The 50,842-nt window shown below is 37.8% G+C and overlaps 3 protein-coding genes across 6 annotated transcripts; 1 reads left to right on the plus strand and 2 right to left on the minus strand.

Annotated features, from left to right (window-relative positions):
- Window positions 1-349: 349 nt before the first annotated feature.
- RBM39_1 (RNA-binding protein 39) lies at window positions 350-4,222 on the minus strand (the record flags this gene model as incomplete). 3 transcript variants are annotated; one of them, XM_051210272.1, is made up of 6 exons in its annotated part: window positions 4,024-4,222; window positions 3,841-3,928; window positions 3,690-3,754; window positions 3,493-3,651; window positions 2,908-3,454; window positions 350-2,873 (listed from the first exon to the last, which is right to left on the minus strand). In XM_051210272.1, the coding sequence occupies exons 5-6, from the start codon at window positions 3,322-3,324 to the stop codon at window positions 2,307-2,309; spliced, it is 984 nt and encodes a 327-aa protein (XP_051070245.1). In that variant the 5' UTR covers window positions 3,325-3,454; window positions 3,493-3,651; window positions 3,690-3,754; window positions 3,841-3,928; window positions 4,024-4,222. The 3 variants fall into 3 exon arrangements, with proteins under 3 accessions (XP_051070245.1, XP_051070246.1, XP_035588344.1); XM_035732209.1 differs by lacking the exon at window positions 3,841-3,928 and having other exon boundaries at window positions 2,307-2,873; XM_051210273.1 differs by having other exon boundaries at window positions 2,243-4,222.
- A 22,013-nt stretch (window positions 4,223-26,235) lies between these two features.
- SSSCA1 (Protein ZNRD2) lies at window positions 26,236-31,669 on the plus strand. The gene is made up of 4 exons (XM_051210274.1): window positions 26,236-26,276; window positions 27,931-28,098; window positions 28,137-28,309; window positions 29,653-31,669. The coding sequence occupies exons 2-4, from the start codon at window positions 27,937-27,939 to the stop codon at window positions 29,888-29,890; spliced, it is 573 nt and encodes a 190-aa protein (XP_051070247.1). The 5' UTR covers window positions 26,236-26,276; window positions 27,931-27,936; the 3' UTR covers window positions 29,891-31,669.
- A 983-nt stretch (window positions 31,670-32,652) lies between these two features.
- CDK8_1 (Cyclin-dependent kinase 8) lies at window positions 32,653-49,479 on the minus strand. 2 transcript variants are annotated; one of them, XM_051210275.1, is made up of 9 exons: window positions 48,320-49,479; window positions 47,443-47,677; window positions 47,139-47,390; window positions 43,925-44,258; window positions 43,314-43,459; window positions 41,533-41,630; window positions 38,334-38,697; window positions 35,885-36,115; window positions 32,653-35,325 (listed from the first exon to the last, which is right to left on the minus strand). In XM_051210275.1, the coding sequence occupies exons 2-9, from the start codon at window positions 47,647-47,649 to the stop codon at window positions 35,245-35,247; spliced, it is 1,713 nt and encodes a 570-aa protein (XP_051070248.1). In that variant the 5' UTR covers window positions 47,650-47,677; window positions 48,320-49,479; the 3' UTR covers window positions 32,653-35,244. The 2 variants fall into 2 exon arrangements, with proteins under 2 accessions (XP_051070248.1, XP_051070249.1); XM_051210276.1 differs by having other exon boundaries at window positions 41,533-41,625; window positions 43,925-46,538; window positions 47,443-49,479.
- Window positions 49,480-50,842: the final 1,363 nt, after the last annotated feature.

The raw sequence follows: 50,842 nt of genomic DNA on the forward strand, positions 1-50,842 counted from the left end.
TCATTGTTAACAAGTACTGTTTACAAAAATGAACTTTTAAATTGTAGTTGTATACTTCACATCAAAGATCAAAGGTTATTTTGTATTAAAAGAAAAAAACAATAGTGTAAGCATATAAATTATCCTGATTAAATCAACTTATATTCTTAAAAAGTATAATTATTTTATACATTCATAATAAATATATTATCTAACCAATGTAGATTTATTATCTGAAATTTCGACATACTATTGACTACATAAACAAGGCAATAAAAAAGCTTATACATGTCGTCAGCAACATTAGCCTGTTTAGACAATAAGCAGACTCAAACGAATAACGAATAAGTAAGAAAATGAAATTGATAAAATAATAATCACAAAGAACACATTAATATATAATAATAAGACCACAGGATTATTTATTTATTTAAACGCATAAACATTGGTACAAGTAGACACCAAACAGATATACGCCACATAAATCATTCGATTTGTGCGAGGGCTGAGATACTGTCCGGGTGCCCAAACAGAAACAGGTGGTTTCCTTAGGGAGCCATACCGAACCTTTGACATAAAGGTCTAATCCACAAGGCAATGAAGCAACGTTAGAAGATACATTCCCATGGTAGCCGGTGACCAAAAATTGGTTTATACGCCATTTGTTCCCTCAGGATCCTGAAGCCCACGTGCACCATTAGTTTGGAATCAGGATTTTCTAACTCCCTCAGTTAATTTCACATCATAAACGCTGAAGTAAGTATTCAGTGGCTTGGGGAAATATCATTACATACTTATCATATGATCATCCTCTTCTATTTCCATGAATTATCTTTCACAGTTGCAAGATTACATAAACAATACCCTCGGAAATTAAGTTTCTAATCAGTAAATCACATCACGAGATTGTCAGGCTTGTAAAGATCAGTTGCAAATATGCTAGACATGATTTATTTAAAGCCTATTCACTGTTAAACCTTGATTTACCGCTAGAAACCTGAATTATCGTAAGAGAATACTCTTTGACTTTACCAAATTCATAAATGTGCGGCATACAATGTATTAGCGACCTATCACTTCACCTGAGGCTATTACATAACCAACTATTCTAACATAACTTAGTGGCCAAAATCGACCGAGTATATGACTATTTGGATCCAAGCTCATTGAAACGCCTGTTGCACAACAGGTCACCTCTTTTCTAACTGAATAAAAACATTAGTAATGACTTAAGCCGTCCACGCCTTCTGTTAGAAGGTTCATCCCATCCAATCACCGATTTTAAGAAAAGCCTGACACTAGTCGAATTAAACATCAATAAAACACATCGTCCTTTGCGCACAGGTCTTCATCATAACTATCGACAGTATATTAGTTACGGACGCAGACGGACCGTAGCTATGCGACAACCTAGAGAAAACAAAATAATCACAGGATCTCTTCGCTAATTGTGCTAACCTACTTCCATCCACTAATCTTCATATGAAATAGAGGTAATATCTCACAATACCAATATCCTGTCTGTGTAGCGAGCATCCTTCTTGAAAAAGGCAAACAGACAATGCAGAAAAGTTAACAAATGTAGTTTCTTCAGGAGTGTTACCAAACCACTCCAAACGCAGCACACATCTTGCGTACCAAATTATCTGTCAGAAGATTAACGTTCACCATAGTAAGGTCTGATGTCTACACTGATTCAACAAACCTGCTTATGTGTAAACACCAAGGCATACTGCAAGTATAACAGGCTTTGCAACGACCGAGACGACCCAGGCCTATCGTTTTAATGACTACCTGTTGTTTCGACTGTACCTGTCACGTAAAGACCGACATAGTACCTACCATTTGAAATCTAGTGCTGCATATAGCCGCCCCTCAGCTTAACGTTAGTGACCCGATAATGTAGAACATTGGTCATCCTTATTTCTCAACAGTGACCATACATCCCATTTCAATATAATTCTAAATAAACTTAGTAATTTACTGCCAGGCGACATTCATGGCAAGTTTCACTTAATATACCTGAGGAATACGATAAACTCAAGCTTACTACACACTAGGAATTTCCCGTTTCTGTTGAGTTCGTAGGTGAGAACCGAGGAAACTATAGCTTGTTTAAAACCACTTCGAAACCCTCGTATTTTAACACCTTCTTAAGTAGCGTTCTGTCAAACCATTGTGAGACTAAGAAGCAGAATCCTACACAGTCAATCAAGACAAGTAGAAGGAATGTCCAGTGCCCAAAAGCTGTCAAGAAAACAAATTATTAGTGATAATATATTGACAAATGCAGTGGTCAATAAACATTTGGATTATTTACAATAGTTTCAACTTGAAGGATGCAATAGTGTTTTCGCAGTTACAGAATCTGGGAAGAGTTGGTGATAATTTATTAAAGGAACGTAGGCTGCAGTAATCAACCGTCCGGAGAAATAGCGACCATGTAACATGTTTACGCATTGAGTTGCAACTGCTATACTAGGACATTTGACGTAAACATTTCCTTGGGCACTGGTGCGATCAACAAAAATGTGAAGACATCCGCCGGCCTTGGTACATTCCTCAATAACATCGTCACGTATTTCTTCGAAAACCGAATGAGTTGCAACATGCGGATCAAACATATTGGATAACATAAAGCATTGTGTGCACACGGGAGGAGCAATTGCGGATGATGAACTAACACTTCCAGCTGAACCCAGTATCGGGTTGTTTTGCCCGATATGCAGTTGAGCAAGGGCAGCTTTGGGGATCTCTAAGCCAGTGCCTTCAGCGAGTTTTGCCATCAAAGCCAATCTCCCAGTGGTGCCTAGATCAACGCCTGAACGGTCAGCCTCATCGTTGTCTAAAGCGCTTAGACAAGCATACTCACTGCGTTCGGTTACATGATTCACCTAAAAAGTTGAAAGTTACGGATTTACTACTTACTTTCATTGGTCGGCCAGCTAACTCAAACCCGTTTAATTGGTCCAGCGCTTTTTTAGCGTCATCACTATTGACGTACGTTACGAAGCCATAACCTTGTGAACGATTGGTAGTAGGGTCCTTGATTAATTTTATATCCTCTATCTTCCCAAAGGGTTCAAATATACCTTTTAACATTTCTTCCGTGATGTTGTAATGCAAAGAACCTATGTATAATTTCATCGGCCCCCTGTTCTGTTGCGACGGCCGAGGCAATGAGGGAGTAGCGCTTACCCGATTCTTCTCAGCATGGCTTTGTTGAATCTGAATTGGAACGCCTAATAAGCGAGTGCCGGTAAGTCCAAGGGCCAGTTGAGCTGACTCTACTTCACGGAATTCAACATACGCTATGCCTTTTGATCTTTTGGTTTTGTTGTCCATGATTAGACGAACATCTCTGATTTTACCCACTGAAGTGAAGAAGTCCTCCAAATCTCGTTGTCGAATGCGCGCAGACAGCTGCCAAACGAACACAGTCCGTGCGTCTCGCTCTTCTGGACTAAGTTCAGGACTACAAATCAAAATAAATAAGGTCACAAAGGAACATACGATTTCTGACGTCTTTCAGTCCGCGACGATCTATGGTCATCTCTACTAGACCTATGTCGATCCCGGTCACGCGAACTATGGCGGCGTTCATGTCGTCCCCGGTCGGATTCATGATTTTTATCCCGTCGACGTTCTTTGCTTCTGCTGCGCGACTTATGTCTGAAAAATGCAACTTGTCGAAAGCCCAGAAACCATACCTTCTACTTCGATCCCTGGAACGTGAACGACCACGTCTTCGATGACCATTGGACTTTGAGTAGCCCTATTGAGCGACAATATTAGCAGATTCAGGAGGTGGAAAGGAATAAAAAAGACAGGCAAGAAAATAAATACTTTCGTAAAACATACCGAAACAATCTATTGATAACTACAGCTGAGGTGGGAAAGGGCCAGACGTCCACAACGACGTCAACGAGGATCGTAGACCCAGAGTATCCTAACAAAACATAAAGAATTTCTGTCAAAATTAGATAACATTATCTTGTGCCAGTCAAGGGACCCTAAACTTAGGACGAGTAAAACAAAACATACCTCCCGAGCGTAATGGTCCTCAAGCATAGCCTCAACGTCTATGTCGTCAGTCATTGTTCCCAGTTTGAGTGTCGACCAATGGTATAAGCCAAAACCCGTGGTCTAGCCAAAATAGAAGACGGAAGATTTGCTGGGACGTATCTACTTCGGTGACAAATTACGCGGCGACCTGACGAATAACAAGCAAAGCCACCTAAGCTAAACAAAAGAAAGGTTTCAATATATAAAAAGCAGATTCCAAATGACTGAGAAAGAAATGGAAGAATGAGGACTTTATACATCTGCAGTACTTAAAAATATCAGCTCTCAGAGTTATATAAAGGCAACATCTCAGACGTTAAGTTGGAGGATCCAAGCCTTTAGAAAATTTTTGGTTGTACACTCCTAGTCAGCATATTTGTTTAGTTAGTACTTATTTTACAACATTTTTCCCTAGTCTTCTCACTACGGCAACATATCACGGTGATGCGTCACTGAAAATGAGAAACCTCATATCGCAGCACTTTAGTTCCTCACAGTGGAAGCATCCAATCTTCACATTGGCTCCATATTCTTGTAGCAGAACATGATGCCGGCCTACTTGTTCCTAAATTATAGATATTGCGCAGTCTCTTATTTTTTATCAGTCAGTTTCAATTCCATTATATCTATAGACACTCCAAATCCTATCCAAACCAATTTTCACTTAATGCTAAATCCGTCCCGTTGTATCGAAGACAAACTGGCTGATATAAGAAAAGATCGGACGATCTAAGTATAAAGTTTCTTGAAGTAGTGGGACCATTACCGCCCGAGTTAAACAGATGCGTTATCACCAAAATATTTAACACTGATTTCTTTGCACCAAACGAAACTTTCAATAACAGGATTAAACAGATAGGAAATGTTAAATAAATCACTCTACATTATCGAATTAAGATACGGCTAAGTCACAGAAATACTGTCACACATGGGATGAGTTACTGGCCTACGTGATTTAATGATGGTCTATTCTTAAATCTTTTCCATCCTAGTTTCTACAGCAAGTATAAGCTTCAACGTTTTTCATGATAACACGGCTGATAAACAAGCTGCATAGGCCTGTCGGATCTTGAATATTACCAGAACCTTGGAGAAGCTTCGTACAGGCCTAAAAAATAATAGATCTCTACGGAAAACTCACCCTCCTTCATACCCAAAATAGTTCTTCACTATCACGAGCTTCCTCAAAAGCCACTTGTGCAAGTGATCTACCTAATTACTAAAGAAATATAACCCTGGTTATCGTTGTTACCATAACGCCTACAGCAATTCATCTGGGCAACTCCAGAATACCGTGACCCCAAAATCACTGAGCATAAATAATGGTATTTCGTAACACTTCTAAATTACAGGCCATTCAACAGCCACGGATATCCCGATTGCATAATTTCTGTATAAAGGATAACCGTGATCGGTGCCTTAGATCGACCAAAGAAGACTCGACAACCTCGGATCACTGCCTTTTAGCCCACACTCAGAGCACTACAGCAACGTTGAAAAGCATGATCATCTTTTCAAAAATGGACTTCATGGAAGCACATAACAAGGTTTTAATCGTCAACGATGACATTTCCAAGCAGTCATCATAGTTCTCTTCAGCCCTTAAGAAACTTCACATATTCACTTTGAACTACGATACACAGGACAAACTTCCAAAACCATCGATGACATTATCAGAGGTCTCAGCTTTCGCACACATACAGTGAAAACTGCTTTATGAAAGTAAATTTAGGTAACCCCACCTTCAGCATTTGAATGACACTAACGACAAGACGACGTGTTCTTTATGACGTAAGGTGGTCGCCGTTTTAGACTACTCGAAAACAACCATAATCGATAACCTAAGAAGTTCCATTGGAGTGGCAGTTCGTACCTACTGTGGGTCTTTCATGAGAATACTGAGAGTCCATCATCATAAGGATGCAATAATAATTAAATTAGAAAACATGTCGACCAGTTAACTGTACTACAAACTGGTCATCTGTGTATGCTCGCCATGATACTCAGACACATATTTACACCAACATAGACGCATTCAACTTTTCAATTAGAGGAATGAGTAAATAGAACTTGGAAATCTCTGGCATTCTTCTCGAGACGGTTGCAAAATGCCGAGTTGGGGTGTGGTACTTTTGAACGAAAACTCCTAGCCCGCTCTTTGCTATATAGCACTTACGGTACTCTATGAAAGGCCTAGAATTCCACCTTCTGGCCGGCTTTAGGTCCTTAGTATTCTCTTTTGATTTACTATCTAAGAAATATTTTCCTTGATAATCCAGGTAAATTGAAAAGGTCTAGCAGTTTATTTTATATATGATGTGAGGTCTTCTTGTGTGCATTTTTGGGTACGTATATACGGTGGGAGTAATGAGTTCCCTCCTATATGCATAACACATGAAATTAACATCTTGATTCTCCCTAAATACCATGCTTCTCTTCTCATTCATCCGTTTTGTATACCGTGTTTATTTTATTTTATCAAACGCAAGGTCAATGCTTACATTTATAACTGCATTTATTTTATTGCGTTACCTCTATTTTCATACCTCTCGGTTAGCAGTAAATTTTGTTTTACTTGGCCTCGGTTCTATTGGCTACCGTATTAGTTCACTGTCCTTGGTTGTGCTTGTCTGAACTAATTGATTTTAATTATTTATCGCAAGTGGCTTGTTTTAGCTTGTTGGGAGCGCCTATTACCGTACACATGTAGTTGACCCTTACAATTTTTATAATTTACTTACCTATTGTCTTATGGTTTCCGTAACTTACCTTCGAGTGGACCAAGTTGAGCTATAGATTAGAAAAAAACTGTATCCATGATGCCTATAAACCATTATTATTCTCTGATAAGTAACCAGTTTTGTAGTTCCCAACCTTTTCTGTGATCGGCATTTTCTCAGTCTTATTGGGTCCGGATTTAATGAAACTGTTTAAAGTTAGAACGGAGTTTGTGTTTTGATATAACTTAAGGTGATTTACTGAAAAATGATTCGCATGGTGTATAGAAGAACGTAGGTATGGTCAAATCAAATAAACTTTGGTTTGTTGGCTCTGCATTCAGACTGAATATTGGAATTTTGGTCGTTACAATCAGTTTACGTCACAAACCAGATATTTGGATAGTATAGGTGATGGTTCTGAATGTCAAAGGTTTACGGATGCTATGTACACAAGGCACTTCTGTAGCATCTGATGCATCTGTAGTCTCCATGTTGAGGATGAGTTCCTTGAACAGCTTCAAAGGAATGAAATTTGTTGGACTTGTCTAACTTTTAAAAGAACACATTGACCTAAAGCGCGAGTTATAGTCAACAACACTCAAGGTACAAATAAAACAGACGAAAACGGGTAAGGAAACCTTACTATAAAACACCTCTATTAATAGAGGTTGTTCTAATCTGACAAAACATCACTGTCACAACTTTTTAAATACGTTAACTAATTAATTTTGTCTAGGACTTCGAACGACTCACAATCTCATTGTTGATGGGCTTTATTGACCTAGAATGAATACGTACCAGCGGGATTGGACACGCTCCTATTTGAACTGTCAAATATTTAAGGTTACTAAGCATGGTGAATGCCCCTGAGATTCATGAAGTTCGTTTCAACCACGTTTATCCACATCTGCTAGAACTGACGTTCACTAAATGGATACCATTATTTCTTGATACGTATCAACCATTTCAAACATTGGCCAAAATAAACATCTATCGAGCCCGCTTCCATGTAGAAAGATTGGCCCTTAATCTTGACTGCATCCAAGCTACAACGACTGGTTGTGGAAACCGGTCCTCATCTGCCTCCTTTCATAAAACCATTTGGCGCCGCGCGACTCTGAACGACTGCCAACTACCGATGGTCTAGCGGTGTACAACAAACGATTGGCCTTTTTTGATTTGTTTTTTATGGTTACGAAACGCGGTAAACGTCAGTTTTAGATAAAGTGTAACCTAGATGACTTACGATTAGACACCTCGACTTCCGGCTGAACTCATACATCCTCCTCCGGCTTCGCTAAACATGGCTTTAGGTTCCTGTGTGAGCCTGATTACAAACGCTGTACATTCAATAGAGTCTCTCTCAGCTAAAGACACTCAGCTGACATATTTATTTATATTGCCCCATCATATTACGCTTTCAGTTTCCAGGCAGTGACTCAATACGCTGTTTCCCTAAATCATTTCATGGAGGATCTCCAAACGTCCTGTATAAGAAATCAAAGTAATATTAAGTCAACGGGAATGGAACTGAAGGTAATGTCATCAGCAACTATCTGAAGGCCTCTAAATTGCAAGGAATCCTCTTTCCTGATGAGCTTTCCACCAAACTGTCTAACAGCAGCGTAACTATAGGAATCACGACACGTGGTTTGACAAATAAGGATCTCAAGGAAGTCTTAATAGTCTCTAAGGCCCACCTCAAATCAACACGAAAAACTATTTTGCATAATATCATTTTGCCCTTCCTTCCTTTTTCGCTCAGTTTGCACATCCCACGGCATCCGTATTGCATAGTCAGTATTCAACACATTTCAGGTGCTCAGATTCAAATGTTGAATCCAAGCTATTGTAGTTTAGATTTCTGTCCAGCTCTCCTCCGCCACGATGAGAAGTTAGCGACCGCTCATTCTCCGCTCGTAAAGGTAAGAAACGGCTGCTGAGTAACAAAGGGCACTGAATATAAGCTTTGGACTGCATTTGTATGGCATTTGACTTTTGTTGTACTTTCGTTATTTGAGTTGGATGTTTAGGATTGAAGTTTTCATTGTTCTTCTGAGCAACGTCCTGCGAAAAAGTTTCAGACAAAAACGAGCCATTTGAACCTCTCCATATACGGTTGACAGCGTTTTCTGATGACCTTAATCGTGATCAGTTATTGCTGACCCTTAATTAGTCTCCTGGGTTATTCAACAAAATTAAACAATTCAATACACAAGTCATCACACAGATCAATTTCGTAAAACTCCAAACTGTTACTATTGGAAAAGAGATAGTGGTGTTCTGATCATTAATCATACGACAATTTTCCACATTCTTCATGATAGTTAGTGCCGATCAGTTTTTAGAGACCAACAACTGAGCCAGGTCAAATCCACTTGATAGCAACTAAAATTAGAGGTTAGGTGAAATCAATATTAACTTGGCATGTGAAGACTACGTAATCTGTTAACAATTTGGAAAAGTAACGACAGTCCCATCACGTACCAAACATTTAGCGGAATGCGTGACTGAAATACTCAAAATAACTGCGTTACAACTGGAAGTAAAATAAAGGTTGGTCATCACAGGAATGTACAGAGGTAGAGATTTTTATGTACAGTGCATATGTACGAAGGTTCACAGAATCATACACAAAATGATCGCACACTAATGTCAGAAAATTGTCTCTACGGTCACCATAATATACCATGCACTAATGAGATAATGTCGATTCACTGTTCCATGTTTTTTACAACTTGATCACAAATAGTAAACGTTACATCTTTTATGGTTCAATACTTCATAATAATAACAAATACAAACTATAAGTAGGTCTTAAACCAGGCCTCAAGATGAACCCCCTGAAGTTTTAGTGAGAGACCGTGACCAGTGGAGTTCAACCATGTCCGTTGTGAGGCACTTACTCACTGAATACAATGGAGGACGATCGCTCGATATCGTGGATTAGTTTAAGTTGGACATTAACACCATTGGATTCCGGCTCGACGGTTATCACTACATCACAACAATCCTTCAGTTATAGTTTCCAAGATCTGCTGATAAATGTTACTTGGATCACTGCATATAGGTATCTGTTAAGAATATGTTCATGTCATTATGAGCTATTTGGAATGGTGATTCAAATGTATGTATTGGTGTTTATTTTCAACCACCTTGATGGTGAACATACGATAACTGAAAACATTTACATTCAAGATTTGGAACTTAGAGAAAGTCAGAAAAATGGTGAACGCGGGAGAACTTTATCGGTTTGACATGACACAAGCATGGAGTGTAATCACCCTACGTAACCCATTCCTTTTCATATTACCATGTCCCCAACCCGTGATCTTTGGCCGCAACCACTGATTCCCTCTGGACGAGTCAGTATAGGCGATGATGTGACATCCACATGAGGTTTGATAAACTAGGTAGTCCCATAGTGGTAAATATACGGTGTTGGGATTAGTTCCATTATTTTGGTGGCATAAATAAGTGTACTAATACCAACCTAAACCATAATCTTATATATGTATGGTTTCGCATTCAATTCATTTCACCTGGATTCTTTCCGAGTTTACTGGCGGTCTTCATTTCAGATGTACGAGAAGCATTGGACGTGGATTTCTGATCCAGTCCCTTAAAAAAGGACACTAATAAAAAGCTTTTACCAGAAAATCCTGCTTTGGAAGTTGAAGGGTTTTTGTACAGATGAATTATGACACATAGTGACGAAAGCCGTGATTATTCATAAGTCACCATGCCAGCGTGTCGTCTGGCAGCCAGAGCGACAACAAACCTTGGCACACTAAGTGTTCACTTGATATCGAAGACCAGACGAACTAATCGTATGGTAGCAGAAATGAGAAAATGAGACCTGGCAGCGTTTGAGATAAATGAAACCAACGGACATACCTTGAAAAAAAACTAGGCTCGAGAGAGGTGCTCTTTATAACAATAAAATGATTATTACACTAGGAACTTCTCTGAAACTCTCAAAAGAAGCGTGTAATACAACTCTGGCGTGGAACCTCGCGGATTTAGGATTACCAAAGTATCCTTCCAAACAAAGGAGGGGACCACAGTGAGGGTTATTCAATTTTACACTCCTACTAGCGATGACGGTGAAAATGATAGAAATCAGTTCTATGAGATCGTATAGAACTAAATATGTAAGGGCCTGTCCATTCCAGTGAGTAGCTAAGCTCCAAGTTCGATATGGACATTACTGAGTATTAGGGGATCCTGAAGGGATATGGATTGGGAGAAAAGAGCGAGAATGGCGAGAGACTGATATAACCATTCGCTTTCAGCAATATGGCTGTAGGTCACATTTCACATCACAAGTGCATGCAGGAGGTTCCACTGAACCATAGTACGGAGAAACAGACCGTAGTTGTATCAACATAATATTCCGAAGGGTCGTGGAAACATGCGAAAAGAGAGGAGAGATGATGGAGCTTTATATCACCACCTAGTAGTGGGCAGGATAAAAATGAAGTTAGAGAGAAGCCATGTAGTCCGACAAAGAGACTAATGGCAATTACATATAACTCTCTTTTGAGATGGTGACAAACTCAGATAATTTAAAATAGCTTGTAGAATTGTGGTTCAGGTCGGTATTAGTCCACTTATTTATGCTAACAGAATAATAAACCTAAACACAACATCGTAGATTTACCACTATGGAACTTAGGTTAATTGGTTAAGAGTTGACTTCAAACAACCAAGTATATGTTAAAACAATAAAGCCCAGGTATTCACTCACTAACTTATTTAGTATAGACGTTATATTTCTTATTATCTTATGTTGAATGTTGAAAAGCTTTGTGCGTTTGAACAGGTAATCCCCCGCTCTACTGTGACTGTCTGGTTTCTTCTATCAATAGGACGAGAGACACGAAACGGGTGAGCTCTGTGTTGAACACAAACTTAATATCATTTAATTATTACTATTATTTTTTACTTAGTCGTAAAACTAGACCTGATTATCCTTAACCAATGTTATATATATATATATAGTTTTTTCATTCTGAGGAGTTCGTGTTATAGTAATCATTTTGCGTTCTTATTATTGTACTATATTGGTCATTCACCTCATGTCAGAGTCCATACGAACCCAAAAACTGGAAGATTTGTCACCAGTGGTGATAGACACCACTCGACCACTGACTATGAGAACCACAGTTCAGTTTATGGAGAAGTGGGTAACGCCGTAGCTGCAGAGTGGTGTATCAGTATTGTCATCAATGTAATGAATTTATTATTTCTTACACTATGTCATTGGTATTAAGCATCAACCCAGACAATACATACTGGTTAATGGCAAGGAAAAAAGCAAGTCCTAGTCATCCCTAACAAATGGCTGCTGAACGACGAACATTTTGTTTACCGAGAGGGTGTGATTGTAACTGATAATCTTGATAGTATCGATTACGATAGTCGCTTTTCTTTGAGAAATTGCACGGTATTGCATCTTTGTGGTATGTTTCAATCACTCTTATTTCACTGTTTTCAGATGACTACAATAAAGTGGAGGAACTGAAGGTATCTTTTTCTACTGTACTCGGTTACAAATGCACCCGACGATGACGCACTTCCGTGTGGAACAGAGAAGCTGAAAGGGTAAATTCATAAACGTACGCAATTAATTTGTTGTCAGGGTTATCAGACGCTAAATGAACGAGTACTTGTGCACGTATGAAGAACTAGAAGTTGCTGAAATGGAAGCTGCATGCGCACCAGTGGATTTTGCAGTTGTCAACATTTTGACTGAGAACTTCTCACCTATGGCAAAGTAAGTACCTATTGAATGAATGTTAATAAAGCAGTTCATCGAAAATAGAGCTTTTCTAACCACGGCTTCCATGTACTTCGACGGAAGTTAGTCTACCGTAAGTTGGAGTTTATGTAAATATCATATCAAAAGGTTGCACAATAATGACAAGAAAGTGATTCTAAAAGCAATCAACGATCTGTCTACAAAGATGAATGAATTGATCGCTTACACTAAAATTTCATCTATGGCTGTGAAGGACAGGTGCATCGACCACATAGGTACTTCAATTTTTGAATTCCCATTGAAAACACCGGATAGATTGCGTACTTTCGAAGTTGCTTTGAAAGAGATCGAGTTCGGTGATCAGTTCGTAAGTTATAATAGGTGTTTATAAAATTTCAGGTGGACCGATTTTCTGAAGTCGTATGTGATGATCCTCGAAAATCAACCAAAGCATGTCTAGGCCACGTGCTGACGCCGGAATCGGCTATTACTTATAACTCACGTGGTACTAAAAGTAAACCAGGTATATGTAGTTACAGCTTCTACAGGACGATTAAAAGTTTGCATCACAGTATTAATATATTTGTAGATGTTCTGTGTTCACGGTTCTGAAGTGCAATCTGTCCGTAAAGAGAAATAACACAAGCCATAAATGTTGCAAGCCAGGCTTTCTTGCACGACGCGAGAGGTAGAGTAAATAAGCGTGGATGGCGATCCAAAGAAAGGGTGAGCTGAATTCACTTTCGATCTGTGATTAATTGCAAACTTTGTTTATGATATTAGTTTGTGTTAACAGACGTAACTGTAGGTTTTTTATTCGGAATACAATGTTGTTATATCGTTGGTATGTCATCAACAATTTACATGACATTCAGGGTGTATAAGATGGATGATTGATATGACGATTTTTTGTTTACTGGAGAATAACTTTTTACTTCCTTGTAGAACACTGCGAATGAAACCTGGACTCCGAAACACATGAACAGTTATTGAGAATTAGAAGTGATTTATTAATGGAAAAACTGTACTCTATAGAACTTTAATAAAAATTTCATGTATGACGTGTCAGTCTTTTAATTACGGCGACAGTTCTGCTCTCCTTACCAATTGTCGTTAAACTGCTTTGGCACTGTGTTTAGTATGCGAAGTTGACAGGAAAAATGGAATACATGAGTATAAACCTTTGGGTATATATTATTAAATCACCAGGCTCCTTAGTGATATCTGTCAAAAATTTGCGGAGAAATATTGCGTTCAGACGAGACATTTTGGAGAATTTCAGCAAAATTGCGGAAATTTTGGGGTTTTATCGTAAAATATATACGGATTACCTAAACGTGTTATAAGATTCTGAGGAAATCCCCGTGGTTTTGAGGAAAAACTCAAAAATTTGTGAATTTCCCCATATCTGGGGTTTCGGTGCCACTCCCCCGAAATACTCCATAGCGGGTTTCCTAAAATTGGGGTCTCTCAATTTGATACAATCTCTCCAAGTAACCAGCGGAACTCCAAATATACTTGCGAAATTTCCAAACTTAATTAAACCGAACACACAGCCCTCCAAAAGTAACGTAAAAGTAAGTCACGATCAAAACCAAAGGCGCACCTGAGTTTGCAAGACTCAGGAGAGTAGTACCAACTAAGCTTAAAATGGCTAGATCTTAATTTGACAACATGCTACAACTGGGTATTATCCGTCTCACTGATAGTCAATGTGCATCCCTTTTGTATATGGTCTCAAAGAAAATGAAGGCGAATGGCGACGGCGCAGGAATAACAGGTCCTTCAACCATCAAACCATACCCCATAGGTATCCGATACCGCAGATCCAAGATTTCACAAACAGTTTACATGGTACGGACATATTTGCCAAAATTGACTTGGTCAGGGAATATCATAATACCCCGGTAGCTGATGAAGATATCCCTAAGACAGCTATCACTACACCTTTTGGATTGTTCGAGTTTGTACTCATGTCATTCGGTCTGAGGAACGTTGCACAAACATTTCAAAGATTCATGGATAACCTACTTTGGGATGTTACTTGTGAAGGGGTATATAGACGATTTTTTAATTGTCAGTTTCGATTTACAATCACACGGACAGCATGTGACAGCAGTGTTAAAATGGCTAGATGGAAATGGGCTGAACGTACATTAAAGCGTGTTTTCGGTGTTCGAACTCTAGAATCTCTTGGGCACACAATAATCCTAGAAGGGATTACGTCTATCAAGGAAGAAGTGGACATCATCAAACAATACCCCATATCTAGATATCTAATACAACTTAAAAGTTTTCTGGGTCTAATTAACTTTTATCGCAGATTAATACCCGGTTGTGCACAATTAATGCAACCTTTGACAGATTCACTTAAAGGAAAACCAAAAGAATTCAAGCTGACTTCTGAGGCTGTCGAGGCTAATAAACAGCCAAAAGATAAACTGACCCAAGCATCTACATTGACATGTCCGAATTCCCTTACCCCACTAGCTTTGATGGTAGATGCTTCGGATAAAGTAGTAGGCAGTGTCCAACTGGGTAAAAACGCCTGGAAACCGATTTATTTCTTCTCAAAAAGACTCGCTCCAGCAGAGACAAGGTATTCTTCCTTCGGGCGAGAACTTCTTGCAATCTACCTAACCATCAAACATTTCCGACACATGTTGGAAGGCAGAGACATCATGGTTTTTACGGATCACAAACCACTGACCAATGCACCAAAAGCGAGAGCCTATAAATAAAGCAAGAAGTCCGATACTTTTATTAATTATCACAGTTCACAAGTGATATCCGACATTTCGAGGGTCAGGAAAACCAGGCGGCAGATGCATTATCCCGACTAGAAATGAGCGTGATACAACGGTCCGCAGTAAATGTCGAGACGTTGAGAGACCAACAGAAATAGGATCCAGAATTACGAAACGTACTTGCAACAAAAACCTGAAATTGAAGCAGTTGCCATCGCCTATTGACGGTTTTCTGATTTACCGTGACATGACCAAGGTAATGCCGCTACCTTTCGTCCTTAAAAGTACGCGAAACTTAATATTTAATAACTTTCATTCTTTGTCTCATTCTGATGCAAAAGCTTTGACTAAACTAATCAGTGCCAGATATGTATGGCGAGATTTTTAAAAGGATGTAAATAAATGTATTCGGCGCGTCAACATTCAAAAGTTAATCGTCACACTAATTCACCCATCGGCGTTTTCTCACAACCAAATGCACGTTTCGCGCATATGCGTATCAACTTAGTAGGACATTTACCGCGTTCCGATGGTCTTGAATATCTGTTTATATGTACAGGTCGATCCAGGAGATTCCCTATAGCCATACCAGAGCGGACATTACAGCCAAAACAGTGGCTAAAGTTTTCATGCAGAACTGGGTGACCATTTTTGGTACACCTATAACAATAACGACGGATAGAGGAGCACAATTTGAATCTGAACTATTTAACTTAGCTAAACTTCCAGGCTCTAAAAGAGTACGTTTCACTGTACATCACCCTCACGCTAATGGGATGGTAGAACGTTTCCACCGTCAAATAAAGGCTGCAATTATATCACAATCAAACCCTAATCAGTGGACAGAATTCCTACCATTAGTTTTGTTGGGAATACGAATAGCTATCAAGAATGACTAACAGCGTTCAGCTGCGGAACTAGTTTTCGGGACTACACTGAGACTACCAGGTGAGTTTATCAACCCTCATACTAACAGTAAAAACCTTGATTTAGAAATTTATGTAGACCAACTACGGGATCATGTGTACAAACACAAACCAATTAATACTCATGAACAGTCGCGAGACACATATTTACCTAATGATCCAAGCGATTGCACGCACGTCCGGATAAGGTGTGACAAAAATAAAAGCGCCGTTTAGCCCTCCATTCGAAGGTCACTTCAAAGTTATTTCGGAGAAATCTAAGTATTTTATGATAGAAAAGCAAGGAAACATCGATTCCGTAAGTATTGATAGGCTGAAACTGGTTTATCTAGATCATAAACCATCATGTGTTGTTGGACCGTTTGCCTGACAAAACAGTCGCGGAATCGACAAGTAAGAACGAGAAATCTGCATAAGTGGCTAAAAAGTTTAGATGGGCACAGCCTATTAGTCGGTCAAGAATATCCAGTTTTGGCTGCAGCGTAAAGTGTAACCACGTATCTACTAAGATCTTGTGCTTATTTTTTCTCGTGCCGTTTAACTTATTTTCTTTAACAAAAGCATTACCAAAGATTAGTGTTAGTCAGAAATATTATGCTACCCAGACTTTCTCAGATCTTTTGCTTTTGATGTATGAACGACGAAGCCCGAAAGCCATCCAGGCGATTTTGACCTTTTTCTTTCCTGGTTAATTTACTGTTTTTAATACTTCTTAACTTATATATATTTCCTTTTAGCCTGACTGTATCTATTTCGTATGAATCACTCCCAAAACCGTTTTTTGTATATGTTCAGTAGCTTTATACGACCAATAATATTATTAACAAGTGGTTTCTAGACCAAGCATTTCGGATCAAACAATGGTTAAATACTTATTAGTGGTTCTCATCATAATTTTTACGGGTTTATAAAGATTATGTTCCAAGTTAACGAGTACTGTTACAGCCTGATTTGTGATGTAACTCAGTTTCATTGGCACCATTCATTTTTTCCTATTATATTTTTAAATTCTGGCATTTCAGATTCAACAATCGTGAACGTGTTCGGAACCTTGGACATGCAAATAACACTACCTGTTTTATGTTCCATAGCTAATCCCCATAGTAAGGCTATTCGTAAACGCTTTCTCGGCACTGCTGTAAAGTTCGTCTTATTGCCAAAGAGATGGGTTTAAAGTTATACTCCCCTTGGCTAAAACCCAAGGTAACTATATTAGCTATATTGATTTCACATGCCTAATTTCACACTCATTTTATAAGTGATTCTCCAGGTAATCAGAACACTGAGTTTACGACATGAATCTCACGGATACGCTCACGTTAAAACAATTATTGTCAATGGTCCATACGAAATCCTGGACCTTACCACTAGTGTTATAAAAAAACCGTATGTTATAAAAAGTACGCCATATATTTTGCTTTGTTTGACGTAAAGCGGAAACCTACCACACATGTGGCTTTTCTATCTGATTATTATTAATATGAGCAAAAAACACTTGTACCGTTCAGACTTTGAGCAGCTAACGCGGAGTTCTGATTTGACTTGTTAGGGCACTTCGGCCTATTAACCTGTCCTTTTATTGTTGTATTTCCCCATGTCTGAGTAACATATAATCAGAGAACATCGTATTTATGTGTTTTATGAACGAAAACGCCGACCTCAGACGCAATCGAATCTCTGCCCTCCTGAATGCTAGACCACAAACTTAACCAATAGACCCCACCAGCCTATAGTCAACATGACTGCAGTATCTCCTTACACTGATTAATTATTATTAATACTCATGACTAATAGAACTTGCACACTTGTAAGGTGTAGACCAAATCGTTACCTAGATGAATTGAGGTGTAGGTTTAATATAACGTGCATACTTACATCAAGCCATCAAATGGTTGCTAACATCAAAAACATATTCGATCCTCGTATTCTTTATGATTTACTTTTTCTCCTTCACCGCATATACCACTTTTACGGGCTGGTGAGTAATCTCATGCATCCGCACTTACAATGTAACACGCATAATCAAGAGTCACTGAAAGGCGGAGAAGACCTGAAACCACAACACACAATGTTGACTGAAGACTTCATACCAAGAGAGGACACGGAATGGAAGCCACGAGTCTTTTTATTTGAAAGTTAAAATTTGCTGGCCATGTACAGAAAGGAAAGCTAGTTTACAAAATATTCTTATGAGTCATCTTGTAAGTCCAGTGCATCCAGAGTTTGCCCTTCTTCTTCTTCCGAAGCATTTATCATTGGTCACCCTGCAATAGAAAGAAAAACAGAACCTATTAACAACACCATACATGATGATTTTAACCCCGTTACAACGAGCCCGGTTATAAGATGCGGTCATCATATATTCAGGGTCATAAATTGGATCAGCCTTCAGTAATAAGGATAGGAGTTCTATCGAACTATACTTTTCCTTGTAGTTTGTACCGCTGTGGAATTTCGATCTCGTTTTGAGTATATCAACAGAAGATGCTGATATTACGTGTTCCGGTAGAGGATTCCAGTAATTCACTACTCTGTGCGAGAAACGAACCTTCAGACGTAAACGATTTGATCTCGATTTTTGAACTTTCTTCGAATATCCTCTCAAGTGATCAATCCTAGACGGAAGGAAATAATAAGATATGTTAATGCCAAGGCGATTATTCAGTGTAATGTAAACTAATATTAGATCATCCTGTATTCTAGGGTAAGATAACGGAAATAGGTTGAGGTGTCTCAGTCTGTCTTTTTAAGATAGGCCAGATAGATATTGTACCATTTTCGTCCCTCGTCGTTGGACTCGTTCTAGCATATCCGCCTCATACTTGGAACAAGGACTCGGTGCCTGAATTACATATTCCAAATGCAGTCTTACGAAATTCAGGTATACTGTTTTAAATATTTCCCTGATCAAACACCGAAAAGATCTACGAATAGCCCATAATACCCAGTATCATTTTGCACCAGCAGCCTAACAGTTACTCGTAGTTTTGAGATCGCTGCTCATTATGACTCCTAAATCTTTATAGTTTCTTACTTTGGGTAGCACCAATCCACATATTGTGTAGCGATACGAGTTATCATGGTTATTTAATTGCATCGCCACACTCTTTTTAGGATTTACTTTTAGTGACCAGCTGTTCATCCATGCCACCACTGACCTAAGATCGTCCTGTAATCCTATTCTATCTGACATACTGTGTATGATTCTCCGAATCTTTATGTCATCGGCGAAGAGTAAAACGGATGATTTTGCTGCAGTTGGTAACCCATTTACATAAAGTAAAAAGAGAAGAGGACCGAAGATTGTGCCTTGAGGAACTCCATTTTTACAGTTTCCTACGAGGAGAGAGCTTCATTTATCCTTACCCTTTGCCTCCTGTCATGGAAAAAGTTACTTATCTAATTTGCGACTGTATAATGGAATCCAAAACTTTCAAGTTTGAATGTAACACCAGATTGGGAGACCTTACTGAAGGCTTTAATTAGATCTAAAAAGCCACATCTACAGGAACATTGCAGTCTATTCTTGTATCAGAAGTGGTAGAATTCCATCGCTTCTCTGAGTTCGCCTTTTTATATATGAGAATAAGCGTTTCGGGCTATAATTACAATCCCTAATTAATTGTATTTGATACGGTCATCTAGTGTTACTTATTAACGTTCAACCGAACAATTATCAATTATATTTGTGTATTTCTTTCTTGTACTTCATTATTTTATGCAGGCAGTGGAACAGTTCCTCAGGTCTGATTTGATCTTTTTAAATTTTTACTTGAGAGTGACTTAAGAGGTAGATGAGTAAACACCTGATAGCCGGACGGAGTATGGAAATATCGTACCCCACCAACATGATGTCTTGTAGCCAGCTCGTGGCACTTACTCGGATATTCTTGTCTCATTTCCTCACCCTCTTTTCTCTTACAAGCTCTGATCACCATGCAGAGGGCACGTAACAAACCATCAGCGATAGTTGTCTAAGAAATTAAATGCTACAAGATAAGATGACAAGCCAGTAAATAACGACATCTAAGGGCTATCGTGGATCGCCGACGAAGTTGGTCGGTATTGACTGAGAGTCAAACAATGAACGAGTTGGTAGTTCTCCTTTGGGCTGCGGAAAAAGAATGTAGGTGTTCTTGATAGATAGGTTGATCTAACCGACGTTCCTACAGAAGTCGATTCTAGGAGGAAGATAATGTAACATCCTAGGTTGATTGGTTAAGAGTTGACTTCAGACAACTAAGTATTTGTCAAAACAATAGAGATCTAGTATTCATTCACATCCGTACTTTATGTAGGCACTACAGTTCCTGATATTGTACATTGAATATTGAGAAGCTTTGTGTGTTTGAACGGGTAACTCCCCGCATCAAAGTGATTATCTTGAGATCTAAATAAAGACCTGCTCACTAATAGTCTGGTTACTTTTATCAATAGAACGAGGGTTACGTATAGGCACGGAAGGACTACCTAGTTTATCAAACCTCATGTGGATGTCACATCATCGCCTATACTGACTCGTCCAGAGGGAATCAGTGGTTGCGGCCAAAGATCACGGGTTGGGGACATGGTAATATGAAAAGGAATGGGTTACGTAGGGAGATTACACTCCATGCTTGTGTCATGTCAAACCGATAAAGTTCTCCCGCGTTCACCATTTTTCTGACTTTCTCTAAGTTCCAAATCTTGAATGTAAATGTTTTCAGTTATCGTATGTTCACCATCAAGGTGGTTGAAAATAAACACCAATACATACATTTGAATCACCATTCCAAATAGCTCATAATGACATGAACATATTCTTAACAGATACCTATATGCAGTGATCCAAGTAACATTTATCAGCAGTCACTTTATGGGTAGCAAAAGCTCCAACGCTCAAAGCTGTAACTTTGGGTATGGCAAAGTATCTCGCGGTGTCATATTAAAATTCCGTAACTGATAATCAGGGTTATATAACAAAGACCTGGTCGGAAAAGACTTAGTAATATAAGATCATGATTACACGAGTCCCTAATAAAATTTAAAATATAAATCATAGGTAGTGATCAACAAAATAACACTCTTGACCAAAGACATATTTCGCAGAAATTTTTAGTATTCTCTTTGTTGCACAGCGTTAAACTGAAGTTGATATTGAAAACCAGGCATCCGACATTAAATTTTGTATATGACTGTCAGTTGTTTCTGCTCCACACATTACATGACTGTATTGTCATATATGACACCGAACAAACGTACACTTGTAGTGGCATTGGACAATAGTCACACAATCCACAAAGCTGTGAACACGAGACTACTCAGAAAATAGATATTCAATATTTAACGTGGAGAAATACCTAACAATGGAGAAGGCGCGAACAATGAATTGAATGGACTGGAGTTAATCGAATGGCATGGCTCGGCCATGCAGGCGTGGTCTCTGCTGAATGTTACCTTATGTCTTCTATTCATATTAAATATATTGTTCTTTCTCTAGCCTAACCTTGTTCTACATCATGCATTGGTAATTGATACGATACAGTGAGTTGGTGCAGTCGATGGTGTGACTTCCACGTAAGATCTTATAGATTAGGTAGTTATATCATGACAAATCTACAAATTTAGGATTAGGTCTATTATTAGAGCAGTACTAATATCATAGTAGACCATAATTCTACATTGGTAAGCCCGACTAAAGAAACGCAACCTATTACAAATAATCCTTATTTCCACTTTAACTTCCTCGATCGATTTTATATTTATGTTAACCCAATATTCTAATAGTCCTCTGATTGATGCTCACATGTATTATCGTAATGTTATATTGATTAATTCTCATAACATACTAGCTCAATCGATATTAAAAACTGGTCGTCTATATCAAGTAATTAGCTTTGATGGTTGGTTAACAAGCTTTAATAGCATTTACATGCTTCAGCGACATAGTCTTGTTTAAACATCAAGCTCTACAAATATGACCTGTAAATAGCGTAAATATACATCGACTAACAATGCAACCAAGGGCTAAATAGTTATCTGGATCTAATTCTCAGTGTTCCTTCACTTAACACTTCATCCTGTTTTAAACTATGCACTATCCCATAATATTTTTTCTTCCGACCACTGCCTGCCTAATTTCATATTCTTGAGTTCCATTGCCAAACAACAAGGATGACACTTCTCCAAAAAATACGGTGAGTTCCAGCTATAAGTTTTCTGCAATCATAAATTCATTTTAGATGGCTCATTCAATGGCACACACAATTATCTGGATTCATTCAGTTGTTCTGATCAGAGCGAGTCCCAAAAACCTCAACAGCATCAAGCACCCTGGAAGTGATTGCCATACTGCATGTTTTATTCTGGATGCTTTTGGATCATTACTACTCACGAATGGCGTTATATATGTCGTCCACTGGATAATCTAATTTTCAAAAATAACCCAGGCGAGTTCAACTATTTTACTTAATGATTTTTTTTACTTAACATGTATATGTTTTCCGGTTCCTTTTGCTATATATTTGTAAGTGTCCCTAGGTTAAATGCAGTAACTTTTTATGGAATGTTTATAACGCGTCATATTCCTGCCTGAAGTTTCACAAACAGTCTTAACTTGGAATTTATTTATCTGGTTATGTTCATTATTTTTAAATTGTCAAATACGTCAACAACCTGCTTGTTAACCTGGCCCGCACATACGTTACACTATATCTTCATGTTTTCTAAATTTAGGAATCATCTGAATCGCCTTTAACATTTATCAATAAACCCATCATAGTCGTTGTCGCTAATCGTATTTGGGTTTATGGATTGATTTATCATATTAGCAGCCTAAAATGCGAACATAGTTTAGATAATAAGATTAAAAATTTAGGTACTATCAACTACACTAGTAAAATAACTAAATCCCTAGGTAGCTGTTGGCTAAACAAACGTTTAAAATCAAAACTCCGTAGCCTACTAGAATTAACACTAAACGAATCTTTCTGAATCAAAATTTATAATTAAATTAGGCGTCTCGGATTCTTTAACGTTATAAATTTCCGATGATTTCGAATCACCTAAAGCAACAATACCTATTTTTCCATTGACTAATCCTCAATCAACACTATAACTAGTTAAACATAATAGTTTCGGGATATCGTCATAAAGCATTGTCATGACTTGACGATCACGTAATATGATTGATAAAATTAATGAAACTATTAACAAAATCGGTCAGCAAATTGACTTATAATTATCACTAGGGTTTTTTTTTCTTTTATCTTCATTCACTACAGATGATTACAGTATGTTTCTCTATCAGATGCTCACTCAGTAAATATCTCGAAACCTTGTCAGTCTAATTGATGGTTTAGCGACACAATCATGCATGCAAATAATCGGTATAAGCAGTCGAGCAAATCTCCTGCAAACTGAAAACATCAATGTCGGATTTACCTCAACACTGACTAAGGTTCAAGCCATTATCATAGACATAAGTTGGGAGTGTACTCCCCCTGGTTACAACTTATGTACTCCCTGATAATCACATGAGCATCACTCACTATTAATCATCTTGTAAAAACTTATTTAGCTAAATACATCTTGCAGCACCACATCACTTCGTAATATGACACAGGCCTAACTGATTTTAATAACTTATAACCACTATATCTCAATTAAATCGTATTCCGCCTTATAATAAACTGCATAATTGCAACTAACTTGTATGCCCAATCAGCCGGCAAGTATAAATATAAATAAATAGTCTGCCACAGATCAGAACATTGAGTCTAGAGCATGTCTCTTACGAATACACTCATGCTTAACGATTTGTTACTAGCTATCTGTCCAAAATTCATATAATCATCACTCACGTATTTAAATTGTGTTTTGATGAACATTCATGTGTATTAGTAGTATTACTAAATTCTATCACGGTCAAGTAAAAATGAGGTTGAGAAAATCTCCCCGTAACTAAATAAACCGTATCAAACTAACTGGAACACTAGTTGGAATTCTTCTCCACGGTATACTTTTGTTCCTTCAGTTAGCCTACTAATACAGATGCAATTGGAATTCAACCCATATGGACAACTTACCGGCATAATCGTTATTTGATTTCATAATTTAAACCAAAACTAATACCAATAATAATATTTCTACAATATTCATCGCTTTAATATTTCTAAACACAAAATACTTACTACCTATACGTTAAGTTATTAACCAACGGCTATTAACAAGCATCGTTTTATTATTATTATTATTATTATTATTATTATTACTATTATTGTAACCCCATTTTTTATAGCTCAAATAATCTTCACACAAATTTTCATTTCAAGCGTTTTAAGCATGAAGGCAGATATTTTAAAATGATTACATGTATTTCCCGACCAGATGCTGCCGCTTTCTTTTTGATTTATCTTTCAGCTTACCAATACCCGGAGGATTCTTATTATCCTTGGTAACCTCCGGCGCGCGACGATCCCATCCAATTTGGTATCGAAACAACATCACGTTGATTCTGGTGGGAGAGTAGTGTAGTGGCATTGGACAATAGTCACACAATCCACAAAGCTGTGAACACGAGACTACTCAGAAAATAGATATTCAATATTTAACGTGGAGAAATACCTAACAATGGAGAAGGCGCGAACAATGAATTGAATGGACTGGAGTTAATCGAATGGCATGGCTCGGCCATGCAGGCGTGGTCTCTGCTGAATGTTACCTTATGTCTTCTATTCATATTAAATATATTGTTCTTTCTCTAGCCTAACCTTGTTCTACATCATGCATTGGTAATTGATACGATACAGTGAGTTGGTGCAGTCGATGGTGTGACTTCCACGTAAGATCTTATAGATTAGGCAGTTATATCATGACAAATCTACAAATTTAGGATTAGGTCTATTATTAGAGCAGTACTAATATCATAGTAGACCATAATTCTACACACTTACCAGTTACATTTTGGCGAACTCAAAACGAGAAAAAGCTGCTAGTTACAAAATAATACGTAGGTGGGTTCTTACGATAGCTTTATTGTTTTCTTTAACTTTTTAAGTATCCTAAACTGCCTCGGAAATACACAGTACTTAAATACAACCTGTTCCATGTATTCTTTTCAACCATGAATGCTGCTCCATACATACCGTGTAGAGCAACCATAGTGTCGTATGTTATGCATAAATTTGTGCAATGGCATGAAATTAAGAATTACAACATTTTTAATCTAAACAACTAGTTTGACCATTTATTCAAGAGGATAAATAACATACCACACTATACCTTTGCTGATGATTAAAATATATATTCCAGCTCAAACATCTTCGAATTTTTTAACTTTCCTGGTATTGCGCTAAAAAGAGCCCGGACACTAGTGTTAATGAATTCTCCCGTACTTAAGTTCATACCTGGTAACTGTAGAAAGTAAAAACCATTTAGCAAAAATAGAAAACATTAGTAGGCCAAGGTGGCTAGGGGACTTACGGAATGATATACTAAGTTCTTTATATAAATCTACCGACAGATCCTCTGAATGCACTGGTCTCCTCTTCAACACCGGAGCTGAAATGCAGCCTCTCTAACGCTCAAACCTTATGTGTCTCAGATTTTGCAACCTATTGGACCGGTTATCAATGGCAACAATATGATAGAACTTCTAGGGGGTGATACGTGGAGAAGCTGATATCAAAATGTTGACATAAACCACACACTGGAGAATCATCCTTTAACACCTAACACTATTAGTAACGCACAACGTCATCTGTTACAAGCTACATTTTGGAAGTAGGATTTTGTTAATCGGTAATTCTTTCCGTAATAAATTTAATTGTGCTGTATAAGCTTGTTTGATTGTCTTTTTTGTTCTCTATTCCAACCCTTCTTACACCACCGTGAATCTTCCTATAACGCATCAAGCACCTTCTGGTTAGACTCCAACGGTGACAAATAAACAAATCATTCCATATTTAGAGGTAAATAATTTATAGACAGATTTAGATAGTGAAGAACCACCAGAGCATCGTAGTCACTCAACAAATTGGATCATTTAATGTTGAGAAGTCTTTTAATATTGGACGTTACGCGGTAACAATAGTGTGTGGGTGCTACATAGATATTTTGATATTACTGTTCAGTCGTGGATAAAAATAACTTGATCTAACTCGATATTCTATAAATTTTAGTTAGTTAACGTAGAAGCCTGTTTGCTGTTTCTGGTAAGTTACACGTTCTTGTTGAATTAAACCTCAATTGAGGTTTAATTCAACAAGAACGTGTGAGTCCTTTAGGATCTATGCACTCAAGCTGAGATACAAAATCTCTACAATAATTTATTTGGCGACTATAGTATTTAATTAACAAGTTGTTAGAGTCGATCTAGTCAACGACTTAAGTTGTTGTACTCCCAAATATGTTTAATTAAAAGATTGTACAAATCCGAATCTTAAAAAAACGTTTCATTTGATTCCAGGTAAATTATTCACTTAACTTACGTATATATGTTCGCAGTTATCAGTTTATCTCACATTTTGCAAAAGAAACTTGAAATGTCTTGTCCTGAGAAGTCCACATAGTACAAATAATATGATATTGAATAAAGCCACTAATAATATGTGTATTCAACATAAAACTCTCCTTTAGTTTTGTCTTTGCTCATTCTGTTACGTAGCAGAATCCATACACCGGCAAAGCAATCATCACACCGCTGAATGTTGTTCGATGTTACTGAAACAGTCGAAGCCTAGGTATTGGAAGGATATCATCATTAATTTGGCCTCGAAAACAACTTGTTAAATATCTATCGTCCGATCAGTCTTGTTAGTATGGTGGTTAAATTAGTGGAAACGGTTTGTGCTTCTCCCTCAGTTCACTTGTATGGAGATATTTTCAGGAAAGGACATGGTTTTCGCGAGGTTAACCCATGGAAATTGAACAAGATGTAAATATAAAATATTTATGTAGGTGTAGTCTTTATAGATCTCAGCAAAGACTTTGTCTGTGATGTGGGTTTCAGAGGGGAACGGGAAGGCTTCACAATCAATTGTATAGTTAGGAGCCAGAATAAGGACTTTTTAGCGATAGGAAGCAGCATGTAAGGGCAAATGGTATCTCGCCATAGAAATATGTAAATAATTAAATTCTCAGGAAATAACACTAGAATTGGGTCAGTAACAAGCCACAGATTGTCATTGGTATGACAGATGTCATTTGGGGCTCCCATAATTCAGAGATGAATGTCATCATGATCCCTGAACTCAACTCGTTTGAGACGTAGTAGTTATAAGTTTTCGCTATCAGGACGTTAGAAACAACGAGTGGTGGCTTATTGGTCAGAATACTGGACTAGCTAGGCTCCGTCTAATCGTCTGGGTATCCTGTTACCATCGTCAGCCTATCGTGTAAAAAAAGTAAGTCAAGCTGAGTACAAAAATCTGTACTTGGAATATAAGTAAATCATTATATTTTTGTGTTAGGACTCAAAAGAAGTTACAGTTGATTATCAAATCCATATAACTTGTTTCTAGATACTAATCCAGTGTAGGTACACCATATAGTACACCTTAGTTTGAATTCGATCTGTACTCATGATTCACGTTCTTCCAATCATTTTCACCATTGTATCAGCTGAATCTGCTAACCGACGCTTGCTTATATAGCATATTTTCATAACTAGGTACTTATTTTACGGAAAACGTAAATATTTATTATCTAACAAATGTTATTGCTTAAATGTTTTAATGAATATACTTCAGATTATCATGAATTCACAATCTCTTGAAGACAACGACATTTTACATGATTCGTCATATGCGAATTGTGACATCAAAAAACGTCAACGTTCTGATAAGATTTCAAATCTTATGGGTCAGTATCTTTTGAAAGGATGGAGAATGTTAAACGAATCTTGTCCTAAATGTGAGGTTAGTTGTATCATGTTATCAAATTTTGTGTTTTTCAGACCATTCTTTTCCAACAACCAAATGGTCAGTATTATTGCGTAGCTTGCTTAGAAGTTGATCAGGAAAAATCCAATTCTATTAAAGAACCATTGTTAGGTAACCAACACTTACTGAACAAATCACAAAATTTCTCGACAGCATCGTCACCATTTCGTAGTGATGTTGACACTGGGTATGTATATTTATTGTCATAAAACAGTTATGACTTAACTCCAGTTTGATGATTGATTAAAATAGCTTTGATTATGCTCCATGAATACACATAGATTTTTTTTCATGACTGCTCGACTAAAACTGTTACCTAGCTACTTGAACTTAAGTCAGTGGAGCAGGTTTTGAACTTTTCACTCCAATGGTTGTAAGTCAGGTGTTTAAGCCGGCGAACCATAGCATCATCCTGCAATTAATGATCAACATAATATGGAGTTCTTGTTATACGGTGATAACTAGCTTGGAGTTAACGACATGAATTAATATATGAACATCAGTTGAGCGACTTTACCAAGCGTTTAATCAAATGGTGAAAGCAGTATGTCTATCTATTACCGATATTAATTATTTCCAATTTATATTGTTTGGGATTGGAACTTGGTACAAATTTTATATAGTTGCCTATCAAGATTTTAATCAACTGGTGTTGTCAGCATTCTTATTTACGGCCATTTTATTTTTCTGAAGTGATTGTTTATAAATCTCTATTTTGAAGCACGATGCCGTAGATGTTCTGACGTCACGAAACACAAAAATTGTTGGTCACAGTAAGTTCAACATTTTTATCATGGGTATACCCTTGATCAGTCCATCCCCAACGTAAACAGGAATTGTCTAACTACTTGCTAGTCAACTTGCCACACTTCCAATACCTGCATCATATAACTTCATCACGGATTGATAAGACAATGTAACACTGTTTTAAGCAAGTAGGTGACCTACTCTGCATAATATTTAGCTCTATCTGTTAATTAAACCGGCAGTGATAGCCGTCTATTACAGTAGTTCTCTTAGAACCAACAATTATGAGCAGTGGTTTATGATCTGAAAGTATGACCACAGGGCTTCTTTTAACAGCAAACATCATTGAATTGCTTGAAGTTCGATTATCCTGTAGTTTCACTCAAGTGGGGTGGATGATTTCGCAGTCATCTATTATGACTTATATTCGTCTTGGAACAACGGCTTGGAAATTTATAGGCATTTAATCCTTAACCAGTGAATTGTGGGATTACACTTGATGTTCTTCAGTGTTGACAATTTAGTAATATCATTTCTTACAGTTAATGTTATTCGAGCTTGTTAGCAAGAACCGTCATCACTCAACCATATTCGTTCTATTTATCAGTGTAGTTGTATGCCCCGTAATACACCTCATAGCCTGTTTTACAAGACTTCCAAGCTATGTTGTAAGACAGAGTGTATAAGCGTGTTTGTACAAATTACCTATTGCTAAAGTGTTTAATTAAAGCAACAATATTCTTTGATATAATACTTTTCTACAATCTTTGTGTATCTCTGTAGTTTACCAAAGAAATCCACTGATGCTCAGATGAAACCGCTTTCCGATAATAAAAAAACTTCAACAAATGCATGCAGTGAAATTAGTATACTAACAGAACTACGTGAAAAAATCCATTGGTCTATGTCTCAATTGGTGGAGACTACTACACCTATGGAAATCCGGCAATGGGTGGATACACTCAAGTCTTTATTAGATCTATGGGATAAATTGTTAAAATCTAATTTTGTCAAGTGCTAATATCAAGAAAGCCATATCATAAATGCAAGCCGATACTAAATGTATTTTTGTGAATACAGTCTTACTAAAATTTAACAAGATTATGTTTTCTTCCGTATTTTGTTATTGTAATTTTTACTTTGCAAATTTTGTGCGATTTCTGACTGATATAGTTTCATAGAACACTAATCCGCATTTTTATACTACTCTGATGTGATCAATAATGCATATGTGACCTTGAAGAGAACTTATATTTAGGAAAAATTTCATTCATCAATAAGCTTGATTAGTGTAGATCTTACCGTTCTGTTCAACAAATATTTACTTCGGGATTTTAGAACGAAAAAACTCATAGAAATACCTTATAATGATGTATTCGTTCTTGTGAGTCTCACTTGTTAATAATGCAACCGAAAAATCTATCAGTTAGTGATAATCTATAAGATAGTATATATTTGTATTTAGGAAGTTTTATCGACTACAGGACTTTCAAAAATATTTTGGTTTTCGTCTTCAGAATGTCCGTGAAGGTGGTTATTGCTGTGCTTCATGATTCTATCTAACTATTGTTCAAATGGCTAGAGTAAACTTTATCATCTTGAATCCTAAACACCAAACAACAGTTGGTCAGTCTTCATGCTATTTTACTATGATAATAATGTCGGCTGAATTAATCCTCAATTTCGGATGATCAAATCAAGTATCATTTTGTTTTTTTCAAAGCAGCCCGGCTAGTCAATCGCTCAAACAGACTTATTTTTATGTGTATGATGCAATGCCCTGGTACGGCCGAGAGTGGGAAGTCATTTCTCTCCCTCGAAATGCTCTCGCATGGGCACGTGCATACCACCACTGTCAGGGAAGTCCTACTCACTGCCTCCTCACGGCGGGGGTGTTGTTTACGAAATTGAGAGGAGGAAGAGCGACTGTCCAGTGCTTTAACTGAGTTGTTGGGTATGGAGGACCCACCTAGGGGAGTTGGAAAACCTTGATTCCAAACCAGTGGTGTACATAGGCTCCAGTACCCTGAGAGGACAAATGGTGTATGAACCTGTTGTTGGTCACCGGCTACCACGGGACTGCATCTCCTGACTTTGTTCCACTGCCTTGTGGACCAAACCTTTAGGTCAAAGGCCCCGCGTGTGGCTCCCTAAGGAAACTACCTGTTCCGGTTTGGGCACCCGGGCAGTATCCCAGCCCTCAAGTGATTTATGTGGCGCATATATTTTTGGTGCCTCCTTATATCAATGTTTATGTGTTTAAATAAATAAATAAAATAAATTTTATGTTTATTAAGTGCGTTCAGTTTTAGATTGTTCGCTCATCAAAATTCCTTTCTTTTTAGTACCATGTTTACAAGAGTATTCTTGCTTCTCTCCGCCGTTGTCATTGTTGAGATGAAGTGGAATTATCGATGCATCACAAACTGAAACCTGTCGATTTATTATTCATGTTATTTGGCGATCGAATCTTGTGTGGTAGGGATCGTAGTTAACAGTATGGATATTTATTTATTTAAACACATAAATATTGGTACAAGGGGACACCAGAATGTGAAGAAAAAAAGAAGGTGCGCATAAGAAAAAAAGAAGAATAACAACCACAGATTAGTGTATGGTAGTGTAATAATATTAATAATGGGGGGAACGGAAAGGTACAATCAGAAAGAATTCCTTCAGTTAAGGGAGTTACAACCACTTGTTATGAAGAAAGTAAGAGGTTATAGCAGGATCGCCACTGGCTTCTATTCTGAGCCATATCTGATAACGTCTCTAACCACTGTGTTGCACCATCTCTCGGACCCCAGCCAGGGAGTCGTGAAAGACCAACAGAAGCCAGTCCCGTGCAGCTTTCTTTCATACCCCGACACCATATCATACACTGACCACCTCTCCGCTTTTACCGACCAGTCCCAGCGTCGGCAAATAGTCCACGACGTGGAATTCTCTGGGACAACATTCGTAGAACATGTCCAAGCCACCGAAGTCGATGTTTCAAGATAGTGACACCAATTGAATTATCGTCTCTGCGCCTGAACACACGATGCCGAACCTCTGCATTACTAACATGGTGTTGCTATGGGATATCAGCAATCCTTCGGAGACAACGATGATCAAAGGCAGAGAGTCGTCTAACATCCTCAACTCGGAAACCAGTTTTCACAAACATAAAGCAGAACTACCCTCACCGACGCGTTGTAGATCCGACCTTTTACAGCCAGACTGACACCACAAAGGCGCCAAAAGTGGCCCAGATTGGCATAAGCCGCTTTGGTTTTCATTATACATGCATTGATCTCACCACTCACACCACCACCAGCACTTATGCAGCTACCCAGATACACGAACTTCTCGACTACTATCTGCTCACCATCCAGGGTGAGTACAAGTTTGGAATCCTGCCAGTCTTGTAGAAGTACTTTGCACTTCGAAGGTGCAAAGCACATACCATACCTACGGACACTGATTAAGTGCGGATTGCATGCCTTGGGCATTATCGCACAGTAAGACAATGTCATCCACATACTCAAGGTCGATAAGTCTTTCTCCAGACAACAGATCCACACCACCATTACTTACGTCCATCAGAGCTGTTTCCAGAATGTCATCGATGGCAAAGTTGAAGAGGAATGGTGAGATTGGGCAACCCTGCCTAACCCTACTGCTCGAGTGGAACAATGGAGAGAGTTGGTTGTATGCCCTCACTCTGCCTGAGGTGTTTGTATAAAGGGCCTCTAAGATGTTAATAAACTTCTCAGGCACACCCTTCTTCAATAGACAATCCCAGAGGACAGTCCTATCCAACGAATCGAAGGCAGCCCTGATGTCAAGAAACATTACGATTGTTGGCCTTTGATAAGTATGACGGTGTTCTAACATTTGGCGGAGGGTGAAGATATGATCAATACATCTTCGACCAGAACGAAACCCAGCCTGCTCCTCGCGAGTCAGTCTTTCTCGGGTTTTAAACAACCTAAGAGGTATAACAGAAGTAAATAGTTTGGACGCAATCGGAAGTAAACTTTCCTCCCGATACTTGTTACAGGAACGACGTGAACCCTTTTTAAAGATAGGGACAACTATCGACTCATTCCATGACGTTGGAACACTCTCTAGCTTCCAGACCTTTGTAAACAACACAGTCAGTTCCTTAACCAGAAAGTCACCACCATCTTTAAGAAGAGCCGGAGGTAAGTCATCTAGGCCCGGTTGGAGTTCCTTGCGGACTTCCGCCTCATTTGGTGGATCAGTCGTCACCGACCATGGAGGGCAGGACAGTCCAACCGATGTTGCCGGAGCAGCAGGCCAGTCGACACCAACGCCAGCAAGACCAGACGAAGATGCCACAAGGTCCCCGGATAAACGCACGTAAAGCAAACCTTTTGAAGCGATTGATGGAGAGCGAATTTGTAGTACTTCACCAGTCTTGAATACGGGCCTCGGATAGACAGCAGACGTCTATATTAAGACTTTCTAAAGGTATAGACAGCCCTATCTGTTGTCCGATCTGCATTAGTGTGCGAACGTTGAAGAAAGCCTGTTTGAATGGTGCACGTGGTTTCAGCACTCAATTTTCAACCAGGCAATGACTCGAGAACGTTTAGATAGAGTCGAATTTCCACCATAGGCGAGCTGCTGTATAAGTTGAAAAAAAGATACACGAAGTGGGAGTAAAAGAGAGGTAATAAGTAATAATAATAATATGAATTGTTTGATTTTTAATCGAAGCGTGAATAGTATTGTCAGTGAATATCGTCATTTTATTTTATGGATACATTTTACTTTATTCTATAAATAGGGTGCTTTGTTTAGGATGATCCGTTGACTTTATTGGTTCGTAGAGTATGCTGATCTCTAGTAGTATGAACAGTCAGCTGCTTCTTAAACATACATGATATGCATCAGTACATTCCTTTTGTAGGGCAACTTACTGTTGCTTATATTTATGTACACAAAGAAAGGTTCTTAACTCGTACTGCACCGAAACTATACGATAGTTTCTGAAGTTTGTCACTCCTATTCCGGTACATTTTAAAACATCATAAGTATAAAGAGGTGACGTCTGCTTAAGCTATCTGTATTTATGTATACCGTATATTAGTTACTGTAACAAATTACTATAAAATTTGTAATGACTGTTTGTAAAGCTTCGTAAAAGAATAACTAAAAACAAGTGTCACATAAATTCCTAGTTAACCACGAAGAGTCAATGTATTTCATTTGATAGCATACTTAATTTATTGGCATTAGTGTTTTGGTCTTATTCGCATCGTTAATTTCGTCATGTGGTCAGTAGATCATGCAAGCTCCCACATTTATAAACCTACAGTCAACACCAGAGATTAAGATGAGTAATCCTAATTATTTTTTAATATGTTCAGACTTAGGACTCACTTGATAATATGACTAAAATACAATACGTGCACAACCACAAATAATAAGTTTTCAGCACATAACTGTGACATTTTTAAGAACAAAGTAAGACAACTGTCATTTATGAATCGCAGAAAATTTCGGGACAATTAGTGTCACAATACAACTGTTCTTAGCAGGTAGTCATTTTAAGAACCATACAAACTCAACGAAGATTAGATACCCAAGTTTCACATTGATCTCTTATTGTCCCTCATCAACGCAATGATGTAATTCTGAATAGATATCAAATACAATCATTCAGACAAAATAAGCTCACTGATAACATAGGACTAACTGCAAGATTGCTCTAAATTATTTTACATATGATCCTAGTGGAAGTTTTATGCATAAGTCTAGCATTACTCAGCTATATTCGCACATTTGGGATCCTGATAACTAAGTACCAGTAACTCATAATTTTTTCGACCAACAGAACATTCGTTGCTCGATAAAAAATTAGATTCAATGCAATTAGTTGGATGTCCCTGGGAATGAAACTAAACTTGTTTTCATATCGATTTCATCCTGGGGGATACGTAAGATGAGGTCACAGCAAGCCTACAGTTACAAGTGATGTAATGTTGAGATGTTAATTAAAGCAAATTTGCTTCATGGATCTAACGTCTATGTGAAACGGGATAATAATTAGAATTACGTGTAAATTTTAGTCATAATTGGTAAACAGTACAATATCTTACTAATTTAGAGTCTAGAATCTCGATAACTAGGTGATGTGATTAGCTAAATAAGCAGATAACGGACTCATGACTAGCTGGTTCACGTTCCACGCTTTCCTTCCCTGTCCACTAAATTTATCACAATACTGGGACACCTGTATATTTTTACCACAATCATTGTACAAAAATGTGTCGAAGAACAAAAACATTGGCCACAGAACTATGAAAATGTTGCGAAAATATTAATATATACAAAAAAGTAATCCACGAAGAATTGTGATTGCTAGTGGTGATAGCGTGGATAAGAAGTTCCCGGATGCCCCATATGACCAGGTGGGAGATTTCTCATTGGTTGTTGTTGTTGCTGAAATAGAAAAACAGCCCTAAGTGATATAGAATAACACATGTACAGGCTTTATGAAAATGTTCAGGGACACAGTTCTCCGAGATCAATATAAAGGAATTGCTGGAGAACTTAGCTTTAAGCTATTTATACTATGGATCAACAAACAATGAACAACACATTGATGATTAGATAAATAAACCTCATGTATTCGATAATATTGTCTCTGTACAATTGTATGTGCTGTGAAAAAAACTGGGTCAGTGATATCGACTTAGTAAACTTTAATATAAGAAATTTTAAACACGAGACTGAATATCCATCAATTGAGATAAGAATGTCATGTAGCACCTACAAATGAGTGCATTCTCTGAAATTTGTTTTGCAAAATAATATCCCGTGCTCGGGCATTGCAAATAGGTGTAGGATTTCTGATAAAGACCTTCGATAGATTCATGATATGACTAACAGTCGATCGCAAAAGCCTAGATTTATTTACATAGAAAGTATACATATATTTAAATAGTTAGATAAGAAAACATTAAAAACAAACATATAACAACGAACAACCACAAATTACCAGATTCGCATAACCTGAAGTGGTAGTAGTAGTAGTGGTATTAGATAACTGCTGAGATTGTCCTGTTATACTGGATTTATTTGTGTTTGCATGTAAGATTCCACTACTATTAACTGTTGTAGATGATGATGTTGTCGAGGAGGATGGTAATGGCGGTGGTGCAATCGGTGTTTCATTATTCCCCTGGGATAACCGAATACGCTTGTTAGATGGTATATCATCATTATTATTCTACAAGGGAATATACATTTATAGTGAAAACAAGTTTATTGAATTCATATATATATGCACAAAATAACTTAGGCTAATTAACTATATTTCATGATGTATATGAAGTTGAACGATAGATTAGTATCAGAATAGCGGTTGTGAAGATTATTAAGTATTTGGTTGAGATCATGAATCGATTGATGTTAGACCACCGTTGGAAACCTGGAAGCAATGGACGGCCGTTTCGTCCTGTTACGGGACTCCTCAGCAGTGCGCATCCACGATCCCGCATTATGCTTTCAACCAAATGACTTGAAATTTAAATCTTAGTTTAACTTTTTCGATATAGCTGTAACTGAGTAGTATAGTACGACTATTACCCAATCCAACTGATTGTAACTGTTTTGCTTTCGATATGGTTGAAATTTACCAAACGTAAATACTTATTGGGACTTTGAAGCTGGTCACGAATTAGCACACAATCACAGTTTAATTGAATAGTTCGTGGTTTCTAGATCTGAGGCTTAAAAGTATCGCGAACGCCAAGAGGTCTGAAAGTTTAGGGTTCGATCCCGTGAAGCGTCGTAAGTGTGTAAAGCCAGGGAGTCTCATATTGCAGAGCGTGCTACTTATACGGACAGATATAAGTAGTATGTATCAGGAAGTGGAAGTAGAATTCTTACTGACAGAAGAGGAAAATGAAGAGAAGAGAAAGAAGAACAGAAAACAACCGAAATAGAAATGGGAAAGGAAGAATGATATAGTTTGTCAAGGACAATTCAAGGAAGACGTGCAAATATTGTGTTTAATGGATCGTTTTCATATTTTACGAAGACACTGTGTAATCCCTTGCCCAAGTCTCCGTTCATTACAATACTAGGACTGTGGTGTATGCTACTTAGTTCGACATAAGTAGTGTATCATATCAATCAGAAGTGGAATACCTGGCAGTGTTGGCTATAGCAGTTGCTGTCGACAGAGAGGAGCAATGGGACGTATGGATGCTGGGTAGACACTAGATTTTGATGATCCGGCCGGTCAACGGAACTACGAAGGTCAGCGCCACAGACTCGACATTTTGACGAAGAACGCGGCATAGACTGTAGTAAAGAAAGCGGTGCGGTGAGCAGAACAACCGCAACAACGACTGTTTAAAAATGACGTGTGGGGCAGGCAATGGGGTGAAGTTTAAATTCACTTGGTATTGTTTACTTGAATCTTCCCAAGCAATTGGCTATCAGGACTCAGTAGCTAAATGGATAACGCAATGGCGTTTGAAGCGAACGGTACTGAGTTCGAGTTCCGGAGTGAACATCAACCCTGAGATGTAGGTACATCCACCTGACGAGTCCCAAATAGGACGAAACGCGCGTCCTAGACTACACTACTAGGCACTATCCATCTGTGCGTACAATTATCTTCACTAAAAATATACAGTTATTATTTTGAAAGAAATCATCAGCATATGTTTCGTTTAATGTACTTCATTCAATGATTGTCTACTGTTAAAGTGACTAAAATGTTAAAACAATACAAGAGAAGATAGAGAACATTTGTAGTTCAAAACGAAAGGAGTTAGAGAGCATTGTGATCTCTGAGTTGATAGATGGTTTTGGTTGTGAAGGTTTTATTGTTCTACTCTTTGAAAGACATCATCAGTACGTACCTTAATTAAAAATGAGCTACTAGAATTTATTCACAATTGTGAAAAAATTCTCATAGCTTAACCAAATCAAAACAGCATAGAAACTACAACACCTTCAAATACAAGGGGTGTGACATGTGTAACCACTAAAACCAAGGCATTACCTGATCATAGTTATGTATCGAACGAAATACAGAATGATGAATTTAATTGATCTTATTTTTCAATATGGAGTTATGGAGATTGTCGAATTCCAATTGAAATCGTGAGCCTATCTAAGTTAGGCAGTTACGCACTGGAGATAATGGAAGATGGTCGCACTATCATGGATTGATCGAAGCTAAACATTAACACCGTTTGATGCCGGTTTAGTGGCCCAGTGGTTAAGCATTCACGTGCGAGACAGAAGATCCTGGGTTTGATTCCCGCTGGGGATTCTCATACTATGACGAAACGGTCACCCAGTGCTTACAGGTTTTAAATTGTGGTCTAACATGATTTCAATTGATCTTCAATTATTAACCGTTATACAGCAGATTTTCACATGATAAGAAATAAGCAAAAAGAAAACAACATATGTCAACTGATACTGACCTGTTGATGAATTAATTGTCTTGCATGGGGATTAGATTGACCAGAGTTCATGTGTTGTTGCTGTTGCTGTGTATTCAGTGGCGGTGGCTGTCCATTTGTTCTCTGTTGTTGCTGAGGCAATGGTAACTGAGGTTGTGGAGCATTATTTCCACGCTGTTGTTGTTGTTGAGATTGTTGCTGAGGATGTGTAGTATGTATTCCACTGCCACCAGTAGGATGTGCTGCAGTTTGTCTTCCTCCAGTAGCGTTTGGTTGTTGTCCAGTTTGTGTGACATTTTTATCTGCACCAGTTTGTTTATCATCAGAATCATCATCAGAGATAAATTCTCGTTTAGGATAAGGTATAGGTAAATTTCCAAAAACACTACAATATTTGATAAAAACAAATCAATAACAAACTGAAATGATAATATAAAATGTATGGAATATAGCTAGCAGTCAAATCTAGGATGCGCGTTTCGTCTTACTAGGGACTCGTCAGATGGATGTACACGCGCCCGAGTTGGCGTTTACTTCAAGAACAGGATGCCTACATGCCAACTAAGACTCATCAAAGTATTAACAGCCAGACAATTCGAACCATTACGAATTCAACTAAAATTCCTACTCGTTCCACAAGTGAATGGCTATCGGGACCCAGTAGATAAGTGGATAACGCGATGGTGTTTTGAGCGAACGGTACTGGGTTCGAGTCCCAGAGTGGACACCAAATCTGAGACGTAGTTGCGTCCAGTTGACGAGTCCCAAATCGGACGAAACACGAGTTTAGGATTCCACTCCTAGCTAGATTCTATCTATTCTGCATCAATTTGTTATAATGACCATATCGAGACAATCTACACGAGATGCCCATATCCCAACCAAGACTGAACGGATTTCAGTCAAAAATATCAACAACGGGATAATTTAAACCAATTCAAATTGGACTAAAATGATAATACACGAACTTGTTATGATAATTGCCTAGAAAAAAATATATGTGATGCAATTATAGAATAAGGTAGGATATTAACCAAAGGACGTGTTTACTGCGCAACAGTTCGTTCTGTCCTACTTTATGGCAGTGAAACATGGCCGACAAGAGTAGAGGATATTCGTAGGTTACTAGTATTCGATCATATATGTCTTCGAAACATTGCTAGTATATCCTGGGACCACCAGATAAGTAACGCAGTTGTTAGGAAACGGGTACTAGGTAAGGATGGCAAATCGATTGATGAAGTAGTGAAACTTCATCAGTTGAGATGACTGGAACATATATTACGTATGCCCAACCACCGACTGCCCCGACGTGTGATGTTTCATTGTGTAGGAGTAGGTTGGAAGAAAGTTAGGGGAAACCAGACCAAAACATGGCACAAGTCCATGAAGTTACTGACAAGTGAACTGAGCCATGTTGGTAGGTGTAGACTACCTGGTTGGGGACCGCGAGATGATAGCAACCGATGGTTAGAGACCCTGAATGACATGGCTCAAAATCGTTTACAATGGCGCAGGTGCATCCACTCTTTGTGTTCTCCCAAATTCTAATCTTCTGAATTCTTTATATCCCTTTCTTTTTTCTCTTTCCAAATTTATTTCACTGGATTATACTCCTTGAATAACATCTTCAAGCCCTAGTGTTTCCGATTACTGCTTACACTTTTACTACCTCTACCAGTACGGGATTTGAAGCGACAACTGCAACTCTGTACTAGTATGGTATGGAAACTCGAACTGATGTACGTACGTACGAAGTTCTATGTTGTTACTGATTGACTGAAAAATACATTGGAGGTTAGTGAATAGAAATCGGGAAAATGCATTTAAACCAACTGAACGAAAATCTCTCTAAATTAATATACAGGCAGAGCACCCCTAACAAATTAATATTAAATTTAAGCGTAGACCTCATTACAGGTTAACCTGTCGCGTACTTGAATCCTACGAGGAAAATCAGTTCCTTTGAGATTTCAGGTAGGCCTTACTGACGATTACTAACTAGAATAAAACCTAGAATAAACAGGATCTCCCCATAACTACCTTCAGCCACTTAACAATTTAACTTCCTTTTGAAAAATCATAAATCTCTTATCTCAATAATTAACGTCTACACAGTTGAAATTACGAACTGATCTTAGTAAGACCATCATTGAAAATCTGGAAGTACTGGCGGGCCGTTTCGTCTTAAAATGGGACTTCTCGACAGGGTGTATCTATGACCTGGAAAAACCTTCCAGTGTCTCCAAGATTTCTCAGTCCGTGATTTCAACAGTGAAGATACCACAATCTCCGCAACTTCGTACCAGTTAATATTTAGACAAAATTGACATGTTTTTAAAATATAGATAAATTGATTACTGAAGTATATTTTTAAAGTGTCATACGATTGGAGTGAATAGCTCGATGGCGAATAGAAAAAAACAATTTAAAGGAGCATAACTCTAGGAAGTTAACTAATTTATAAACCCGATAACAGACCCAGGCCAACCAATAAAACCTTAGTTACTATCCATAATTCGATCAGTATATCTATTTATTTTGATATTAACTAATCTATTTGAACAGAGTTCATTGTTCAAAAGTTGGTTTCTAATACGATAATAACCTGTACAACCATATACTTACAATTATTTATTTATTTATTATTTATTTGAACACATAAATATTTGTACAAGAGGGCAGCAAATATATATGCGCCACACCATATTTGTGTGTGTGTGGGCTGTGATACTGCCCGGGTGCCCAAACCGAAACAGGTGATTTTCTTAGGAAGCCACACCCGAAGCCTTCAATCTAAAGGTCTGATCTATAAGGCAGTGGAGCAATGTCAGGAGATACAGTCCCATGGTAGCAGGTGATCAATAAATGGTTCATACGCTATTTTTTCTCCCAGGATCCTGGAGCCCATGTGTACAATTGATTGGAATCAAGGTTTTCCAACTCCCCTCGGTGGATTCTCCATATCCACTGACTTGGTTAAAGCGCTGGACATTCGCTTTTCGTCCCCTCGATTTCGTAAACAACACCCCCGCCGCGAGAAGGCAGTGAGTAGAACTTCCCTGATAGTGGTTGTATGCATGTGGTCATGTGAGAGCATTTCGAGAGGGAGAGCTGACTCTTCCCACCATCGGCTGTACCAGAGCATTTGGGGACTCAAAGTATGTAAACTTTAACTGTAGAATAACAACTTACTGCAAAGAAAAAAAAACGCACTTACTCATTATTTGGTTTTTCACCTTCTTTGAAGTAAGAATCTTCCATAGCCTCAGCAGCAGATAAACGTTTAACGGGATCCATAGTTAACAAACGTCTGAGCTTAGAGAATGTAAATATGATCAAAAAATTATTACAGATTTGTATCAGAATGACGGTTGGTGGGGATCATAGTAATTTAATAGTTGAATCTATGATTCGATTTAGGCTAGACCACCATTGATGCCTGATCAGTATTCTAAAGGTTAAGCGTTCGCGTGCGAGATCGAAGGTCCTAGGTTTGAGTCCCACGTGTGGGATCGTGGATACGCACTGCTCAGGAGTCCCACACTAGGATAAAACGGCCGTCCAGTGCTTCCAGGTTTTTAATGGTGGTTTAGCTTAGTTTAACTCATGAATTTAACTATTAAATTATTAAAGATTTCCTGATATCATGTCAAAATTAAGATGTATCATTATCTTTTTCATTTTTTTTCACAGTGAAAGTACAGCTATTCAGTAGATTTTATTGATACAGACAATGAACTTATTTGAGTTGGGGGTAATGTTTAGAAACCTATGGTAAACATCTTAGAAATGTTACCAATAGTGTCTAGAAAAATTATTTACGTTTGATTTTTACTTACAAAATATTAATTTTCATGGTAAAAGTATTTAATGTTCTGTAGTCAGAAGTAATCAGAAAGAATCTTTAGACTAAATCTACTATTCTGGGATTTGGACTGACAATTTCATCTTTCTGTGCTAACAGGGTATGGCAATTTGAACTGCAGTACATATGTACCAGGGTTTACGTTGTGACTGACTGAAATATTATGCTGGTTGATGCTCGTCTGTAAAGCCCATCTACAATATATATTAATATACATAAATAGTAAGGAACTAATCAGATCATATAGTAGGGTTTTCTGTACGCTAATTGCTTAAGCAATGGATAGCAATCTTATTTATCTAAAATCACGTCTTTGAGCGGCAAGTATAAGTCACTGAAAATCAGCACGACAACTTTTTCCATAAGTAGTTTCTATTTTACAGTTACTTATTACTGAGGGAAATTTTGACGAAGAAAACTGTATCAGTCTTGACTGTGATTATTTTAACTGTATAGAATGAACCAACGAAACACCGTCTGCGGATCGTTATGTTTGGTAGAAAAAATACGTGGCTACAGATAAGTACCATGGTGAAGGAAGTTCACTGAACTAAATAGATGAATAGGTTGTGATAGAGCAATGTCAAACACCTACCTTAAATTCAGAACCGTAAGTAAATCGGTCTTACAATTCTGTTTGGTAAATGCTAGTATTCTGGTAGTGAATATGGGTCAAGTGTCAATTGTAGGATAAAGGACAATATGCACGTACAAAGTATAGAATGTATTTAATCCCCTAAAAGTAGTGGAAATGTCCAAATTTTTCTAAGGGGACTTAGTACATGCCTGAATAACCACTAATAGCAAGTGAACCAGAATGACGAGTGAATTGAAGCTATGTATGTCATAAAATACTATGAAATCATATGACATCATCCTATTGTGGTTAAACGAATGAAAAATGGGTTGAAGAAAGTTCTCAACATCCAATAACCGGATTCCCTTCCAGGTGATACGCCGTGAAATACACTTTTTTACTTCGAAAGAACAAGTAAATCTGCGATGGGAAGTTGCTTTCACACGTGTTTGCTAGATTCGAATGAAAAGAGATCAAGATAGCTGGATCACCAATCCAAATAATAATAATACACATCAAATAAGGCTAAAATCAATAAAATTGTGAAATAACTTACCAAAGCTAATTCTCTTTCATCCACTTTGAATTTTTTCTCTTCAAAATAACCTTCCAGTGAATATTTACCATAGGTTTTTTTACTTATGGAATCACGTAATAATTGATGATAGTCTGGCATTTTTTTCATATCAACCCAAGCATCATCTGAATTGATCAGAAATAAAAGTAACAAAGAAGCAGACACTTTGATTATACATTAAAGTGATTTCTATTGTAACAGCAGAAATAATAACAATGGATTGCTCTCTCTGGTAAATAAATAATTAATAGACACTATTCATCACAAAGTGGTTTTATTCGTGGTGTCATTGAAAACTAGGAAAAACGGAGTAACTTCCTTGTTCTATTATGAGACTACATAGCCGTGTACATCCTCGAGCACGACAGGGAGTGTTTTGAACAATAAGCTACAGCTTCACAAAACCAATGTTCAGTATACTCGGGCTTTAAGTTATTGTTCGACTGAAGTCAGTTCTTGGTGAAAAATTACATCCCAAAAATGTTCAAAAACACAGAATCGTCAAGTCAGAAGTTTTCATTTCAGAGGTCGTACTAGGCTGTGGCATATCACTTGATCATTAGTGTTTCACCAAATAATAACTTACATACCTGGTGGATATCCCATTACACGAAAAATACGTTCCAGCTGTTCTTTGTGATATGGTGTACTTGTTTTAATATCTTCTTGACGACAATGAAATATAGGTTCATATGTGAGTAATTCTGCAAAAATACATCCAATAGCCCATATATCAATAGCTTTCGTATAATGTCTAGCTCCAAGCAGCAATTCTGGTGCACGATACCAAAATGTTACAACAACTGGATCCAAATCAGCTAATGGCTTCAGTGGTTGATAAAATAGACGAGCGAAACCTAAATCACCTATTTTAACTCGACCTCGATCAGGACCTTCACCCATAACTAAGATGTTTGCAGGTTTCTAGAAAAAAATTAAAAAGACAATTATATTATTAAGCAAGTAACAAAAGTAGGAATGTTAAACAGACATCAAAGTGGCTCAAATGTGGGTTCGTCTAAGTTGCCATACCGAATCAGTACGAGGCGGAAACAACAAAACAAATCTAAATAATATAGTAGAAATAATAAAAAAGAGAAATTAAACCTTGAGAATATGGTTCGCAAAGAGATTGGAAAAACAATTATGAAAGAGTACTGAAATTCAAGACTGAGAGGAAGATAAAGAGTGAATGTACTGACGATAATTAGAAAGGCTCCGAGCCATATAACCCGTGTCCAGCTACTGATAGCAGTTATCATGCGAACTTCTCACACCAAGTAAGATGCATCCACCAATATAGCTCAGATCAACTGTCAATGAAATGATAAACCGTCAGAGTTATCCGCTTTCCTCACTTTACTTAACTTTGCCATAGATAATATTTTAGAGATAACGCTTCTGTTCCCAGACTTTTCAAGGACTGATCTCCTTAACAGAAGATTAACTTACCGACTTAAAATACATAAATTACAGCCCTACTTAGTGGAGACGCAGAAAAAAGTCCTTCGATCATCTTAAGCAAAAATTAAAGACTGTTTAAGATGCATTACACTTCCCCTAAATACAAAATTTTGTTTTGGTGGTGCTCTCTATTAGTGCTTGAACTGATGATAAGGAGGGTATTGGTAGAACTTATTTTTGAATTCTCACTAGCCATGATGGGTTCAGTTCTCCTGGGGAGTAGGCGAGATGTCCGTCAGTCAATTGAAGGACAAGTTCCGTTGTAATATGTAGCTGTGAAACGTGATCTTTAGAAACATATGATATTCATAGGTTACGTGTACTTGAAGAAAGATGGTTTCGAAGTATTACTCGCGTATGTTAGGGCCACGGAATGAACAATACTGAAGGAATAGTAGGTAAAGATAGCAAGTTATGAATCTTCATCGGGTGAGGTGGTTGAGATATGTACTACGTAAGTCCAGCGATCGCCTAGCTCGACGAACAATGTCCGTTGGTGTGGGAGTATATTGAAATAAAGCTTGAAGTGGCAAAACCAAAACGTAACATCAGTCTATTAAGTGAGTGAATGTTAGATGAAAATGCGTTAGCAAGTGCGGAATACCTGGTTAGTGTCCACATGACTGCCGTAACTAATGATTAGAGACGTCCTGTGATATGCCTCAGAATCAGTCGCAATGACGCAGGCGAATTCCACTGTCTTCTATCAGATCTTGAAGTGGTCTACGACAAACGTCTATCTGTGCCTACTAGTTCTTTTGAGAATCTGATTACCATACCACTTAAAAGTAATAATATTCAAAAATCTTTAATTTGAATAACTTTCTAACCAATAACTGATAGGTTTGCAGTGAACGATGACCAATTCATTGTTTTATGCAAAATTACACAGTGCCTTTGTGAAATATGAAAACCATACACTCAATACATTATTTGCACATCATTCTTCAGTTGTCCCTTACATGCTTCCTCTAATTGTTGTTATTTCAATTTCTCTGTTTCCCCACCGATTATCTTCCATTCAATTTTATGCTGACAGGTATCCTACTTCTGATTGCTACCATAAACTTCTTATATCTATCAGCGTAGGTAACGTAAACCACACCCAATCCCCCCTTTAAACGGTCGCTCTTGCAGTCGTTCTGCTCTCTGTGCCGCTTTCCTCTTTATCGCAGTCTGTTCTTCGTTTCTCGTCGAAGTGTCGAGTCCGCCGGCGCGCTGGTTTCCCGGGCTATCTACCTCTAATATCAGCCCGACACCCAAGACGTTCCACGTCCTCTCGCCGTCGATGGAGAATGCTACACCCAACGCCGTCTCACTGGGCCATTCCACTTGATGTCTGCTTCCTGGGCCTGACGGCATCAACTAACGACTCCACTCACGGCCCCACAACAGTGTCCTCAGAACTACCCTCTCTCCGCCTTTCCGTAGGCAGTGACACCAAAAGTAATGAACGAAAACTCATTTGAGAAAACGAATTTATTGTTGAATGCAAAATTACACAGTACTTCTTAAAGTATGAAAATCATACATTAAATACATCATCTGCACATCTTGCTTGAGTTGTCCTTTACATGCCCCACCATTCTTCTAATCCTGTTGTTATTCCGATTGCCCATTGTTTAAATTTTATCTTTATCTCAGTTTTCTGCAGGTAGGCATTCCACTCCCAAATCCTTCTACATACTACTCATGTCTGTCTGCATAAGTAGCGCACACTACAGGTTGAAGATTTAATATCTAAACAAATGAAATCAGCAGCTCGACGAAAATATTCCACAAAATTTTATACAAAACATTATTTGGCAAATTATTAATTTGAATCTCATGTTACATCGTTCGGTCTTTCTAAGCGCAGTTGATTTTAATAAGTTAGCAGATACAGTCTCATGAGCAGCCATTACCAAGCCTCACCATGTCATTTCACATCACTAATTGATTAGCACTCTACTTAACATCCTGTTAATTAAATCATCCCTACAAAAAATGAAAACCACCACTAACAGCAGTAAATCCAACCCAACCACCACTTACGCTCACTCAAGTTCACAAGTCCAACGACCGAATAATCTCACTTCTTACAACCGGGTAGTTTCACAACAGGTGAGCAATACAACAGAGACAATCACAGTAGAGCACCTGTGTTCTACATTTACGATTTACTACCAACGGCTATGTCTTATTGGTAGTGCAGTGTGAAATGACAAAACCTCTGATGATGGGGAGCCAAACTCTTTACGGTTCCACTAGAAAGAAAGTGCATTCACAAAATGTCTTTGGGCTGCCGAATATTTCTTTAGACTTGAAAAAAAAACAGACGAAATTATCATTAGAACGTACCAAATCACGATGTAAAATCCAATTGTCATGTAAATAATGGATTCCATTTAATATTTGATACATTAAACTTTTGACCATATTGCCATAGACTTGAACTGTACTTTTATTTGCTTTAGTTGTTCTATGAAATTTTATAATATGCCAAAGATCATGTTCTGCAAAGTCGAATAGCAACCATACTCGCCTAGTTGTATGATTCAGAAAAACTCGTTGTAGAGTAATTACATTTGGATGCTTTAACTCACGAAGAAGCTAAAACATGATACATACAAAATATTTGTCATTGTATTATAATTGAACTTACAGCTATTTCTCGGCACGCAGACATAGATAAGCCAGTGCCTTCGATTTGTTTTAACGCATAATCTCTACTGTCTGTACCATCTTTAAGTTTAGCTTTATAAACACTTCCATATGTTCCACGACCAACTTTACATCCTTCAAAATCAAAAAGATCTTCTACTTTCTCACGAATTTCATTTAGTTTTCGTTTGAATTCCGCATCCACCATGTTATATTTTCAATCCAAATCCGATAAGCTACGAGAAAATATAAACAGTTTAAAATTCCTAACTAGCAGTAAATGAATATACAAAACTGTGAGCAAAACTTGATTTATGAAGGGGAAATAATGCTTCCTGTTAATTAAAACTAACATAGTTATTGTGTTAGGGCACAACTACGGTAATTCAATTTGTGTCAATATCTTGAAACACTCGCTTCGGTGGCTTAGAAGTATACTACGAGTGTCACACCAGAGATTCCCACGTCGCGAATTATTTACCGGTGATGGGGCTAGGTGGAAAAAGCATAGAATTAGCCTGTTTATAACACAGCTCCAGGATGTGAGATAAAGCCATCTAAGACTGATAGCTATTGGTTTATCACAACTCACTGGTTGGGGTTCTGAACATTGTCCAACATGGCTCAAAATAAAGTCAATGATAATCCCGTTGTAGTCCTTTTTTATATTCGTTACAGAAAGGGTAGTTCTATTAACCGAAGTTTTTTGGTTATACTTTTAACTGCACTTCATTTTCCCCTCTATCTACAATAGTACCTTTTTAATTATATGGTGAACGCCATAGTTTGGTCTCAAATTGTACTATAACTTGATGAGTAAGCAAATAAAACAGAAGACACTTAGCAAATTGCCTAAAATATTTAATCCTAGTAATTACCTCTAGAAAAACTCGTTCAGACTGCCGATGAGTTTTCTTTTAATCTTTTTTTATCATAAAAAACCCCGATAGGAAGGCGTAAGACTGATCATGGAAATTAAGTTATCTGGGGTATCTAAAAACATAGAAAGTAATTTAGGGTGTCAGGATCAAATGGAAAGCGATAAATAAATCTATCGAAAAATAATGGATGTGGATTGGGAAAACCAAACTGTAGGATGTACAAGAATATATATACGTAGTTGACAAATAAACACAATCAAATGTAGGTGGCATTCAAACCAAAGTGGTTTGAAAATGAAATACCATTTATTTCTGTTTTAGCAATCAAGGTGGTTTGTTTCCTCCCATGTAAAATATTCAGCCCATATTCCATTATTGATGATGAATTATTAAAATTTAGATCCAACATCGATCTCACAGATTTTTTCATCAAGCCATTTATGTGCCCAGTAGTAAGTCTTGAGCATTATCGATCTATTGTACGCGCAAATAACAGTAAACCACATATTTCAAAAAGTAGTAAAAAAACACCACCACAACCGCTGATTGTCACTTCATTTCGGAATCCTATAGGATTCATCAGTATACTGATGAAAGTTACGATCCTCAATGATAATGTGGATGTGTTTCAGTTGTCCGTTCTTTGATGTTTTTGTGTGTGACGGAAATTTTTTGTACATAGATTCACATCCACATTTAGATCTGGTGCAATGAGAAGTAGCCGCAAAAAAGCTAGCATGGAGTAGCACTTTGTTAGATACAGTGAACATTTTTAATCGCCACATATATCCAATAAACCCATCATAAACTGCTTACTTATGTTTCTTTTCGAGAACTCAATCAAGGATAGTCGTACGTGTCGAGTATTAACACTGACCTTGTATCCTTATTACTACAACGCAGATGTGATTATTACCGTTATTACTCCTGAAGACCGTGACTCAAACCTTACATACTATTCAATCGTCTGATTCATATAGAAAAATTTGGAAAGTTGGTGAATGTCAGGAGTATTTCGGCAAAAGTAGGTTGAAATGTGATTTTCAAGACATTTTCTGGGGGTAATTTTCAGTAACTAGAATTGGAAAGAAATAACTTGAAGCACTAGATTAAATGATTGTCCATAGCCAAAACACAGTAGCGCATAATTCATACTTAATATCCAATCAAGAGCCTGTCCAATACGTTTTTGATGACCTAGTATTCATTTTTTACTTTAACTTCTAGGCATTATTGTAAGTCTTCAAGTTTTTAGTATTTCACAGTGTTGTTATTTTATCCACTTGGTCGTGCCAGTCTTTGTAAAATTGACAATTAATTGGGAATAATTATTTCCTCGTTATAAATAAATGCATTCATTCTACAGAGTTTGAATAGCTAGATTCAGCAATTATCACAGTTTTTGGGGGGATCGGTTGACTGCACTATAATAATCTATAAAATAGGAATGTAGAGGAGAGACGTTGACAATCAGAATGCAAGCATTATGAACAGACAAAAGTAGTAATAGATTAGGTGACAAAGGATAAGATAAACAGAGATGGGCTTATATCGACGGTGATGATGGTAAGAAGAACAACATTAACACTGGTTTTAAAGTACGAGGGTTACATCAATTCCAACTACTCCAACTCGAGGTCGCTAAGCAGTGGGTGACTATGTTCTTACTGAGACTGCTCTAAAGGGTGTCATCGATGGATGAGCACATCAGCTACAGCGTTGGACCCTCACTATCACCTTAAGTCTCTTCGACTTTGTGCGGCCACGTCTAGTCTATTCGCCTGTAACAACCATTTTCAATAGACCGTATTGATTGTTCTTCGTATACTCACGCTGTTGAGTTACGGTTCGAAAACAGATAGACTTTACCAAGCCAGATATTTTACTTGTTATGACGTTCGCTAAGCCAAGATACTGTGTTCGAAAGTCTAGGAATTGGTTTAGAGTCGCGTCTGCGGGAAATCGCCTCCTAACGAGTTTAGAATTAGAATTGACTAGGATACTTGTAAGATATGTAGTGACCTACTTTTATCAAGAGAACGCGATTGGTTTAATGGAAACAATTATTATTACCACCAGTTGTACCAGTGATTGTTTTACTGTACTTGTTTGTTTGACTGCACTAAAGGCATTCTTCTTTCCGTTGATTGTGACCTTGCACGCGCTTACGTTTTCTCAGTGATTCCGCTTGTACTCTTTTGGCACAATCTTGGTATCCCCTCGATACCACGAGATCGCCAACAAATATATGTCGCTACAACCTCCAATAGCCTTCTGATATCTGGTACGCAACGTTTTTATAGTGGTGACCATGGTCAACCGCGATTCGAAGACACACTACAGACAGTTGAGGAAAAAATCGAGTTTGGGAAGTTCTAGTCTGGATCAGCCACTAGTGAAAAACGTGTGCTTCTCAGTGGTCAAGTGGTTTGTGTAGGACTGTAGAGTTGTGGTCTACTATGATATTAGTACTGCTTTTATAAGAGACCTAATCCTAAAATTGCAGATTTGTCATGATGT

This window comes from Schistosoma haematobium, chromosome ZW (genome assembly GCF_000699445.3).
Source record: "Schistosoma haematobium chromosome ZW, whole genome shotgun sequence".
NCBI lineage: Eukaryota > Metazoa > Platyhelminthes > Trematoda > Strigeidida > Schistosomatidae > Schistosoma > Schistosoma haematobium.

Bases quoted from the DNA above. Each gene is read 5' to 3' on its own strand.
- CDK8_1 (XM_051210275.1), bottom strand. From the start codon at position 47,649: ATGGTGGATGCGGAATTCAAACGAAAACTAAATGAAATTCGTGAGAAA. The intron at 43,460-43,924 runs GTATGTAAGTTA...TGATCAATTCAG, and splicing joins TGTAATGGGATATCCACCAG to ATGATGCTTGGGTTGATATG. The intron at 41,631-43,313 runs GTAAGTTATTTC...ACATTCTCTAAG, and splicing joins ATGAAAGAGAATTAGCTTTG to CTCAGACGTTTGTTAACTAT.
- SSSCA1 (XM_051210274.1), top strand. From the start codon at position 27,937: ATGAATTCACAATCTCTTGAAGACAACGACATTTTACATGATTCGTCA. The intron at 28,099-28,136 runs GTTAGTTGTATC...TGTGTTTTTCAG, and splicing joins AATCTTGTCCTAAATGTGAG to ACCATTCTTTTCCAACAACC. The intron at 28,310-29,652 runs GTATGTATATTT...GTATCTCTGTAG, and splicing joins CGTAGTGATGTTGACACTGG to TTTACCAAAGAAATCCACTG.